The sequence below is a fragment of the Theobroma cacao genome, chromosome 8, assembly GCF_000208745.1.
Source record: "Theobroma cacao cultivar B97-61/B2 chromosome 8, Criollo_cocoa_genome_V2, whole genome shotgun sequence".
NCBI lineage: Eukaryota > Viridiplantae > Streptophyta > Magnoliopsida > Malvales > Malvaceae > Theobroma > Theobroma cacao.
The window spans coordinates 7,478,115-7,550,203 of record NC_030857.1 but is presented as its reverse complement, the minus strand read 5'-3'; the positions used below and the strand labels follow the sequence as shown (position 1 = coordinate 7,550,203).

General features: G+C 33.0%; 3 protein-coding genes, 1 long non-coding RNA gene and 2 pseudogenes across 4 annotated transcripts in view; 3 read left to right on the top strand and 3 right to left on the bottom strand.

The window, feature by feature from the left end:
* The window catches only part of LOC18592453 (probable methyltransferase PMT24), a 6,306-nt gene extending 5,131 nt beyond the window's left edge, over window positions 1-1,175 (top strand). The window contains exons 7-9 of the mRNA XM_018126206.1: window positions 1-35; window positions 443-637; window positions 727-1,175. The exon at window positions 1-35 is cut by the window's left edge and continues 232 nt beyond it. Of these exons, the coding sequence (XP_017981695.1) occupies window positions 1-35; window positions 443-637; window positions 727-955 (459 nt within the window). The 3' untranslated portion in view covers window positions 956-1,175. The remainder of the gene's footprint in view (window positions 36-442; window positions 638-726) is intronic.
* LOC18592452 (putative wall-associated receptor kinase-like 16) lies at window positions 4,845-10,129 on the bottom strand. The gene is made up of 3 exons (XM_018126410.1): window positions 9,174-10,129; window positions 8,732-8,911; window positions 4,845-6,239 (listed from the first exon to the last, which is right to left on the bottom strand). Exons 1-3 carry the CDS (start codon window positions 10,060-10,062, stop codon window positions 5,044-5,046), a joined length of 2,265 nt encoding a protein of 754 aa, XP_017981899.1. The 5' UTR covers window positions 10,063-10,129; the 3' UTR covers window positions 4,845-5,043.
* Window positions 36,643-38,985, top strand: LOC108663138. The gene is made up of 3 exons (XR_001929146.1): window positions 36,643-36,915; window positions 36,991-37,057; window positions 38,847-38,985. It is a non-coding gene; the product is annotated as an uncharacterized LOC108663138 (long non-coding RNA).
* On the bottom strand, window positions 41,719-44,836 carry LOC18592451 (annotated as a pseudogene).
* LOC18592450 lies at window positions 44,862-47,707 on the top strand (annotated as a pseudogene).
* Window positions 63,764-67,676, bottom strand: LOC18592448 (putative wall-associated receptor kinase-like 16). The gene is made up of 3 exons (XM_018126201.1): window positions 66,623-67,676; window positions 66,312-66,491; window positions 63,764-65,369 (listed from the first exon to the last, which is right to left on the bottom strand). The coding sequence occupies exons 1-3, from the start codon at window positions 67,470-67,472 to the stop codon at window positions 64,162-64,164; spliced, it is 2,238 nt and encodes a 745-aa protein (XP_017981690.1). The 5' UTR covers window positions 67,473-67,676; the 3' UTR covers window positions 63,764-64,161.

Sequence of the window (72,089 nt, the reverse complement as noted above, 5' to 3'; positions counted from 1 at the left end):
AGAAATGTCATGGATATGAAAGCTGTTTACGGAGGGTATTTCATTAACCTCTCTGTAGTTATGACAGAATTTATTAGGCTCTTTCTTTTTCCAAGACTAAAATTACCCAAAGTGAAATTAAAGGCTCAGTTGAATATTAGCTTACAATAATCTTATTTGCCAAGGAAGAAAATTTCTGCTCACATCCTTTTGGACCTTATAATTTGGTTTTGTAAGAAAGTATCAAATTTTAGAGGAAAAGTAATCCCCCTCTCTTCTCCCTATTCCTTCCCTTTTCACCAGTTTATCCTTTTTTTTTTCTACTTTCAAAAAAGTTATTTACAAGAATATTTTTGCCCGGTTGCTATTGTTAAAATATCTTCTCTTGAAATGCATCTCGATGTTTGTATAACCTTTTATCCTAGTTCTTACTCTTTTCATGCTTTTGTGCTTCGGTTTGTAGGTTTGCTGCAGCCCTGAAAGACTTGAAAGTGTGGGTTATGAATGTAGTTCCAATCGACTCTTCTGATACACTTCCAATCATCTATGAACGTGGCCTGTTTGGAATATATCATGATTGGTGTGAATCGTTTAATACATATCCCAGAACATATGATGTTCTTCATGCTGACCATCTCTTCTCTACTACCAAAAAGAGGTTTGTTATCTTCCGTGCTATATTTCTGGCAGTTGTCATTCTCAACCAAGATTACCTCCCTGATATGATGTTGATTTTCCTGGCCATAGGTGCAAGTTGGTTACAGTAATTGCAGAAGTTGATCGAATTCTGAGGCCAGAAGGAAAGCTGATTGTACGAGACAATGGTGAAACCATAAGTGAGGTGGAGAGCTTGGCTAAATCTCTACAATGGGAGATCCGGATGATTTATTCAAAAGACAACGAAGGATTGCTTTGTGTTCGCAAGACATTTTGGCGTCCCACTGAGGAAGAAACTATAAAGTCGTCCATCATTTGATTTGACGCACTTGGCGTGATACTACAAATTCTTTTTGCAAGGATGTTATAATATACCATAGGTCTAGTGATCCATTTGCAAATGTAAAATTATATAGTTGATTTATTTTAGACCTGCTTATATCAGTTACAATTTTTGTGTCCATTTTCCCTGGTTGAGTTAGAATGTGTAATTTCATTACTATGAATGTTAATGAAAATCAAATTCATTCTTGATGTTACTCCCTACTGTTAGTATATAAATTATGCATTTCTGGTTTATCATTTTTTGTGGCCAACAATAGGTCGTGCTAGAAGTTTCCCCCGCAGAGGGGGTTTACATGATCAACGAGTCAAAACTTCAGGTTGGTTAGTTGCATGTGTATAATCGTGTATCTTCAGCTATGTTTCATTTATAAATAGTAAATATTAAAAGTGTAGCTAGCCTTGCATGATTATGGACCATTGCTTAATTATTGGGGTTTGACAACTGAACTTTTGAGGAAGATATGGGCTATCTTCTATATTGGCAGGCGAGCAGCATTTCCACTGCTGACCCAACACTATAATTTGATACTGATCTCAAACACGATTTACCATCATGCCTGTCTTTCATATGTTAAAGATGCTAGGAATGATCTTACATTTTGATTATTAATACTATAATATCTTTATCTCTCATGGTCATAGGCATGACTCCAGGACAAATACAAATAGGAGCCCTCGCAAGCAAAATAACATGGAAAAACAAAATGACCGGCCTCTTCAACTCAAGCCATACATTGTTGGAGACGGAGTGCAAACACTTCTTCCAGTTGATGGGCCATAGAATTACACATTTTTCTCTAGAAAGCTTTTGATAGTTGATGAGAGGAAAAGGCAAAAAACATTCAGATTGTTGGTATTACATCATAGTAACATTATAATCAGAATTTCATTAACTTTTTTCCTTCCTGATCTGTCAATTTTAGTAGCACAACTTCGCGGCTGGTCTCCTAATAGTAAACCCAAGTTTCCTAACTAAAAACTTGTCAGAACCAAATTGGTCAACAAGACTTAGACCACAATGAGTGAGTGAAGGAATGGACCCACTCTGACACAGGCGCAGTGTCCACCTCCTTCCAACTCTTCCTGTTCCAAACACGCCTACACCAATTTGAAATATTTTTCTTCATCCGACATTCTTCTACCTTGTAAAATGATCTAGTTTCTAGCATCAAAAAGAGGTTCAATTTTTGATTCAGTGGACACCATCTCTCCTCTTTGTTAAGGACAGTGAATCGGCCAAGTTGCCCTTTTGACAAAACCAATGAAAGAGGAAAAACGTCAGTTGTTGGACCTTTGATTGCTGTTAAAGCACTATTTGGTATAATTTTCAAGACATTGAGTGCCTTAAAAACCACTGGCTTTGTAATAAAATATATCCCTATCTCACTGACGCTACAGATAACCTGTTTTAAACTGCTACAAATTTTATTGTAAAATTTTCTGAATGTTGGTAAAGTAGCATACAAAAGTGTCTAAGATGCTTCTTTTGGACTTCCTTTTCTAATGTTCTTAACCTTTTTCTAATGTTGTTATAAGCTTGTTTGCCTTCTTAGCTATCCAAAAAAAATAATGAAAAGGGCACCATCCTCATGTTTGCATGATCGAAATTAAAGAACAATAATGCTAGGGGTTAGGTGGGGTTATTCTCGAGCATATATAGGCTTGGGGGACTTTATTGGCAAATTCTTTTATCAATACCACATCCTTTTATGGGGTCTGATTTGTATACAGAGTATGCATCCGTGCATTCATATAATATGCTTCAGAAAATGCATTGTATGCTATCATTAAGGTTTGGCAAATCAAATCAAATTAATGTCATAACTAATACAAACCATTGATAGATATACATGCATTCCCTGGTTTACTATGGTGCTCCATAAGTTTTTATTCTCTTTTGTTGTGTACTTGAAAAAAATTTGAGGACAGAGCCAAAAGCTATCTTTTAATCCATCTCGTCAACCACCCCCCCTCCCCCAATGACAAGAATACACATTTCAAGCTAGTTATGGACAAGATGCAAAGCAAAAACCTATTATAGTGCTAGAAAATGTTCTCTGTTTAGTCTAATTAAGTTTTATGATAGTACTAAGAACCTATAGTGCATGCTTCATGCTACTGATCATGAGCAACATGAAGCATAATGGTCTAGCATGTGAATATTTTATGTATGTTATTAAATTAGCATACCTAGTTGGTTAATTGTTCTTACTTTGTTGTATTATATTGTCAAAGTGGCTTTACTGATTATAGCACTACAGCTGCTCTGACAACAAAGATTTGTTACCAGACCCGGAAGATCAAACATAAGTATATACACCCAGCCAATGTCTGGCCCCAAATAAATATTTATATCCCTCAAATTGCTCACTAGCATTCTCAGATTCTTCTTCTTATTAGACAAATGAGAGCAACAACATGAGCTGCTTAACAGTTTACTATTATCAAATTCCCCTTTGTCTGCCATTGACACATCTTTCCTCAAACAGACAAGTTGGCAGTCTCCATACATTACTCAATATGTCTGCTGCCACAAACCTTCTAAAGCTATCTTTGAAAGTTAAGGAGAGCTCCAGGCATCTTTTGATCATCAACAATCAAACATGTTAGGTTCCTGGAGGCACAAGTGCTTGCTCTTCACTCTTCTTGCTTTCATTGTTCTCTCAGAAGCATCAAGATTACCTAAGGAGTATTGGGAACAGATGCTGCCCAAGAAGCTTCCAGCTCCATCCTCATCTCCCTCTAAAGGTACCAACTCTGTAACAATATCAACGTCGAAAGCAGTTAAAACAGATAGAAGTCTCCCTTCATCAGATGGAAACGTCTAGTTGCCATTGAAGGGCTCTAGTTCTACTGCTGCTAACTGTAGTCTCTTTACCTTGAGACTGCACCAAACAGATTCAGGAGAGAGCACACAGAGTTTTGTAAACTAGTCAGCTGTAATTTAAATATATCAGTCTGTTGTGCTCATGGACAGGATCATATACTCATGTAGATTTGTTCAACTTGGTCTGCGGATACAGAGTTTACTGTGAAGAATATTGACTAGCTCTTCATCATTGATCAGATGAAATTGCAGTATGACAAATTGATCCACGGATACATTTAGATTTGATAACTGAGCCTTCTTATGATGCATAGCTCATGTTTGTGAGGATAAATAACCCGTTAAAGCTAATATTAAAAGTTTCCTTGTGTAGTATATTTCCACGAAATAATTTAGTCTAACTTACTGGAGATTAGGGATAATTTTCCCGGTAAAAGAATATGATGTATCGCATGTATTTTAATTTATTCACCTCTTATTACTTTGAAATTAATTCTATTTTTGAAAGGAATTCCACTTCTGTCTTTTAACATCTTTTTCCTTGAAAGAAAGCGTCTCCATCGCAATCTGATTAGTGTTGTATTGTGGGGGATAAAACAGACAGTGGTACCTAGTTTATTGATTAGAAGCTCCCAAAATGAATCAGATTTCGGATGAAGACTTCGAACTATACATGTCCATTGATGCCTGGCTCAATTCAGAGTTTGATTCCTGTCATTGTAGCTATATTTTTGAACAGATTTGTGATTTAGTATCCATTTACAGCTGTTGCCCATCGAAGGAAGTCTTCGCCAGGTCAGGATTACTACTGCAATCAATTCCAACTTGCTTCTCACATCACAATTGCTTTATCCCTAACTTAAACATGTCAGGAATCAATCCTGTATGATCCTAAGCTTCTCTATACGCTGGAGTAGGATGATTTTTACATTTAAGATGAATCTAGAAGGCATATCCCTATAGCAAAATGTTTAATGGAAGTGAGGGTTCAGAACTCAGAAGGCAAAGCAGTGGGATCACGGATATAGACCAGATCTCAAGACTTTGAAAATAGCAGTATAATTCTGGAAGTTGCTTGAATCATAGATAAGATGACAAGACTACGCATTGGCAGGAAATGAGAAATAAACAAAGAAATTACATGGGAAAAAACCAGAAACAAACTGCTGAAAATATTTGAAAGATCATAGGGAAGCGAAACAAGAAATCGTTCGAGCACATGACATTTTATGCTTTCAACGTGCACCTTCAAGTTCAAATGTGACTTGATTATTTATGCTGTCATACCCCACTGAGCTGCTAGATGCACCATTATCGCAACTGTTGCACAATTCACCAAGCAAGTATTCAGCTTCTTCTGCGTGTAAATTACTTTTACCCCAAGGGTGTTTCTCCATTGCTTGCAGTCCTGCTAGTTCATGGGCAACTTCCTTCATACTCGGCCTTTCCTCTCCCTTCATTCTCACACATTTCCAAGCTAAAGCTGCTACTTCTTTAAGATGCTCAAGGTTTCCATCATTCATCACCCTTGGATCGACAATTTCTAGCAAGCGGTCCTCTTTCATCAAAGAAACAAAGTACATAGCCAAAATTTTCTTGTCTTCTGATCTTGCAAAACAAACCGCTTTTTGTCCTGTTAGTAACTCTATAAGAACAACCCCAAAGCTATAGACATCACTCTTTTCAGTCAATTGACCTGTTTGCATGTATTCGGGATCCAAGTAACCAAAAGTTCCTTGAATAATTGTAGTCACCTGTGCCTGGTCGGACGGGATCAATCTCGAAGCTCCAAAATCAGAAACTTTTGCGGTGAAATGCTCATCTAAGAGTATGTTTGCCAACTTGATGTCTCGATGAATAATTGGAATAGAAGCAGCAGAGTGCAAATAAGAAAGGGCTTCCGCAGTTTCTGTGGCAATTCTCAAACGAGCTTCCCATGGAAGAAACGAGGCACCAGCAACATTATGCATATGGTCAAAAAGGGTTCCATTAGTCACGTATTCATAGACTAACAGTGGAACCGGTGTCTCCAAACAACATCCTAGGAGTTTGACAACATTCCTGTGGTTGATTTGGTAAAGCACAGATATTTCATTAATGAATGGTTCAACTTGGCTATGATCTCCTATTCTGGATTTTTTTATGGCAACCATTTGATTATCAGGTAAAATTCCTTTGAAAACTGTTCCCTGTCCTCCTTGTCCTAAGATTCTACTTTCATGATAATTATTTGTTGCCTTCTTGAGTTCTTCAGCTGCAAATACTTTAACCTTTTCACGGTGCCCTTCACGTTGGGAAAGTTTTTCTTGCAACAAAGTGCCACCGTTCTGCTGAAAGTATTTTTCTCTGAGTTTGGCAATCTGCCTTTGTTTGAGTATCAAATACAACAATGTTATGCCCAAGAGCAGGGCAAAGAAGCCAATGCCACTACCTGTAATCAGGAGCACTTAATTAGCATGTGCATTTAAATATGTTTACTAAGTAATATTTTTGGGTTTGGGAAGAAAGTAAAAATTCAATTGAAATAAATAAAATTCATTTGCCGAATGACTAAATAATCAATTAATATATGTGAAGATTGTACATAACTGAAGCAATATTCATTTACCAATTTACAATATAAACATATATTAATTGAAATAAAAACAATTTTGAAAATAAAAGTTTGGTGTGTACGTTAACTTATTGGTTATGTACTTTGATAATATATTATGAATAACTAGATTACCAATATACAAAGAAAAAAAATCCGAATACAACCAAGTTTATATAAAAATAATAATTCGAAAAAGAAATCGAATTGAAGGTGGACAAAAAATAAGAATGTCAAACGCAACTTTGATTGAATTACAAATCAACAAATTTGAATATGTTAATATTTTTTCGTGCAAGATGAAGCTCAAGTTGAGCATCTGAAGTAAAAACTTAAAAAATAAAGTCAAAAAAGCATAAAACATAGAATTTTTGTAAAAGGTTTTATAACAAATTCAATTTAAAAATATTTTGAAAATAGGTGGAGCGCTTTTTTCATGTTAGAAAATCCAAGATAATTTTTTTTTGTGAAATTTATTTTGATGATACTGATTGTGTTTGAAAATTTTATTTGAAACTGATGGAAAAAGTAAGAAAGAAGATTTCAATTTTATTTTATATAGTTAACACCTTTAAATCAAAGAGATATATATATATATATATATATATATATATATATATTGTATATGTGTGTTCATCAAATAAAGAAATCAATCTATTCTAATTAAAAGAGAGATTCAAATATTAAAAATACATTTCACTATCAATTTTGAAGTCTAACAAAAAATATTTTGTATGTATGTTTCGCCTGCACACAGAGGAGTTATTGATATAAATATTTTTTTTCATATTATATGCTCTCAAAAATATTGAAAGGTGATATTACTGTTTTTATTTAACGCACAATATGATTAATCTTATCTCCTATGATAATAATTTAAATTTATGTTAGGTCTCGTAAAATATAAAAATAATCAATAAATTTTAAATAGCTCAATAAATTGATTTAGATGTTCGTTCTCTAAAATAATTTAATAAAATATGCATAAATTTATATAATGAATGAGGAGTTATATAGAGAAGGGATCCATTTAAATCGGTATAAAATGAATTAAATTTTGCACCCTTTCATATATTTTTATTTGATTTATATTTTGTTAACAAAATTGCTGAGTTTGATATTCTATTCACATAGATTATGCATGTCAAATTTCGATTTAGTTGCAAATATCTAACTATTTATTTAATAATAATTAAATTTCAACAGCTAAATATATATTGAAGACAGTTTCTCAATTGATATAATATGAATATTGTATTAACTTAAAACTTTACATGCATAACAAATACAAGTAGGTTTTTAAATCCAACAATTGGTTCGTTAAAATATTAATTGTACGTGAAGTTATACAAAAGTGTAAAACTTAATTAATTTTAAATTGACGTAATTTATAATCCAATTTATTTTATATAATTGATAAAATATGTATATTATTAAATAATTAATAAAAAAGTAAAAACAAATTAAAAAATAATGAAATGATAGGCAATCAACATTTTAATAAACAAATCAATTATGATCTAATGATAAGCAACAACAAGTTTATTACATGTTGCAATAATTTTTACTAATTAATGAAAGTTAATTTTTGTGTACACTTTACGGAAGTAAGTTGTAGTTTATGAATATTAATAAAGTTTTTCCTAAAATTTATGATTTAGTCAGGCTTCAAACTTACAAAATTTAAATAATTAAATGATGGAGTGTCTTAATGAATTATTAAATTTTGACTTATATCATTTTCTAAATATGTAATGAAATGAGTAATTATTGGATGCTGAAAGGTATATGTCGAAGTTCATATGTTTTCTCCTTTCTACTTTTATTTAATGATCTCAAAATTATTTGTTAAATTTCAATTAGTTTTAATATATATCTTATTTCCTTTGAAGAAAATTTATTTAATTTTAGTGTTTTTCATGGAAAATACATTTTTCTACTTATATATATTATATTTTAAATGTTAATTGGAATTGACCCAATCATAATCTACAATTTTTTTATTATTTTCATTACTATAATTATGATATTTAACATATTAAATCATCTATGTATAATGTGTAGCAAAAACTAGTAAACGATAAATTGATGAGAAATTACTGAGTAAGTTTCAAATTTAAAATGATCAATAGAGATAACTTTCTTTCTTCTTGTTATTGAATTCTCGGTTACCATTTTGGAGTAAATGATCATTTGAAGCTCTTACTAACATGCATTTTTTTCCTATGTTGCCTTTTAACCTTTCATTATATATTTATTATCATGAAAAATAGATATATGTACCCAAAAAAAATAAAAAGGAAGAATATGTATTTATAGAACATACAAACCTAGAACAATATTTGTTAGAGATCTCTTCTTAATTGGGCTAATTGGGCGACTGCAGCCTGTTCCGTTATTCCAGCCGTCACCTTGGAATCCCTCAGGGCATGAACAATTATAACTCCCCGGGAAATTGTGACATGTCATATTGCAAGGCTTAGGCTCTAAAGTTTCGCACTCATCTATATCTGCAAACCACAAATATATAAATATATATATATATATATATTAATGGAAATGAAAATAGAATACACACTTTATTCACCACAAAAAGTTGAAGGTCCTATATATGCAACATCTACTATTGATTTAAGGTGATTTATGCGAAGTGAGAAAATTTTATTTCTTAATTTTTATTCACATAAACCAAAAATATGAGAAATTTAATTACAGCCATCTATTTTTAATAGATTATTGCCAATAACATCTAGGGGAACTTGTTGTGGTTACCTTGGCATCCATTGGAAAGGTAAGGATTCCCCTCGAAACCCTCAAAACACTTGCAGATATATGATCCTGAACTAATTTCTGAGTCAACACAGTTGCTATTCTCCGTGCACGCAAAATTATCAATGTCCTTCTTCGCTTCACTGCAACTTGTCTTATGCCCGATTGTCCAATCGAGAATAACTGGAAATTGCTTTTCTAGTAAATCGTAACCGCCAAGATCTGAATTAGAGAAGTTATGGGCGGTATCCTCTGCAACAAATGCATAGCTGCAGGGATTATCAGCCAGTACTTGGGTATGGTTGTCAGGGCTATAAAGATTGATGTTATAACCACTCACTCCTTTTGGGATAGCTGTCTGGCAGCAGCCAATGCCAGAGCAAGACCCATTTATCACATCGCCAACGTCATTACATAGTGATAGACAGCCGGTCGCATATTCACCACTGGGGAATTCAACAACAGCAAACGTGTCGCACCCAATTGCTGTGAACTTGTTTCTGGTATTATTTACGGGGAATTTGGAAAGTTGGAGCCAGTAATTGAAATAATAACTGCGTCCTGATGAATTATAACAGTCATAGCTTGCTAAACTAAGGACGCGCAGCTGACCGTCGAGCGATATGTTGACGACTTCGATATTACTGTCGGTTAAGAAAGCTTTGTTGGGTATAGAAGTGGTGTTACATGTGATGAAAAATTCTTCAGTGATGTTGCAATCGTTGCCTGTACCGAAGGGGTATGGGATGCTAATATCCCCGCATTGACTTAGGCATCCGGGTTTCGATTGAGCTGCTGCTATTCTTGCTGCGGCTTCCAACAGAGCTGTAAGCAAGATAAGCTTCACAAGAACCACCGCCAAACTAGTGCCCATTTTTCTTCGACTATACATTATAATGGACTTTATTTCTGCATTTTGCTAAAAATTTTATAGGCAAGCTTGCTTGACGCGGTTAGCCCAAAAAAGGGTCGAAATATTTGACCAGGCAGTAAGTACTGGTCCCAGGCTCCCAATTACGTATTTTTTCAGCAAATCCATAAATTTGCCGACGACTGACTATCCTCGAAATTCTCTGCGGAACAGCATGCCTCCTTCAGTTGATCTAGCATTACTGGGAACTTTCTCCGTAGCAGCCACCAATCATCTTCCTCATTGACCCATAAAAGGCCGTTGCAATAGAAACAGGGGCCGCGCGTAACGTTTGATCCATCACGCTGCTTAATGATAATAATTTCCGAATGTAGATGGGGACTTTCATCATAAACTTATTCAATTATTTTTAATATCGTACACTTAATTTATATAATAAAAAAATTTTAATTTATGGATTTGAATTTTCATTTTTTAATTTTTAACAAAAGACTTTCAAGGTTAACTTAAAATTTTTTGTTTAAGACTTCTCGCAATTCCTCTAAAAAAAAAAAAAAGTCCGCTCCTAATTCCAGCAGTGTTTGCTATTATTATCTGTCAATGTTTGCTGGCAGTTAACATCGTTAATTCATTATAAATCCATTCCCACATTTTGGCCATGGTATTAATATTATACATGACCTTTTATAATTTGGAGAAATTCCAAATATTTGCTAGTAATTTTATAGGCTCAAAGTTTGTTTGGCGACGAGGTAAAGAAAAGAAGGGCAGAACAATGAATCCATGTACAAGGTCAACGAGCATGGGCCGTCTACGTAGAATGCAAAATTGTCTGTTTAGAAATTGGAAATTGGCTCAACAATTATTGATAGTGTTTCTTACTTGAAACAAATTTTTCTACAATATTTGCTCGCAAATCAATCCCACGTTGGTATGTCACACCAATTGAATTAGAAAAAATTGTAAAAAATGACCTTCATAGAAAGGTAACTAAAAAAATGACCATCTCTATAATTTTAACTGTTTTTAGCTAGTTTTTAGTATAACTTGACAATAATACCCTTTAAACAATTTCAGACAAATTAAAAAAAATTGTGAGAAATTATAGAAAGGTGACTCAAAAAATAATCGTCTCTATAATTTTAACTGTTTTTAGTCAGTTTTTTGTATAACTTGACAATAATATCCTTTAAACAATTTCAAACAAATTAAAATGGTTTTAGTTTTCTCTCTCCCACCATCTAGATAAAAATTTCAAAATTAAATCTCGATTTCTCTCTCTACTCAAATATGTCTATTTCGTCATCCAATTCGCAGATATGACAAGCTCTTTCTTATTTTATTTTATTTTTTTGGATGGTGGATCTTGGGGTTCTTAAGGGCAATGAATAGCGATTTTACTTTTTGCAGGCAGCGATTTTGCTCAGGGAGAAAGAACAGCTAAAGCATGTTTTATGGGTTTTATGGTGGTTCACGGTTTTGTTGTGTTTGGGATTGAGATGATTGTTAAGCATGTTTGTTAGAGATTTTGATTTTTTTATGAGATTTTGAGTTGAAATTGTTCAAGGAATATTTTGTAAAGAAGGTTTATTTTGTTTTTGTATAAAAAGAGTGAGTAAGACCTCCCGATAGGGATATATTTTATCTTGCTTTGAAGGGTTATGGAGTTTTGTAACTTATCTTTTATTAAATGCACAATTTCATGGCTTAGCAAAAAAAAAATATGTGTTTTAGGTTCTTGAGTTTGTTGGTTTATTCATAGAACCTCAAAATTGAGTTTACGAGTTTTTAGGTATTGCGTGACTTAATCACCGTGTGACTAGTTTTTAGTCATTACGTGATTGGTTTTAGGCATTACGTGATTAGTTTTTATATATTGCGTGACTGATTTTTAAGCAATACCTAAATCACACAATGCCATACGACCTAGTCACACAATGTCTTCCTAACAAGTCACGTAATGCTTATCAACTAGTCATGCAATGTCTTGTTAAAAACTAGTCACACAATGCCTTATCAAAAATTAGTTACGCAATACTCAAAGTTAGTCACGCAATACTTTATTAGAAACTAGTCACGCAATACCTTATAAAAAACTAGTCACGTAATACCCAAAGTTAGTCACGCAATACCCAAAGTTAATCACTCAATGCCTATTAACTAGTCATGCAATACCTTATCAGAAACTAGTCACGTAATGCTTTATTAAAAATCAGTCACGTAATGCTCAAAGTTAGTCACGCAATGCTTAAAAACTAGTCACATTATTCTCAAAAATTACAAAAACTACTAAATTCCATTTAACAAGATCAACAACTTCAAACGATTCACCATATTCCATTTAACAACATAATTAACAAATATGAATGCTCAAAATGTTCAAAAGTTTTTCTTCATATATTAAAAATCACTCTAAAATGTTTAAAATGCTCAAAACGCTCACAGATTTTTTTCGTGTATCAAAAACTACTCCAAAATGCTCAAAATGCTTAAACGTTTTTCTTTCTGGTAATAAATACTCCAAAAATGAATAGTCTGGTGAGGAAAGCTAAAAAAAATGAGTTAGTTTGAGGCGCAAACTTAAACATACTTGACCTGTTAATAGGTTTCAGGTTGAGGCATGAAGCCTAGCGAATGGGTCGGTTTCATTAAAGACAATTTTGTTTAATTTTTTTTTCTCTTAGCTAAAAACAGATAAAATTATAGGGAGAACTATTCTTAAAAAAGCTTTATGGCTCAGGTCCATTTATGAAAAGCACTCATTGGATTATGACTTTGTTGTTCTTTTTTTTTTTTCCCAAAATTATGACTTTGTTTATGAGATAAAGTGATGGAAGTGGTTGTAGGAATATGAAGATATATAATAAAACTTTCTATATGAATTTAGTTTCCCTTTTATTTTTGTGAGCGTTTAGTTTTTTTCATTGTTAATCATACTACTCTCTCTCTAAAGCTAGCTATCTCATTATTTACATTTGAGACAAAAGTTTGGTGAACAAAAGTATTTTGCAATAACTATGATATTCAATGATGGCAGTGTTTTGTGTGCTTAATATTATGATTTTCAATGGTCAATTTTAATCACCATTAATCAATCCAACAATGTTTCTCACCTCATTCTGATTCTTCATTTCTACTTCTACCGACCCTATTTTCTATCTAAAAAAAAAAAATTCACATTTCTTGTTCCTCTGTACCAGCGCGGGCCCTTGGGTAAAGCTACCCAAGCAAGGGCTTTATGCCCCCAATTTAGAGAGACCTCAAATTTAAAAAAGTTTTATAATTTTATAATATAATTTAATTATATTAAAAATATATAAAAATTTAAAATTATATAAAAATAATTAATAATTAATAAAATTATCTATTTTTTCACTTTTTTAATTATGTACTTAATAAATTTTAATTTTTTATTATTTTTTAATTTCTAGAATGTTATAAATTCTCAATTATTTCTCTTATTTTCAATCAATTAATAGTTATATGTATTTAATCATCTCCAACAGTTTTTTTTTTTACTTATTTATCCTATTTTCAATTAACATATTTAATAAATTTCAACAATTATTTTTTTTCAATGTATAATATCTACTTTGAAATTCTTCTTTTCTCATTTACTCTTTTTTCCTTCTTCTTTTTAAATTCAATTTTTCTTCAAAGAATAAATAAGAAGTCTGTTATGTTATTATTTTTATAAAACCGTAAATCTTATTTGCAGTTTATAATAAGTATTCAACAATTAAGTATTATTATTTTAATATTTACAGATATTTTATTTTAATTTATAGTTTATATAATATATGTACAATTGCCATTAGGGAGCTGCTTCACATAGTTCGTTAGCAATTTTCTAGCCTAATCATTTACAATCGAAACAAAAGAAAATACTCTACCCTTCTCCTAAAAAATATGAACAAAACGAGAAAAACCTGAAACTTAAAAACATCAAGCACGGCACACTCATACCCAAATCCCCACATCAGAGTCACGATCCTACTACTGAAGAGTAACGACCTTAATTTCTAGCGTATGAGGAAGCAGTCAGAAGGAACCAAACGAATACCGAAAACATTACACATGACGGCTTGAAACGGAAGAACATAACACAAAATTATTTGATTATAGTTAAATTACTTTTACTTATATATAAAATCATGATATGAAAAAGAACTTTCCTTTCAATTCCGCCTACAATAGCTTTAATTGCAAGCCTTGTTTTACACGGCAAATTCCGACCAGCCCGTACTTGGAGATGAGCAATTAACGACTCCAAGACTTTGTCCTTTCATTTTTTAATTTATTTACAATTTTGAATTATTGATACAACTTCACATCATGAACCATGACAGGAACTACTCATGAGGCACGGTATGTATGCCTTGGTTTCATCAAGTCAAGATATTAAAATTCTCTAAAAATTTTAATTAAACTGCTATTAATGAAATTTCAGAATCTGAATATCATATTGGAAACAAAATTAAATTTATTCAAGGAACTAGTAATTGTGTTTTTTTTCCTTTTACCTAACAAAAGTCATGTTGAACTGCTACTATCACTCACATCTTGATGGGTCTTTCATTATCATTTTAATTTAATGTCAATATATCTTATATGATGAACTTAATGATTTCGCAACAACCTATGCTTTGCCTGGTAGTTTTTAAAACAAAGGTTAAGACTTGTTCCCTTTGTTTAGTAATTTCATCTTTGTTCTCAAACGAATTCCTCATGTATAAAATATATTGCTATCACTTTATATGTACCAATTGATTCTTTTACCTTCTCCATAATGACGGCAATCGATATTCATATTAAATTAAATAATATCCGAAGCCAGATGTATTTTCTTGCAGTCAAAAATGGTTGGCATCAATAGTTGCTTTCCTAACGTTCGCATTTTCTTCGTTGACAGCATCATCAATTGGTCTTTCCATCCATGTAATTATCGATTGACTTAGTTTTAGGTATTCACCAAAACCCACGGCTGAATATGGGATGGGGCCCATGGGGATCATTACTTATTGGCCAATGTTTTCCGAGATTCCACAACATTAATTAAGTTCATTATTAACTTTTCAGGAATTAACTTTCATAAATTATACTTCATATGAAAATAGATAGTAATAATTTCTCATTTTCAATGTTAAACTATCATTTTAGCATGCAATACACTTAAAATCATTATATATTTTAATTTTGAAAAACAAAGATCATTTTACATTTTATACTTTTTTACAAGAAAAATTAAAGAAATCAAGTAAAGTGAAAAATTATTATGTCTGTAAATATACAATTATTTTAAACAGTTATACTTTGATTGATTTTATGTATGAAGCTAAATTTTTGTGGATTGATATATTTGGTATCTATGGAATATATATATATTGTACACTTTCTTTTGCAAGTTTGTCAAAAACTTCATTAGCTAATTGTAAGACATGCTTAATTTGCCATACCTTGACCTTTTCCAGGATTTTGCAAGATTGGATAACCAGCTATCTTAGTCTCCAAGGGGTCTCATTGGGGTTTGTTATCCATTAAACAACATTGCTATTGTACGTTCCAAGGTAAAGGGGAACGTTTCATCCCTCCTAGAGGCAGCATAGATGAGCGCAACTTCTCTTACCATCATTAGCTCAGCTTTGTTGGAATCATAGACGCCGATGGCTTTAAAGAAGTAAACAAGAGCATATCCTACATTATTTCTTAGAATACCTCTTATACTTGATTCATCGGGGTATCCTCTAGATGATCCATCTGTATTGAACTTTAAAGTTCCATTTTATGGTCTATTCCAAGTCTTCACACTCTAGACCTTTTTATGTTCCTTAAGGATCAAACCCTCATTAAGGAATCTAGACATATCACCAATAGAGATATTAAGGTTGGGCCATTTGACGTTCATCCACCAAGCAACTCATACCTTAATAAGTTCAAAAATTTATTCATCATCGCATTCTTTACCCTTGCAGACCACCTCATTTTGAGTTGTCCAAATTGCCTTAATGATGGCAAACCATGCCATTTTCTAAATCAAGCTATCATGAGTGAAAACAACAAATTCAAACCAAGCAAGGAAACATATCACAAGGTCATGGTGCGTCACCCATTGCACATTCCATAGTGCTCCCCACTGCTGCTAGAGCATCCATGACTTTTCACAAGTGAAAAAAGATGATTTATAGTTTTAGGTTCTTGCCTACAAATGAGGCATGAGATAGTGTCAGCACTGAGGATATAACTCTTCGCCAAGACAACTTTTACCGCGACAAGCCTTCTCAGCAACTTCCAGTAGAAGATCTAGATTTTGAATGGAGCAAGTCCCACCCAAATTGACTTCTAGTGCCTCTCAATGTTGGTATTAGAGAGCATAGAATGTCATCAGAAAGATTGAGTGGAATAATTATCGCTAAAGCTTTCCTTCTAATTTAATTTATCATGAAAATCCCTATTGAGAGCTTGGGCTTCAATGAGATTTTTAAAGCTTTCCCATTGTTCACTTTCCCATCCGAAAACATTTCGTCTTAAATCTACACTCCAAACTCAATCATTGTTGATCCATTCCCTGAAGTCAGTAATTTTGCCCTCTTTTTCACTGCGAGAGTGAAAATTCCTCGGAAGGAATTCTTGAGGATGTAGCGATTTGCTCATACTTCATCCCAAAAACTGATTCTGCATCCATTTCTAAGAGACAGTCCTATGCCACTAACAACAAGGTTGCTGAAATCTCCAACTCCTAAGAGCGGTTTTGTAATGTTTTTCCATAGATTTGACGCTTTACAAGGATTACCGACGCTCGGAGTAATACTGCTATGCTTAAGATTGGATTTTTCTACAACTATACGTCTCTAGATGCTTTTCAGTTTGTTGCCGAAATGCCACAACCATTGCTTAAAAGTACCCTATTTTTGAGCCCTCAATCAACCAAGCCAAACCCTTTAGCATCTCGATAATTACAAACATTCCTCCAAGTAACATGGTGCAATTTTCAGACTAGGTTCAGGCCTCTTCACAAAAATTTATTTGAATATTTTCAATGGTGTTTCTTACTTGAACCGACATTTGAAATAAAGACATGTAAACTCAAGGCATGTTGCTAAAAACCAATTTTAAGTATAGCAACTTGTCCTCCCTTAGATAAAGTTTTTCTTTTCCATATAGACGATAGTTCTAGACTAGAGTGTGTCTCATGCAAAGATGCACTCAAAGCAACAATCACATTGTATAATTTTTTCTTACAATATGAGAACACTACACTAATGGATTTTAATGCACCAAAAAAAGTTAGAGATATGAGGTCCAAGAAGACATCAATTTCAAGAAGAAACAAGTAACATTGGAGTCATATTTTACAAAGGCCTTTTAATTGAGTCATGTATATATATAATTTTAATGTATAAGAAGATTATTTATTTATATATTAAGTGGAGCCTATATGTTTTTTTTAAAATGTATTATCTTATAAATTTACTTAATTATTAATTTACTATGTTAGTCTTAAGTTGGGATCGATCAAAAATATTTTTTAATTGAGGTTATTAATTTATCGAGTATTAATTTATAAAAATTTTACTGTAGTTGGTATGATGGTCTCTATGGTGTACATGACGACGGACAATCATATGCACATCATCAATTTCCATTATTTTACCAACTTGGAAAGCTAACTTTGTGAATATGATCAACAAACTAAATCAAAGGTGAAGATTATAGTCCTTTACATCTATTAAGCATCTCACCAATTTTTTTTTTCAACCTTACCACGTCATCGTTGCCATAATAACATGTCAATGTCAAGTCATTGTCATGTAAGCAAAGTTTGACATATCAAAGCTACGTTAGCAACATCAACAATAAATTTGGACTGCATTAAGAGGAAGGACTAGATTAAACAAAACCTCAACGTATAAAGACTTAATTAACCAATTTTGCAATAGAGGGGCTAAATTAACAAAAAAATCCAGAGTATAGGGACCTATGGGGTACTTTGAGCAAAAGTAATTGACAATAAGTTACATCTATTAAGTGTCCCACCAAAAACTAATTGGCAATAAGTGGTCTAGATATTGCATTTTGTCTAGCTGTAATTAGCATGACATCAATCCTAAAAGTTAAGCAATTGCATATCATAATAGCAATTTGCATAATGATATTTGCTAAGGAATGTTTACTATTATTATTATTATTATTTTTAAAGTTGTGAAACCTCTGTCGAGGAGTTTTTTTATTTTTTTTTAAAATTGTGAAGCCTTGGTGGAGGAGGTTTTTATTTCTTTTAACATTTTTGCCTTAAAAGTTGTAAAGCTTTCGTGGACAAGTTTTTATTTCCTTTTAAAGTTGTAAAGCCTCGATAGATAGACGAGTTTTTATTTCTTTTTAAAATTGTAGAGCCTAGGTGGAGGAAGCTTTTTTTATTCCTCTTAAATTGTGAAACCTCGATGAAGGAGTTTTTATTTTCTTTTAAAGTCATAGAACCTTGGTGGATGAGTTTTCTATTTTTTTTTTAAAGTTATGAAGCATAGGTAGAGTTTTTTTTATTCCTTTTAAACCTCATTTTGAAAGGACTTTTGTGAACAAAAATTATCTATGTCTTTATAAAATTCCTGATTCTTAAAGAGTGCATAAAGAGGGCAGTTGTGGACATCAAATTTGCTCGGACTTGGTCCCATTTTATTACAAATTTTTATTTTATTTTAATTTATTTTTATGTGTGTCTTTACTATCTTTAGGCCTTAAAGGCTAGTGGGCCTATGACCAGTGTACCAATTGGATCAAAAGCCCAAACCACAATAAATAGACTTGAGCTTTAGGCTAACAAGCCCACCAAGAATAGAAAAACAAAAACGCAATGCCAAAATGGATCATTTAAGACAAAAAACCAAAATTAAAAAAAAAAAAATAAAAAATAAAAAATCAATTAAAAAGGGAAATAGGTTTTTCCAAATTCATAAAATCCAAAAATATAAATATTTTATTTTACTTCCTAATTGTAGTCACCTTTTTCCCAAATATAAAAAAAATAATAAATAATAAATAAAATCAGTAAATCACTGTTAAAAAAACAAAAACAAAAAAAAATTGAAACTTGGCCTCCATAGTCAACTAATTCAAGAAAAATGGCTTGCACAGTGCAATTAATGCTCCTTGGACAGCCGGATTTGGGTCATGTTCATGGATTTTTTTTGACTTCGAGGCTCTCATATGTGAAATCATGCTTAGAAGAGTATAATTTCATCTTCTGATTGTCCAAAAACTAGGACAATCGGGTTCTTTAAGAACCCTCAAATTTTTGATTTCATAAGAGGCTAGAGTTGGGAGAGAAAACTGGATTGAAAAAATGCCAAGGGGGCTGAGATTTTCGAAAATCCCAGAGAGCGATTCAAACAAGAAAACGTAGTAGCCAAAAAGCCTTAGAAATCCCGATTAAAGATCCTAAAAATCTTTGTTAGGAAAAAACTTAAGAACAACAAAAAGAAAAGCCCTTAATTGCTGCCAACTGAAACTCCTGTGTACAATAAAAAACTAAACACAAAAAAGAAACCAAAAAAAACAAAAATAATATAAAAACAAAAAAATTAGTGGGATCAAGGGGTTTCTTTTTGCTCTTTCTTTTCTTTTGGGATTTCCATGGTTTTGGAGAGTTTAGGTTTCAGATTTGGTGGCTTTCGAACTAGATAGAAGGAGAGGAGAGATTTTCGAAAATAAAAAGGTTTTAGGGACTAGTTGCGATTAAAGGTTGAGAGGAAGAGGAAAAGCTGAAGTTTTAGAGAGAAGTCAGAGAGAGTAGCCGCTAGAGAGAGAAAGTAAGAAGGGAAAGTGAAGGGAAAGAAAGAAAAAAGGGGTTTATATACCTATGTATAAGTGGGCAAAACGGCATAGTTTTATTGATAGTGGTTTGGTGCTAAAGGGGGAGCTTGGAATTGTGCCGTCTGGGAGGATTATAATGCCCTATTGGTGCGTTTGGTTGGTGCACTGCGGGCTTCTTCTTGGCTTGTTTCCTTTTAGGCTACCTCAGACCCACACTAAGGTATAAACTTTCTCCTTTCTTTGGACCATCTTAGGCTTGGATAATTAATATTTTACTTCTTTTTAGTAGATAGGTAAATGTGGTTTAATAAATAAATGATGACACAAAATAAAATAAAATGAACTAAAAGATATTAGTAATAATAGTGATTGAGAATGTATATATATATATATATATAGATTAGGGTAGCAATATTAAGAAAAGACAAACTGAAACTATAGGTAGAAAAGTAATGAATAAATATTTAGTTATCAAAATAGATCTAGATAAAAAATGGGAAAATAAAATATTTAGTAAAAATATATGGATTCAGATAAGTAAAAAAATGTAAAAAAGGATGTAAATAAAATAAAAAATATATAAAAATAATAATAATAACGTAGAAATAATAGTGAGGAAAATGTGTCATTACTTGAATAGTACTAATGATGAAATTTTTATTTGGAGTGTGAGAAGTTGCAACCCCAGATGAATTTTTCTTAGTTAAAGATTTCGATTGAGATCCTACTAATACGATGGGAGGGTTTTAATTTCGAGTCTTGATACTTAAATTCTAAATAAATAAGAATATATTAACCTAATTACTAGTCAAACAAGATATAAAAACAAAAAAAAGTAATGAAACAATGAAAATAATAAATATAGCAATAATAATAATAAATACAAAAGGGGTAGATGAAATATATAGTTTTAAGAATATATAAGACTATGAAACATAATGATATTTATGATGACAAATAAAATAATAATAAAAATAAAATTTACAAAGATGATAGACTTATAGGAATAATGAATATAACTAAAATCAAAGAGGCAAATATTCAGGAAAAAATAGATTTATGAGAGAAGATAAAAAAATAGTTATTCAAAAAATATAGGTTAGGTAAAAAAGAACAGAAAATATATATTTGGTCAAAGAGTAGGTTTGGTGAATAAGTAAAAATAAAAATAGAAAATTTAGAAATACAAGAAATATTTATTCACAAAAAGGTAGATTAAGTAAAATATATAGATAAATAATAATGGCAATAGTAAAATAGAATATTTGGTTATAAAAAAATATAGGTTTAGGTAAAGAATAAACATTGATAGAAAAGTAGATAAATGCTTAAATTAAAAAAAAAGCTTAGGTAGAGAAAATAATAGTAACAATAATAAAATATTTGTTTAGGACATACACACATACATGAAAAAGAAATATAAAAAATAAAAGAAATTGCAAAGAAATAATAAAAAAGTTATATAAAAATTGAAAAAAATATATTGAAAATTGTAATTATATTAAACGCCATCACTGCATCATTTAAATGTCATGGCATGTAGACGTATTATGTGCACGAGTCAAAACCCCAATGATGGGACTTTTTGAGAGAGCTTGCGAAGGAGAGTTTCTTCGAAAAAATTTTTAGGTGAAAAGATACCTTCGAGTCCCACCAGTACAATAAGATTGCTCGGAGAACATCTTTAATAAAAAGCTTATGCTCGTAATAGGTTTGCATTCACGAAAAATATTTTTCAAATACGAATGATTATCCTGATGATGGGATTTATTCGTTAAACTTGCGAATGCAAGTTTCCCGGATAATTCCTTAGGTGAAAGAATATCATTGGATCCCAGATGGACAAATTTGAGAAATATTCTCAACAAAAGGTTTTCGTTTGGCATTGTTCGAATTTTTTGTCATGTATTTCATAATTGCATCGTACGCACATCATACTAGTGAAATTGAATAAAATGCTTTAATTTGCTAATAAAATAAAGAATAAAGTAAATAAACAATAATTAAGGAAACATAAGAATAAAATCAATGGTTTAGGATAACATATGATTAAGAGGTACTATTCGTGGAATGGGCACCATGAGGGTGTTAATCATTTCTCGTGTGTAATTGTACTCCCGAACCTAATTCTAAAATACGTAGACAGAGTCTTGTTCTTTAAGTGATCCTAAAATTAATTTAAGACTTCATCGAAAAGAATAAATTTAATAGGTGGCCAATTGCACCTAGATAAAAAAAAAAAAGTCTAATGGTCGGGTTCTCAAACTTGCATGTTACGACATTAATCAAAAAATATCTCATGAAATCAAATCAAATCAAGAAAAATGATAAAACTTCACATAAATCTCTTGTGCTATGACATTTTCTCACAAGTTCTTTTTTTCCAAATAAAATCTCGTGCTTTTACTACAACTATTTCTATACGGGTAACATTGTTAACATTTTCACCAATAAAAAAAATAAGACCCTTATAAGTTTCACTAAAAGGATAATAAAACCCTTATATTTAAAAGTCTTATTTCTTAGATTTGAAATCTAAATTGTCAATTTCTTCTCCAAAGAGAGAGAAAGAAGACTGAACCTATTAAAACTTTTAAAAGGAGAATCAATCCAAAACTAAAAAAAAAAAGAAAAATACAAAAGTGAAGTATGTTTATTTCAATATTCGTGTTTACATTAACGATGTAATTTGTGGAAAAAGTCTCCTTCTTGGCCTATCTTCTTCCCAAATTCATTTATGGAGTCTTTGCGATTCACATGTTATTTTTCCTAATAATTTTTTTTTTTTGCAGATTAGTGATAGCATTCAGGTCTCGACTCACAAAGGCATGATTCGTTCATCTTTCTTTAGTAAGTGTCTAGCAGCCACTTGATGCTTAAAGAATCGAGTCATGTTCCACTGACGAGTCAGTTATTATTTTATGTTTATGGATGTTGCACATGTTTATAGTGATGTTGCCAATGTTTAGCATTTTACTTTATAGATGCTATAGACATATGTACAAGGATGGCTTAAGAGCTTTTATGGACACCCGAAGGTGTGGAGGAATGATTATAGCATGATGTATGAGTTTTAACTTTAATTTTTGCTAATGAGTGAATATGCTTAAACAAGTTATATTAAGAAGTTCCATAATAGTGTATTGTTGCCATGAATGCATGCATGTGTTAATATTGTATGCTTTGATATATGATGGTCATGCTTGATGGACTAAGATATGAATGTATAACTGAAAGGAGGCTTATTTGGGCTTAACAAGTTATACCCGTCTGGGTCCATGCACCGGTCATGTTCCACCACAAAACAAGATGTGAAACTTTGGTTGTGGACTCTTGTAAGTGTTGTTGTGGTTTGTGGTTTTTTTTTCTTGGTTTTTATTCAAGTACATGAACTTAGGACAATGGGTTTAAAAGTCATGCTTGACGAGATCTAGAGTTTTAGTTATTTCTTTGTTACAGCTCTAGTTTTTAGGAAAAAGGTAAAGAGCTTTGTTTTATTTGGAAAGCTTAGTATAGGGATAGAAACTACAATAGAGATTTTGTGAAAGTCAATTTCCTTCTATAATTGTTCATATTCTCTATTTTGCACAAGTCAGTTATATTATGCTAGTAGAAGTTTTTAGCAAATGGCTTAAAGACTTTGATTGACATGGTGGCTTAGTGCTAATAGAATCACTTTTTTTTTTTAAAAAAAAAGTACAGTCAATACATGTTACAATTGACAAACATATGAAATTTATAATATTTTGAAATTTTGTAAATATCTATTATTTGAGAATCTTATTTTTGAGCAAATATGTTTATGAATACTAGACTACTCAATTTTGATTTTGAGTAATTATTTTTGATAATTTAGCTTAAATGTTTTCACAACATGATTAATTTAATTTAAAAGATGTTAGTTACTTACTAAGTCATTATACTCATTGTAGACACCAATTTTAATCAAAAATAATAAAAAATAAAAATAAACAAAACAAAAGCAAATAAAAAAAAGAATGAAGAAGAAAAAATGTAAAAAAGTGAAACACCTTTAACCTTATTGCCATGCTTGGCATGTCAGTCGAGACAACTGCCATGGCAACTAGCTTAGTTGGCTTCAATGACAGTCTTCCCTTTTCTCCAAAGAGAGTTTGCATATTTTCAAAAAAGGGTTTTTACCCTTACCTTTGTACCTTCCTTGATTTATAGGGAAAAAGAAATTTTTGAGAGAAACCAAACTTAGGCTCTGCCATTAGCAGTATCTAAGGCGCTACCCATGGTAGCAGGCATGGGAGAAAGGTTTTCAAAACCCTCCTCACTACCTATAAAAAATAAAAGAGAGCAATATAGAAGAAGGGAGAAAAAAAGGTCTTTTGGAAAAAAGAAAAGAAAACCCTAAGAAACTTTAGCATATACGAAAACCATAGAAAAAAGAAAAAAAACCTAGAACCAGACTTTCTAGTTCCTACCAATTGCATAAACCACATTCCAAAAAAAAAAAAACTAAAAGAAAAAAAAAGAGTCGCAAAAAAAGTATGGCTCAAGATAGGATTCTTTTTAAAAGTTTTCGTTGATTTAGGAGATTATGAGGGCTTTGGGTTGTGAGATTTAGGGAAGAGAGAAGAGATTGGCGATTGCACGGTGGTAGTGGTAGTTATGTAAATGGTGAAGAAATGAAAACTTCAGCTAGGGGAAAAGAAGAAGTGAAAGCTGCGGGTAAGGAGAAAAAGATAGAGCTATTCAATAGAAAGATAAATAGAGGAAAAAAGAATTTGAGGGCTGCGGCTAGGGTTAGGAATTAGAAAGAAAGAAACCTTGAATCAAGAAAAAAAAAAGTTAAGCTAAGGTTTAGGGAAAAAGAAACGGTACTGTTTTGTGACAACAAGAAAAGTAAGAAGAAGAGCACCAAATGGTGCTTTTTAGGCTAAAAAAAGGTTTTGATTGAAGCAAGCCCTTGTCCTTAGTTGGATTTGAAAAACATACCTTGAAGCAAGCCATTATCCGTGGCATCTTAAGCTTGGCTTGTGAGCTCGTTTTAGTCTTAGGAGAAAACTCATACAGATTTTGGACCAACTATAACCTAAGCTTGGTAACAAATCTTCTTGGGTCATTTTATTTTGTTCCTTGTTGGGTTTTATTGGTTGCTTTTATGTCATTTCAATTTATCTTACTAGTAATTTTTAGTTGGCATGGAATGTAGGAATAAATTTATTTAGATAAAGAACAATAATAATGGAAAATATATTAGTATATAATATATATATGTATGGGTATATAAGAAAATAATAATAAAATAAATAAACTTGTAGTTTTATCTCTACATAATATTTTAAATTAGTTAGCACTATAAAAAGGAAAATTTTGAAGAATAATGATGCTCGTGGAAAAGATGTAGAACATTTGGGCTTTTAAAGAAATATATATATATATATGTATAAAATAATTTGAGATTTTGAAATCAATTAATTTGATTGATTTCGGTTTTGAAATTTTTTTTACAATTAATCGAATTAACTAATTTATATATAAGCAATTTATATATTATAACATTATAAAAATATAAAATATTATATTATAAAATATATAATAATATAAACATATTGTAATTTGTTAGATGTCAGTTAAATCCTATTACGCAAGTATACGTATCAAATAGATAGTATAATAGCAAACAGAGTATCAATCTCATAGAGAATTGATCTAAAATTTTACTAAGTACTAAAATTATAACAATTTAATCTTATCAAACAATCAAATTCGAATAACTAAATTAATTAACTAAAACTAATTAACCAAAATTTATACTAAAAAGAAAAATCAAAGCAACAATATAATTGGGTAAAAATCAAATCAAACAAGTCTAGGATTACAATATCCCTCACACTTCATCTAAATCTTACCTCTCTTTCTTAATCTATTTCAATGGGGTGAATTGCTAACCTAAAGTCTTAAATTATTTATAAGGGTCTCCCGACTCATCTTATAAAAATATTTATTTTAACCAAAACACTATATCCCTATGTGAATTGAAATTAAAACAGACTCATTAAATGCAGGTTCTAATCTGGCTACATATGACCTATAGGTATATCCCTATCCTATACGCAAATCAATTAATATGATCATATACTATCCCAATTTTAGTCTACTCTAAACTCCCTTTCCCAAGTTTGTTTAGGTTTCTAGATCAATTTAATTAGTGGCCAAGCAATTAAAAGCATTAAGAACAAATTGGAATAAACAAATCAAATCTCATTAAAAATAAGTAAGAAAGAGATTAAAAACTTAGATTACATGTGAGTTCAATTGCAATCCTAGAAAAAGAAAATTAGCTACCCATAATTGCAAAATAAAATAACATTATAAGAAATTCAACCATTGAAAGTAACAAGGACAATAAAAGCCAAGGAAGAAAACAAAACAATATTTGTCGCCTTGATTCAGCCTCAACTTTTAGCTTCTTGAATCTCCCAAGGGTTGTGTCCAATGTTGTTAAACATATCCTATTTATACTAATAAACTAAACCTAAAGTTCCTTAAGTTGACCTAGGGTTTAATTGGGTTTAAAAGTGAAATAAAAGGCCCAAAAATCAATTATCAGTCTTTACAAATTTCTATTCTCGGCACAATACGTCCAGCCATTTTCTGACATGCTTTTCTCTATCTTCAAAGTAGAACTGGGAAAATTTATCTTCATGAAATTGTAGCTCTGTCTCTTAGCTTTCCAATGGTGTAAGAATCGCATCATTTGGAGTTCTGTAGCTTGAGATATGGCCAAAACACTAAAGCATATGCAAACAGACTTTCGGGTTCTTCAATATCTCACTTACCAAAATTAAGCCCAATCACTTTTAATCCTACAAAAAAATATAAAAACTAATAACTAAAAACCAAATTAAAAGGAATAACATAAAATTAAAATAAGTCACTAAAAATAAAACTAATTATAAAAACAACTAAAAATAATTAAATTATAATTAAAAATTGAGGATTTAGCTAATATTTAATAACAAAATTGGAATAAAATAATTCTATAAAATATAATTGTCATTAGATCATTTCAGTGCATTTCATATATGTTTGTTGAAACTTTTTAATGTTATTAATCTTGTGATTTGTTAAGATTACAGAATTGAACTATATTTATTATGCAATTTGCATGGAAAAAATAAAATTTAAAAAAGTGAGGTTTTACTGTACTAAGGCACATGACCCATTAATTCAATTGTTAACCGAATTAATGGATCTAATTCAGTTAATAGGTTAAAACTACATTTTTAAGGTTTTATTAGTTTTTACAACACATTGAATTAATTTGATTGAGAAATTTGGGTTGAGGAGTATGTTGAGTTACGGAGCTCGAAATCATTGGCTTCTCCATTTGTCTTGCTGATTCTTTTTGCTATGTCCTCCTGGGCAATGCAGTTTTGTGTTTTGTGTGCCTTCCTCGCTTACGTGGTGTACTACATGTCACGACCTGGTACTCCCCTCGAGCCCGTGACAATCGTCGCGACGTCTTAGTAGATATTCGTTACCCGGAGTGCCAACCGGAACCCCGCAAGGCTTTAGTACCATTTTTCTCATCTCCTCTGTGAGTAATCATCACCAAACCTCGTTTTTAAAGAATTTTAAGCTTTTTCCCTTTCAAAACCGTGAAAAAATAATTTTCGCCTTACAGGGGCGTTTTCGTCATTTTTCCTCGAATTTTTTTGAACCCGACTAAAAATGTAGTAGATGAGTGGAAAACACATATTTCATGATTTAAAATAAATTTGAGTGTCTAAAACATTTATTAAAAATGATATTGCAACTATTTGAATAAAATAAAAAATTCAATAAAATATTCTAATTTCTTGTAAAACAATATTTATAGAGTCATCGGTAATTAATTATTATTTTTAATATAAAAGCTAAATAAATTCATATATACTACAATGCAGATAACCAGGATATGAAATTTACTTTTCAGTGACTCGTGGGCCCACAAGGAACAAAAGTGCACAAAGGCAGTAAACCTACAATTTTTGGAATAGTAAAGCCGACTATAGCCTTCGACAATATCAGCTATCTACACACTATCCTGAGCCTGAAATGGGTGGAAGAATGGTGGTGAGATTATATAATCCCAGTGAGTAAACAAATACCATCTAAAATATCTAAAGTCGAGTAAATGGAGACAATTAAAATAAATCATCATACTGTAATTTCATTACCTTTCAACTTATTTCAACCAAATAAACAACTAGGCTTATGATTTCCTGAAAAGCTTGGCTCGTGCCAAAAATCATTCTCATACTCAGTTATCAAGGATGCCTTGATCGAGGGTTATCCCAACCGAATTCGCCAAGGCTGTTAAAAAGTCATTTACGTATAAATTATGTTTTCATTTTGAAATATAGCCGTTCCTTGGCGTTGGCTGAGTTCAACCTCACGTGGTGGTTTGGCATGAAGTGAACTCTAAAAGTGTTAGCCTCAGGAGTTATCTACCCGCGCCTCTCATACTGAGGTAAGATATAACGGGGTTTACCGTGCCTTTCTAATAGGCTGGTCCATGGAAACCCGCCCACTGCAGTAAGCTCATCATTATCCCACCAATCAATAAAATTCAATAACATGATATGACAATTATTGTAATTCATAGCCTTTCAAGGCTAAGTACACAGTTCAGCCATTCATGCAAATATTATCATAAGCCAGTCAATTCAAACCATGAATTTACAACACCTCAAGTGGTCTCCAGTTACTCTATTTTCCAAGTCATCATTCAATTTCAAGACAATTTATAAAATCATTTTATTTAAACACATTTTGTTTGTAAAATAAAAAGATTTACTATTTAAACTCATTTTCCATAAAATCCACAAAATCAAATAAAAACCACTCTAGAAAATTAAGACAATAGTAAGGTTACTCACTGTACTAGGAGTTCGATATACTCCTATTTCCAATCTTCGGACACAATCTCTTTACCCTTGTTAAAGGGCTCACCACCTATACATCATACGTGACACGAATTTCAATAAATTTGTCAATTTATCATAAACTATTTCAGGCTCTCTAAATCTAAATGAATGCATGCGATGGGATGCAAAATGTCTGATTAATCACTTAAATGTGATATTCGACCTAAGTCACACTATACTCGATCTAATCAGCTAAAATCTCCAATTTAACTCCAAATCAATTCTTCTCACTTTCTACACTCCAATTATACCTAAATTACCTCAGTGACTGTGAATGAGATTCAATTTATCAGTCCTAGGTCAATAATCACACATGTCTATACGTTAAGCAAAAATTCAGATTTTCACACTAAAATTTTCCATTTAATTTCTAGCCTCACCAAACATCAAATATCACCAAAATATCATGAAATATCATCAATTTCAGCCACAATATCCTCCCTAGAAAATTCAACCAATGATGGGTAATGGGAGAAAATGAATTTTTCTTGTTAGTTTGTTTCTAGACATGATAAACTAACTAAAAACACTAACGTAACTTAGAATCAAATCAATCCAACTTCATTCTCTCTCCATACCCATTCCAACCAGCCATGAATTCACCATGAAAACATGAAATCTAACCATTGAAAATGAAAAAGAAACCATGGGTAGTGTAAATCACGAGTCAAAATTAAGAAATTTTACCTTTATTAGCTTAATCCCTTGAAATCCCACACTTTTTCTTCAATTTTTCACCTAGAGTTCTTGTTTTTTTCCTTTCCTCCTTTGTTCTTCTTTGGCCAGCCATATCAATGAGAAATGGGCTGATTTTGTATTAATTTTAAAGCTAAATATTTAATGGTTATAAATATGTCATGTGTCACTATTTTATTGGTTCATTTTTATTTCATAACTATTAAGCTTTGTCTCTCTACCATATAAATTCCTTCAATTATCCATGATAAAATTGGATAAAATTCATATGCTGAACAAGTGTTCTGGTGGTAAAAAATTACTGTTTTGCCCTTAGAGTGGTAAAATTACTATTTTACCCCTATACTCCAAAAAATACCAAATTATAATTTTTCACTTCTCAACCTCAAATCACACTCCAAAAAGTCAAATATGATCAAACTCTTTGAAAAAAATTTCCCATTTTGTCCTCAAGTGGCAAAATTACCATTTTACCCCTAGATAGTGAAATTTACAGCTTGACTCCAAATTGATCCTCGAACTCCAAATCACCATATTAAACCATTCTGGGACTTCAAAATTCTTAACTTCCTCTTAAATTCTCTATTTGATCTAGTTCGAGGCTTAAATCAACTTTGTTGTACCTCTAGGTATAGTACCGACTTTTGTCGATTTTTCGGGGCTCTCCTAGTATGTAAACATTTAGTCAATCACATGCATGTCATGACAAGTATTTTACAGAGTCAGACTTGACATCTTCTTCCCCACTTGGATCAACCATATGATCCTTCTTCATGAATGATTTCGACATCCGGCTAAATATTAATATTTTAATATTATTTCATTAATAAAATATTATTTTATTCTAAAAATTTTATCTTGTCTCTTTGGTTCCCAAAGTTCCTTATTATACCTCAATTCGCATCCGGCCAACTTTATTTATCACCATATCAAAGTATGGGGCATTTCACTACAAGTCCTTTGGACGCTATTGTCAAAGGAAGTTTGTCTTGGGTCATAGATGTAAGTTGAATCCCTAGATCCATGTGTGAATATTAGAACACCAAATGCATCAACTATTTGTTGCATACTTGTTTGATTCATAGAGGTAGTCATTGTTTGCAACGAAAAAACAAAAAATTCCTGATAAATGTTAGATATTCCTCTTCGCACTTCTCTATTGTTTGTGGGGGCTCTCAATGGGTAGATACCATTAGATTTGAAAGGAAGAGGGGATTTAGCCATATATATATAATAAACAAAATCCTAATACAAGCCTACCCATTAAAGGTGTGCTTAGCCAAGGCCTACACAACTGCCAAACCACACTAACCCTATTAGACGTGTAAAGCCCATCATTAACTAATCGTTTTAATAGTAATTGGGCTATCATGCTTTGTTTCACAATAAAACTAAACTATCTATCCGTTTTATTAAACCAAAATTACCAATTAATAGAAGCCCACATAATAAATAATTCTAACATTCTCCTACTTGGGCAATATTAATTGGAGTTTATTTTGACTTTAAGAAAACACTTTAGAAAACAAGACTCCAGACTGATTGACTTAATTTTGATGTGGCCATAATTTAAAAATATTAAGCCCTATGAAACAACGTCTTAATGATCTTGTCTAATAAAAACATCTAATACTGAATTATGGCAGTCCTTATGCTACTTATTGACATAAGACCAATCTATAGTTACAAGTACTAGTGATCTTATTGATAGTGGATCTTAGTGTAGCTATGTAGCAAGAAAATAGCACCTAAATGTGATCCCAATGTGTTATTTTCACTATTAGTCCTCTTGTTGATTTCTCTAAACTTGGTGAGAAATCTATTTAGCGTTGACAACATGCCTGTATGTCTCCTACTTATCCTTGAGGTTCCTTATTGGTATCATTCATGAGACATACTAATAAAATCACTCTTAAGATAGGCACCAATTTCAAGATTTCATAAAGCATGATTGCAAAATAATAATTAGATGTACATGTACAAATAATACCAAATAATAGCATGGATTATCAATTAACAATGATCATCAACAAATATAAAATTAAACATCTCATGAATGTTTAAAACAAGTAGAAAATGTCTCATCACAACTAAATGTAAACCATGATGTGAGAGTTATATAAATAACATACTTCCATTAACCAAGTACATCAAAAGACCCCAAAATACCAATGCTTTCAACATGTCTTCTAAAAACTGTAGGTCTTAACCCTTTAGTCAAAGGATCAGCCAACAACAATGTCACCATTTTTAACAAAATCCCTAACCTTCAGATGTTTTATCTCTAAATGTTTAGACCCACTAGTGCTTTGTTGTTCTTTGTGAACAACACAGCAGACCTATTATCACAATAAATTTTAAGAGGTCTACAAATGGAATCAACAACACATAGCCCAGAAATAAGATTGTTAAGCCAAATAGCCTGCGTGGTAGCTCTATAGCAAGCAATAAACTCAGCTTGCATCGTAGAGGAAGCTAAGAGCATTAGCTTAACACTCTTCCAAGAAATAGCTCATCCAGTTAACATAAAATTATACCTTGAGGTGGGCTTCCTGTCATCTTGACAACCAGTGAAGTCAGAATCTCTATAACCAATAATCTCAAGGTTATCCTCATTTCTTTATACTATCATATAATCCTTAGTCTTTTGCAAGTATCTCATCACTTTTTGAATAGCAACCCAATGATCTAGACTAGGATTAGTAAGATATCTGCCAAAAATCCCCATTACAACAGTTATGTATTGTCTAGTGCAAACTTATGCATACATAGAGCTTCCAACTGCATTAAAATAAGGTATGCGTTTCATAGATTCTCTAAATCATTTTTCGAAAATTGACTAAGCTTATAGTTATCACCTTTCACAATAGGTGCATCCCCAGCTTTCTAATTCTGCATGTCGAATCTACTTAGCACACGATCAATGTATGCCTTTTGGGAAAGTCCAAATAAATTTAAAGACCTATCTCTGCATATCTCAATCCCAATTATAAATGAGGCATCAACAAGATCTTTCATGTCGAAAGTCTTGGACAATGATTACTTAGTTTCATGCACTAATCCAACATCATTACTGCCTAGCAAGATATCATCAACATACATCACAAGAAAAATGAACTTACTCCTACTGATTTTAAGGTATATGCACTGATCAATTTTATTTTCCTCAAAACCCATGGAAGTAACTGTCTCATCAAACTTTAAATACCATTGTCTAAAAGCTTGCTTCAGACCCTAAATGGACTTCTTAAGTTTACATACCAAATTTTCATTCCCTAATTCCTAAAATCCTTCAAGTTGAACCATATAAACCTACTCTTCAAGGTTACCATTCAAGAAGGTTGTCTTCACATCCATTTGATGAAGCTCTAAATCAAAATGTACTACTAAGGCCATGATGATTCTAAAAGAATCCTTGGAAGACACTAGCGAAAAAGTCTCATTATAATCTACTCCTTCTTCTTGAGTAAATCCCTTTGCCACCAACCTAGCCTTAAACCTCTCAAGTTTTCCCTTAAAATCTTTCTTGGTCTTATACACCCATTTGTAACCAATTGGCCTACATCCCTTTGGAAGTTCAACTAGCTCCCAAACCCTATTTTAAGCTCTTCTAATCTTTCATTGCATCCATCCATATTGCAAACTGAGGACTATTAATGGCATCACTAAAAGTCACAGGGTCCACCACATGACTAATATCATAATCACTCTTTCCAAGAAAAACCATGTAATCATTAGGAATAACAGACTTTCTTTGCCTAGAAGATCTTCTTAAAAACACCTCAACCTCATTTTCCTAAATAGAATGAACATCAATAGGAGTAAGAACAGGCTCTTGAGGAGGAAGATTTACATCATGTTGCCCAAGATCCTCTCTCTCAATAGTCACAAGTACTGTACTACCCTGTGAAGTTGGTAAAGGAATGGTTACATGTTTGATAGCCGATCTACCATCAACAACTTCAGTCATAGCTTTATCAACAACATCTAACTCCAAAAATTTTGCCACTTGTGATTCTACAACTTTAGCTCTATGTGCAGAAAAAAAGAACTTATATCTTTTAGAATGGTTTGGGTAACCTATGAAATAGCAACGAGTAGTTCTGGGTTCAGTCTTTCTTGCAAAAGGATTATAAATTCTAACTTTTATAGGACATCCCCAAACTAAAAAATGGTTCAAATTGGGTTTTCTATCGGTCCATAACTCAAAAGGTGTTGTACGAACAAACTTACTAGGCACTGTATTAAGAACGTACAAAGCAATTTTAATAGCTTCACCCCAAAGGGACTCGGGAAGGTTAGTCCTACTCATCATACTTTTCATCATTTCCTTAAGGGTGCGATTCCACGTTTCGGCCACACCATTCTGTTCAGGACTACTAGGCATGGTATATTGGGCAATAGTTCCACACTTTTGTAAGTATTTGGCAAATGGTCCCATGTGCTGTCCAATTGTACCATGTTTGCCATAATACTCAGCCTCTCGGTCAGACTTAACAATTTTGATAACTTTTCCTAATTGTTTCTTTACCTTAGTTTTGAAAATTTTGAATTTTCATAAGCATAAAAATTTTCATCTATTAAGTAAAGGTAACCATAATGAGAGAAATCATCAATAAAGGTAAGAAAATACTTGTTACCACACAAGGTAGGTGTAAGAGGTCCACTAAATATTAGTGTGCACAATTTCTAGAAGGTCCTTACTACAAGTTGCGGCATTTTTCTTAGTCTTAATCATTTTACCCATTATGCAATCCACACAAGTGTTTAACTTCTCAAAATCAAGATTAGGTAAAATGCCATCTTTTATCAATCTTTTAACTTTCTCATTAGAAATATGACCTAATCTTTTATGCCACAACAAGAACGAATTTTCTTTAATAAAAGATCTTTTAGACACAATGTTTTCAACATTCATGCAACTAAATTCATTATTAGGGACCAAGCATAATCTATATAAATTATCAACTAGCTTAAACTCGCCAATAACTTTAGAATTTAAAAGCAAGTCAACTTTTCCATCATCAATACCAAAATAAAAACCAAGTTTATCCATAACAGAAACTGAAATCATATTTTGCCTAAATGTCGGTACATGAAAAACATTTTTCAAAACAAGTTCAAAACCAGATTCTAAATTTAAACCTATGGTTTTTACATGACTGACATCTATTTCAGCATTGTTTCCAACTCTAAGCTTGGCTTCTCTTTCACTTGGCTTCCGTTTGCTTTTGAGCACCTATACTGTAACAGCAACATGAACAGTTGCACCACTATCAAGCCACCACGAATTTGTTGGTGCACTAATAATATAGGATTCAAAACAAACTAGAGCTAGTGGCTTACCTTCTTGTTTATTCTTTTTCCCTAACCGAGGCTTATAACTGGGGCACTAATGTTTCATGTGACCTTTTCAAGAAAAGCACCTAACCTCGTTCCTTATGACAATTTTAAGACCTCTTACCCCTTAGTCTGACCATTACAATGCCTTTTATTGTCTTGCTTAGAATCATTTCTAGGTTTTCTATAATTTTTCTAGTAATAAGGTTTGGAATTGGTGCTAAGCAAGGCATTCTTACTCTTTTCTTTCTTGAGTTTTTTTTTTTTTATCTTACTAGTGCTCCTATCAATATGGGTAGCAAGCTTATCAACATGCAAGGGTATGCCTATTTCACTCATAACCAAGGTAAAAGAAAAATCTTCATTCCATATCTTAAATTTAAATGTGTTAAGAGTCTCAATAATAGCTCGATTAATATTCACAGTAAATGTCATTGTTCAAGACAAGAAATACAATTATTAGTTAATTGGGCAATAACGGAATAATTAGCAATAGTCCGAAATGTACTAAAAGAAAAGAACTAAAAAGTCTAGGTGCATAATCAAAAACTCCCTTTTGGGTAGAGAATATGATATGCTAATAGGCACTCTCCACATAAAGCTAATACGAGAATATTCTAGTTTTCGAAAAGCTTATCCTTTTAGGCAAACAGACCTTCTAGACCTGTATACTCTCAACTATGATACTTTATGTCCCACTCTAAATTACCCTACACAATAACCCTTTTAGGTAGGTAATTGTATCAAGCAATTTAAAAAATCATTCTATAACCTTTTGCTTAAGAAAATAATCCATTAATTTCAGTAAACGAGCCACTTTGATAGCCAAACACTTACATCAATTAATAAAAAATTTCTTAAACCAGGAATTAATTATTTACCCAAATTTTTTAATTTGCATACTCAACCCAATGTATGTTATTGACCGTTCTTGCTGAGATACTAAGTCTAAGTGTATCTCATTTGATCCCAAATAGTATTCGTAGCATTAAAACTTAAGGTTTTAAACTTTAAAAATAAATACAATATATTCTCTAAATTATGTATACAATTTCAACCCCAAGAGTATACAAATTTAGAAACTAATCTAAGAAAAGTACATATAGCCATTCAACTCAAACATCTGCATTTTATTTTTTTATTACATTCTGTAATATCTCGTACTTCAATATGGTGACTAATAAAGATTATCGAATGCCAATTGAGGTTAAGTATAACGTTTAAAAGTAATGAAAAGTGAAAGGAATAGTTTGAGATAAAATATTTCGCACACAAAGAAATAATAATAAAATAATAATATTTTATTTGAGAAAGAATTTACGAGCTAAAAGGTGATTCGGAAGTGAATTAAGGTATAATAAGGTATTTTGGGTACCAAGGAGACAAGAGGAAATTTTTGAAATAAAATAATATTTTATTAATAAAATAATATTAAAATGTTAACATTTTATTCAGTGTCAAAATTTTCCATGAAGGAGGATTATTGGTCAATCTAAGTGGGGGAGAAGAAGAATGAGAAAAATTTCAGAGAAAAATGACGTTAATGGGGCCGCGTGTCTTTCTTAAGTAAAGATAGCGCGGGTAAATAAATATTTTAAATATTATGAGGACACCGCGTTGGAGTACAAACTTTATGCTTTTTTTGTACATGTGTAGAAGAAGATAATAGAAGGAAATTGGAGTTAAATGAGTGTTGGAAAGACTAAATTAAAGAGAGAAGAAACTTGGAGGGCAAAACGATAATTTTATACAATGTTTGGTCAAAGCTTCCAAAGGAAGCTTTGACTCTCATCTTTATCAGCCAAACCATCCTTATCCTCCCAACAAGGTATTTTCTCCTTCATTCTTGAAGCTTCCAGCGCCATCTTCTCATTCTCCCCCATGGAAAGTTAATTTTCTTCCATTTTCTTTCCTTGTTTCCTTTTCATTTCCTTTCTCTTCTTACTTATTCCTTCTCCCAACTCCTTGTGCACCAAAGTTATAACTTCTAACCCCAATTTTCAGCACATCTAAACCCTAGGAGAAGAAGAAGGAAAAAGAGAGAAAGGAAGAAAAAAGATTGGTTTTGTAATTCAAGCAAGTTAAGGTAAGGATTTTTGTGTTTTAAGTTCATGGTTGGTTAAATCCTTGGAAAAATAATAAGTGAATCATTTTGTGGCAGCTATGGTGGCCATGGGTGTAAGGGAATTATGAATTTTGTTGGGTGAAATCCAAGCTAAAACCAAGTGGTAAGCTTCATGCTATAATTTGAAGCCTATGATTGGTTTACTATGGTGAGAATGATTGTGTGCAATATGTAGTGTTATTGTGGTGTCATGGGTATGATTAGAAGGTAATTATATTAATTGGAAGTTTGGAAAAGAAATGAATTGTGTAAATATATGTGTTGTTAGGAAAAGCTTAAAAGGTTATGGATGTTGGTGCGTATGAATGGATATCGATGTTATGCTTGGTGGCAATATGTAAATGAGAATAGTGATCCATGTAAACTTAGAAAGTGTTTGATGGAAGTAAATTTGTAGTTGCTTCCATATGTTAGCTAATTGTTAGGGAAATGATAGTTAAACTTGATAAATATCCTTAGACAAGGTTAATATATGTGATAAAGTTATCAATAAGTTACCGGTATCTATAATCTAAAGAATTACGCAAGTAAAGGATAAAGGCAACTTTGGTAAAAATGTGTCAAGATATAAGTTAGTTGAATAAGGATTCATGATGGAAGGAAAAAGAGGAGTAAGAATGATGTACACTAAAGGTATTACATTTGTATGGTTGCTAGGAAGTGCAAAGGTAAAGTTAGAGTACTGTGGCATGTGTCGGGGGAAATAACGAGCGACCGGGGAGTAGGAATAGCTAGATACACCTCCGAACTAATAGCGATGTAATATCCCATTATCGTAAGGTGAGTGAACTTGCATTGAAAATATTTTGGGAAATCTATTGATATTTGGACAAAGCGTGTGAATGATTTTTATTTGATTTTTCCTTAAAGATTATGCATGGGAACAAGCCTTTATTAAAACGTTTTATGTTGTGAGTGTGCAATATGATGAATCCTTGTGCGTTATATGATGCTGATATAAATATATATATATATATGTTGCGTATTGATAATTAATATTTTGTAATAAATATAACTGTGCGTGTGCGCGATGTGGGGGATGCACATGCCGGTGATGACGAGGTGCGAAAATGTGAATGATGAGATTACCCATGTGCGCGATGTGAGGGGAGCACATGATGGCATTAGTTGTGTGCAATGTGGGGGTACATACGATGATGATGATATATGCCATGTGCGCAATGTGGGGGTGCATACGATGATGATGATATATACCATGCGCGCAATGTGGGGGGAGCACATGATGGCATTAGTTGTGCGTGATGTAGGGGTGCACACGATGATGATGATATATGCCATGTGCGCGATGTGGGGGGAAGCACATGATGGCATTAGTTGTGCGCGATGTGGGGGTGCACACAATGACTCTGGCTATGTGCGGTGTGGAGTGCACATGAGCTGGATGAGGTGGTGGTTGTATACATGCTTGTATATATATATATATATGCCATAGATATGTTTTTATATGCTATAGAAAAGGGTATGAAAATAATGTGTGATTGCATTGAATCTTGAGAAAACTTGATTATTGTTAATGTGTTCAATTTAATATACAATGTGGCATGAGTGGATCTTCCTTGTGGTAGTGAAAACCCCTTAGATTTTATTTGGCTAGAATTTCTCTCCAGCGAGAATCAATCTATTATACTTGACTTGCTTGAATTCTACTAAAGTTTTCACTCTTCAATTTTTTGTGGTTCATGGATCCTTCATCATCGAGTCATTAAACAACCAAGGGTTTGAATGAGGGGTTTTTAACAATAATTAAACTAAATTATATTGTTTTTGAACTTAAGTGCATCATGATTTCTAAACTTCCCTTATCGTTTCTTGTTCCCTTCCTATGTTCACTCACTGAGTTTGTACTCACGTTTTTAAACTTCATGTTTTAGGTTTCTTGAGTTAAAGGTGATTGGATCTCAGGATAAGGTGCTCCTCTCTATCCATTGCTCAATAGGTTTACCATGACATTAGATGTTAGCAATCGTACCCAGAGTCACTCCGCTGACAATTAAAGTCCAATTATGTGTATATGAATACTTGATGTGAAATGTTAAGATTCATTTGTTAATATATATATATATATATATATATATATATATATATATATATATATATATAATGGTTGATGATGCCATTATGAATGCTTGATTAGGTTTTGTGAGTTGTTCTTAAGGGAACTATATTCGAACACTACGAATTTTAGATTTTAAAGAAACATGGATTAATGTATAAGATTCTATAAATAGGCTTGCTTGAGCTTAGTAGGTTGAGCTCATTGAGCTTTTGCGCCGGTCATAGCCCAAAAATTGGGTTGTGACACATTTATTCTAAAAATATCTCATTAGAAATATTCAAAATAATTAATTAAATGTACATAAAAATAAATAAATATTAAACATGCATTAAAAATTCAAAAAAATAGTACAATATGTAACGTTGGGCAAGTAGAGATGAACTACCCACAAATATTTCAAAAATTATGGGCCTAATGGGCCCCACACGCCTCACACTTCATGCTTGAAAGTGGGCTTTGTTGCCCAATAGATTTTTTTTATTTCCTCAACTTTTAATTGGATCAAATTTGACCCAATTGGGTCAAATTCGACCCATTTGTGTCTTTATCCTTATTTTTATCTAATTCTTAGCTTTTGAAGTATTTTGATGAAATTGACCCTTCTAAATCTTAATTAAGACTTTGTTCTATAATGCCCATGTATTAAAACTCATCAAATTACTACAAAACCAAGATCAATTAATTAAGAAAATTAATTTAGAAAACCCATTCTTAGCCCGTTTTAAGTTTTTGTCAAAATTGATCACAATACGCTTATATTTTATGTAATTAAACTTAGATATCAACTTTATAACATATGTAAGTTGATTTTAAGAGTCCAATTTAAATTAAAACATATAGAATAGAAGTGATTAAGCAAGGATTAGATTTTAGGTTTTATGTTTAAACCTAAAACTTATTATCTAATTCCCATCTCTACGGTACGAGTTAAGAGAAGAGTTTTATACAAAATTAATTCATGTATTGTGAGGAATAAAAGCCTTAACCTTATGATTAGGAACAATAACTGGAAAATAAATTTCCAACAGTCAAAAATAAGTATACACCAACATACAATTTTACAAAATAAATTCATTAAATTCTTAAATTTTGTTGGATTCTAATTTCACACAAGTTGCTTTGATACCACATGTAAGTTGAATCCCTAGATCCATGTGTGAATATTAGAAGAACAAATGCATCAACTATTTATTGCGTATCTGTTTGACTAATAGAGGCAGTCATTGTTCATAGTGAAAAAACAGAGAATCCTAATTAAGGCTAGATCTTCCTCTTCGCACTTCTCTATTATTTGTGACGACTCTCAATGGGTAGATATTGTTAGATTAGAAGGGAAGAGGGGACTTAGCCATATATATATAATAAACAAAACCCTAATACAAGCTTCCCCATTAAAGGTGTACTAGGCCAAGGCGTACACAACTGCCAAACAATAGTAACCCAATTAGACGTGCAAAGCCCATCATTAACCAATCACTTTAATATTAATTGGACTCTCATGTTTCATCTTACAATGGGACTAAACTAACAGTTTGTTTTATTAAATCAAAATTACCAATTAATAGTAGCTCACATAATAGAAAATTCTAACAATGGATACCATCGTGATTTGCTGAGCTGTTGTAGTTTCTTGGTTTTCTTTTTGGGTGGCCTTTTCCTATGAGGCTTTTCTGTTTTGCGCATTTGCTGGATGGGAGGTAGGGAGTTTTCTGGTTGCTAAGTGAATTTTTTTCCTTGATGTCTCTTTTGTAAAGCTGCAAAGTTTTAAGAGTAGCATACATGCCTAAAATTCTTTTATTAATTTCTAGTTTTTGGATTTTAGTCGATGATTAAAGTAGCATGAACCAATTCCATCAATTAAAATGGATGGTTGTATGCAAGGGTGGAAGTTAGTTAATTTTTGTTGGGGGGATACAGACGAAGAGGAATAAAGGTTAAAAATTTTTAAAATTAATACATTGCATTTAAATAACAATCAAGAGATTTATAATAAAAAATAAGTTTATATAATATATAAATAAAAAAGAATAAGAAAGAAAAACATAAAAAAATTTATCTTCGATAATATTTTTTAGATTCATAAAATATAAATAGTTAAATACCATATATTGAATTTCACATAATAGTTAAATAATATAAATAGAAAGAAGAAGATGAAAGAAATTTTATCTTATCCAAGTTCACAACATCATAAATCTCTTTTTTAAAGAAAAAAATGTGTTTCATTAGTTAATTACAAAAATGAGAGAAAAGTAAAATAAAAAACCAAAAAGAGACGAGAAAGAGAAAAAGAGAGGGAGAAAGAGGTGTGAATAAACTTAAATTAGGGTAACACTGATTAGAGTTTGTAGGATTATTTTATTATTTAATATGTATATTACTTATTAAATAAAACAATTATTTTAAAGAGCATTAAAAACATATAATAAATAAAATATTTCAAAATTTTTGGGGGCACCACAGTGCCACCCTCCGCCCCTGGTTGTATGAATAAATGTGGTCATGTTAGCAACTTTTTTCAAATAATTTATGAACTTTTTGTTTTTGTAAACAATTAAAAAAGAAATGAAAACAATCTTTTATCAAATGACTTTATGAGCAATTAATACTGTAGATAGAAACGAATATCTGAACAGTAATTTAAAACAAAAATTTGGTGCACATAAATCTTCCTGGAGGAGTTATAATCAGCGGCCACCATGAAATGGTGGTGAGATTATTATTTGCCCAGCAGTTGTGGAGCCTCTACCAGTTACGTTGCCACTGCCAAATGCATTTGAATGTACAGCTATCAAGTTCTCTCAGTTTCTTCAGAACCCAAATCAACTTTAACCCAAGGATGCTTTTCCACGACTCTCAACCCTTCTAATTCCGTTGCTACTTCCTTCATGGTAGGCCTTTCCTCACCTCTAACACTTAAGCACCTTTTTGCTAGCTCAGCAACTTGCTGAATCTGTTGAATGTTCCCCTCATTCGCGATGCGACCATCAAGAATTTCAAGCAACTGGTCTTCTTTCATTGAAGAAACAAAGACCATAGCAAGATTTCTTTCCTTTTCAGGCCGATCAAAAGCAAGAGCTTGCTTACCTGTAAGTAGCTCAACAAGAACAACCCCAAAGCTGTAAACATCACCTTTCTCTGTTAGTTGACTACTGTGGAAGTATTCTGGGTCCAAATATCCTAACGTCCCTTGCACCAAAGTGGTTAACTGCGTTTGATCCAATGGGACGAGCCTTGAAGCTCCAAAATCTGAAACTTTTGCTGTGTAACTGTTGTCTAACAATATGTTTGTAGTCTTCACATCCCTGTGAATTATAGGCATAGACGTCGCAGAGTGCGAGTATACAAGTGCTCCTGCAGTTTCTGCAGCTACTTTCAACCTCAATTCCCATACAAAGTGAGGATGCTGGGAGTTCATCGTGAAGATGGTCTGAAAGAGTCCCATTGGTAATGAATTCATAAACTAGTAGAGGCACCTCAGTCTCTAAACAACAGCCTAATAGCTTAACCACATTCCTGTGGTTGATTTGTGTCAGCACAAGCACCTCATTGATAAATTGTTCTATTTGGCTCTGGTCACAAATTTTAGATTTCTTAATGGCTACTACTTTGTTGCCTGGAAATAGTCCTTTGTAGACTGTTCCGTAACCACCTTGGCCGAGGACTCTGCTTTCATGGTAATTCTTGGTGGCTTTCTTTAGCTCTTCTGCAGTATAGATTCTGGCAGTTTCAATTGATCCTTTATGTTTACACAGTTGTTGCTGTAACATAACGCCGCCATTTTGCTCAAAGAACTTCTCTTTCAATTTGATAAGCTTTCTTTTCTGCACTCCCCAATATATCCAACACCCTCCCACAATTAGCACCAAGAGGCTTATAGTGACACCTGCACAGAAAATTATCACATTTAGAAACAGTCCAAAACGTTCTTAAGGATTCTGACCTAATAATGAATTCTTAAAGATTCCAGGATAATAATATACTAACTAATACTAATTATATGATACAGAATAAAGAATATAAAGTTTCTAAAACCAAAATTAATGAATATTCGTTGTACTGCATAAATACGACTAAGACAGCCGGGGCTTCTGAGCCAATTTTCAATTTGCTCAATGCAGGAATTATGAATTTAGTTAAGCCTGTGGATTGAGGAGGCGACCAAGCTGCAGTGGACCAAAAAACGTTTTCTACTCATTGAAATTTTTTTTTTTAAATCTCGTCCAGATAAATATCTCTAAAGTTTAGGTGCATGCCTCAACAGATTAAAATGTTAAGAGGTAGGCATCGTTGACAACCTTGACTTCTAGGACCTGTCGTAATCAAAATAATTAATTGAATCTCTACTCTACCGAACCATCACACATATTCAAATTAAATAAAAGGTGTAGGAATAAGTAAAAAAAAAGTAGTATGATATTCCGACTCTTCTTAAACCTCCACAGCGGTGACAATCATGTTAATCATTCTTCTACTCCAAGCCAACAAGCTATAACATAATTTCAATGCTAAAGTGATGCAAAATTGCTATCATAATTTCAATACTAATGTGATTCTTACCATTGGTGTCAGTTTCAAGAAATTAGAATTATGTTGAACTGGTTAACAATAAAAATTCTAAAACAGAATACTCAATCAATGGAGTAATCGATCTCTTTTCATCGCCTGTATTGGCTTTACGATGGCAACCTGTCCCGTTTCTCATTCCATCCCCTTCGAACCCTTCTGGACAAGAGCAAAAAACACTTCCAGGCGAGTTGTGGCATGCCTCGCTGCAGGGATTTGAAGTTCTGCATTCATCAATATCTGCGAAAAAATGGAGCCTCCCGTCACAATGAATACCAACTTCCAATCGATATCATATAAAAAGAACAAGGTTTTCTTTTCTTTTTTCATTTTAAGTAATGCATAAACGTTTGAAGAAACAGCATACTACAATATATTGGTACCTTGACAGCCATCAAAAAGGTAAGCGTTTCCTTGAAAACCTGTCTTGCATCTGCAGCGGTACCCAGGTCCATTGCATTCGCTATCTGCTGCCTGGCATGCATATGTAGTCAGATTATTTTGAGCTTCTTGGCATGTTACATTTCCTACTGCCCAGTCAAGCACGACAGGCATATCGTCTTTGTTTCGCAAATCAATAAGATCTGCAGTGGAGAAGTTATAAAACCCCTCTTCAACCAAAAAGGCAAAACTGCACGGGTTGAAGCTGCTAACTGTGGTGTGATTCTCCAAGCTGCCAACGGCAGCACCAAAATTCCTCATTCCTTTTGGGATCATAGTTTGGCAACAGCCTATGCCTGCACAAGACCCGTTTGCTACATTGTCAATCTGGTCACAAAGAGACAGGCATCCAGTTGTAAAGTTTTGTCCTCGTGTTCCAGCAATGGCTGCAAAAGTATCACAACCAACAACAGTGAACCTGTTACGGGTATTTGAAATGGGGAATTTTGTCAAAACGAGCCGAGAAGATCTGTCCTCAACTATGAGGCCTGACGCATTATAACATTGGCGGGCTATAGAGGAAGAGACTCGCAATTCGCCATCTAGAGAAATGTTCAGGACTGGGGCAGATGCATTGCCTTGTCCTAAAAATGGTTTTGGAGGGCTGAAAGTGGTGTTACAGGTGATCAGAAATGATTCATCGAGGAAACATCCATCGCTTATTCCGAAAGGGTAAGGAATCTCAAGGGAACCGCAACGATCTGTGCACCCTGGGTTGGTTTGTGAGGCCACTTCTGCTGCAAAAACTACCAATCCAAACAATATGACATTCTGCAAAACTAATCGATGCAAAGCCATTGTTTTCATTCTATAGTTATCAATCATGGGAAAGAAAGCCATTTTGTGATTTCGAAACCTTTCACCGGGCTCCTTTTATAAATCCAATACACGTTAAGTCTTTTAGTTTTTTCTTATGAAGCCGTATTTTTTATTTTCCACTTTTGTTTAATTCTTTTAGATTCCTTTTAGTTCATTCCCTTGACCAGGCCGCCAGGGTGAATAAGTAAATAAAGTAAAAGCCACATCAAAAAATAATAATAATAAGATTGATGAGGGTTGAAGCTAAAATTATTCCTTACTAGCCCACCACAGTCACCTGTTTTGGCTCCAATTAATGGAAAGTTCAAGCAAGATTCAGGTCATGAAACTTCATCCCCAAAAGATAGAGCATCAAGTGGAGTTGAAAACATACCTCCACTCAGAGGGTAGTTGAGGATGTGGTGGGGTTTGAGACTTCTAAGGATGCAGTTGAGTTAATAACAACTAAGGATGTTTTAAGGTTTGATACTTCCAAGGACGACACAGCTGAGCTAAGAGCAGTTGATGGTGTGCAATCAAGTCCTGCAAAGGATGTGGAGGAACTGAAACCTGCAAAAGGCATGGTGGAATTAAAGTCGGGTGATGATTTTGAGGAGTTATAGTCAAAGCTAAGTTTTATGGATTCAAAGCTTAAAGAGGCTGAGCGTAGCATCATGAAGCTGACAGAAGAGAGAAGCATAGCTACGCGAGAGAAGGACAAGCTTAAGGTGTTGGGATAAGCCTTGCAGCTAATTAAGATTGGTTAAGGCTTTATTTCAATCATGCAACAGTATCATTCATGTTGAATGATTAGAGGTTTTCCTTCATCAATAAGACATCAATTATAATGAGTTATAAGTCTAATTGGATGAAGTCCATGAGATTAATATGCCTTGCAAGGAAACTGTAATGGGTTGCAGTTATGAGATTCCTATGCATTAAAGCATAATCTCAAAATGTTCTTGGTCAATGTATCATTGAGACTGGACATCAATGATGTTTAGAGACTGGTATATTCTATGTTCCTTACTTTGGAAGTAAGCAATCGATCTCATAGATTGAAGTATAGAGATACTTGGAGTTAGAATATAGGTGCTTGCCTGGGAGAGCAAGTTCACTGAACATGACCCGCCATGAGAAGTGCATTTGGTAATACACTCTAGTGTCTATGCAAAAACTTCTCATGTGTTAGTCGTGTAAATACTCCCTAGACTTGAGACACCAGGTTATCTTATATGTGGAGTGCTATACTTTGATTTCATCCTTACGGGTGCCTAACCAAGGATGCTAAAGCAGGATGCTTTTGGGTATAGTATGAAGCATGTGAAGGCAAATGAGTGGTCAAGATAGGAATCATCACCTCAAGTGTTTTAGAGGACATATCGTATCAGTTCTTGGTTAACATTAGCTTATTGAAGTCCTTGGCCAAGGCGACATGGAGATTATGAAAAAGGTTTCATAACTCTCTATAAAGCTAATACTATAATTGCAGGAACAAATATGAAGATAAAAAAGAGTAGACATTGTACCAAACTCTTATCATCTCCGGGATATATGATGAGGGAATGAATTATACTGATAGACTATACATTGAAAGGTTGTCAAAGAACCCTTTGACTATCCAAACAATTGGGTGGCCATGATGCACTGCTAGATGCCAATCTTGGTCTATGGAATTGATTATAGATTAATTGATTGAAATTTATATTAATCAATTAAGTCATTAATCAATTCCATTGTCAACATGTTGGGAACCTAATGGGTCACACACAATGATTGCATTTGAATTAAATTGGGAGAGTGATGATTTAGGTTAGACTTAAATCACATGCTAGGTAATTAACTTCTACAAACTTAATTAAAAGAGTTTAATTAAGTTTTAGGCATAATTATAGATAGTTATAATTATAAGGCCTTGATTGCAAAATATAAAAGAAATTAGTTTTGATTTTAATTTCAATGACTTAATTAAAAGAGTTTAATTAAGTAATGGGCCCAATATTATAATGTGTTATAATATTGAAGGCTTAATTGCAAAATTGAAGTTATTTAACCTAATTATATAAGTCACCTTTTAACTATTTTTCATATGAAAGTTTTTCACAATTGAAGAAAACGTAGTTTTTGTCAGAAAAAGAGAAACGTTTTCTTTCTTTGCCACCACTCCCTTTGTGTGAAAGAGAAAATTGCTTATGAAGTAATTTTCGAGAAAGGTTTAGCTAAGATTGGGAAAAAGAAGAAAAGGACAATTGTTGTCCTCNTCGAGAAAGATTCAGCTAAGATTGTGAAAAGGAAGAAAAGGATAATTGTTGTCCTATTTGCTAGCACAAAGTGTAGTTAAAAACTCCTTCCTTTGTTGAAGGTTCAAGTACAATCGTGTGTACTATCATTGGAGGCCAAACACTTGATTGGCTAGGATTTTTGCTCCTTGTGGTGTTCACGGGATTGCTTCGGAAAGTGCCATCATGATTATGAAATTACATGGCAAGGTAACTTTCTAAATAATAATTTATTTTGTGCTCTTATGTGTTAAATACCACCAAGGTGATCAATGGGTGGAGGCATGTTTTGTTGTTTAATTATAAAGGTTTTAATTTTCTTTTCGCTGCATATTTTGAGCATGCCATCCATAGCCAAACCCATCATAAGGGTGAACTAGAATTGTTGAAAAGGAAGTCTGATGTCAGAACAATTCAGGTGGGATTTCCCTTCCTCTATTGTTGTATGGTGGCTCTCATCAGCCTGACCGTTGGATACTTTAGCCATCTCTATGAGGGAATTTCTTCACATGAAACTGGATTTCTCAGGGAGAGAGAACAAATGAGTTATATTGTGATTATTGTTTATGGAGGATCCTATTATCTTGTTTAATATGAAGTTTTAATGCCAAAAGTATAGCCATTTTGTATGTTGTATGCAAGTAGCAGCCTTTCCTTGTTTTGTAAGTAAATTGAACAAATCTTATGTACGAGAATAAAGTTAGCAATTGGGAGTTGATTGTATAGGAGTCTATGTCTTGCATAGAACAACTAAATTTAATGAGAAATAATAATAATAATAATAAGATGACTTGAACCTTGATGAATTTGACTTTTCAAACATCTCTGTTTTGGTTCTGTTCCTTTCTCCCTTGTTTGTTATGGAACAAATGGCTTCAAGGTAGAAGGACCAACAACCACTAGTGGCTCAAGTGAAACATCTTGATAGGTTTGCTTTGCCTTTTATATACTCATTAAGACGCTAGAACTAAGTCCCATTACCACTCTTTTTAATTAAGTGAAACATCTTTTGCCATGTTGTTATCTAAGGACTAATTGTTTGTGTCAATTCCATTGTCTTGATCAAAAATTAAATTGTACTGTTGGTTTTAGAACCAGGCTTTTTTTTTTTTGGAGGTGGTTAAGTTAAGCAAAAAAAATTAAAGATACTTGCTAGGCAGACGACTGGCCTTGTTGCCATCCTCATCATGGAAAATTTTGAGTGAAAATAGTGAAGAACTTAGGTTGCTGAAGTCTGAAAAGGCTGGCTTCAATATAATATGCATATATAGTACTTGCATTTACCTCGTGTCATTTCATATGTAGCACATTCCTGACAATTATTAGATTATAAAATTTAAGAGGCGCGTTATCTCTATGTCCATTTCAAGTAAGCAAGTCTTATCAGCTGCATTATGAGAATCCTTATGGCACAAGTTTTTCAACTGATGATGAAGAGTAACTAGAAGTAGCAGCCAGTAACTAAGATTGCCAACACAGGCAATGCAATGTTATATAACTGAGACCAACATCTAGGTTCGTCTAGCATGTAGATTCTTGCCAAATATAAAGTCAAATTTTAGTTACAAGTTAAAATATTTGAACTTTCTAGTTTCTTTATCTCACCTTTCCCAAGGCAGGTGTATTTCTTCTGTTTTCTGTTTTCAAACCTTCATGGTCTGAAAGAAATGGACTGACATCTTCCAAACCAATGAAAGGAAACAAGCTTGCCAACATTTCTAACAAGAATGCTTTTACATCTTCCAATTCAGAAATCAAACCTTGAGAATCAAATTTTACTAGCTCATTTTGATGAATGTTGTCTTTCTTACTGGTTGAAGATTGTTTTCTATCTAAAGCTTCATTGTTGGGCTTTAGTCCTTGAGTCTTTGGGAATACAGCATCAGTTAACCATTCTATATAGTTCTCAACAGAATGGTAAGGCTGAGAGAATGAATAGGACTTTAGCTGAGATAGAAAGATGCTTGTTGTATCAAATGAATATGCCAAGGGCATTTTAGGTAAAAGTTGTAAACACGGCTAACTATCTGCTAAATAGAGCTTATACTAGGGTCTTGGATAGTAAAACACCTTTATGAAATGTGGTTTAATCATAAACCAAAAGTGTTTCATTTTAGAACCTTTGGAAGCATCTGCTATGCTATGGTTTCAGATGCTAGGAGGTATAAATTTGATCCAAAGTCTGTTTCAGTAGTATTGGTTGGCTATAGTGAAGTTTCAAAAGGCTACAGGTTATATGATCCTAAATTGAAGAAGATTTTTGTAAGTAGGGATGTGGTATTTGGTAAGAGGCAAAGTTGGAATTAGTTTAATAAGGGTGTCGGACAACTTGATTTCACTAATATAGCTGATGTAGAGGCACAACATATTGCAGCTAATGATGTTTTTGACCTTGAGAATGAGTGTTAAGCTGTTAGAGGTACAAAGAGCTTAATAGATATTTACAGCAAATGCAATGTAGCATTAGTTAAAGTAGCAACCTTCAATCAAGCTCAGCTAGAAGATCACTGGAAATCAGCAATGGATGATGAAATGGAGATGATATCTAAGAATGGGACTTGAATTCTTGTTGACAGACCAGCTGACAAAACCATCATAAGAGTCAAGTGGGTTTATAGAACCAAACTTAATCATGATGGTTCTATAAACAAGTATAAGGCTCATTTAGTGGTTAAAAAGTGTGCTCAAGTTTATGGGGTTGACTACATGGAAACATTTTCTCTAGTAGCCAGACATGACACAATTAGGATGCTTGCTGCTTTGTCATCTAGGGAGGGATGGAAAATTTATCATTTGGATGTCAAATCCCCTTTCCTTAATGGCATTCTTACTGAAGACATCTATACTGAGCAGCTTGAGGGCTATGTGAAGCAAGGGTTAGAAAATAAAGTTTGTAAGCTTATTTAGGCTTTATATGGCTTGACGCAGGCTCCAAGAGCCTAATATACTCGAATTGATAATCATTTTAGAGATCAAGGGTTTCAGAGGAGCAAAAATGAGTCAACAATGTATGTGAAGAGTGGAAATGGCACTGAGCTACTAATTGTGGCACTGTATGTTGATGATCTTCTGATTACTGGTCCTGAATAAAAGTATTCAACTGAGTTTAAAACTCAGATGAAGAAGGTGTTTGAAATGAAAAACTTAGGAGAAATGACTTACTTTCTTGGAATGGAGATCATACAATCAATTGATAAGATTGAGCTATATCAAAGGAAATATGCTAAAGAGTTGCTGAATAAGTTTAATATGAGTGAATGTAAAGTTGTAAGCACTTCATTAAGCATTAGTGAAAAGTTTTGCAAAATTGATGGTTCTGCTAAAGCAAATGGGCAGTTGTATAGAAGCATTATTGGTTCTTTGTTATATTTAGCAGCCACTAGACCTGATATCATGTTTGCTACAAATTTGCTATCAAGATTCATGCAAGATCCTACTGAAACTCATTTTATAGCTACAAAGAGGATCTTGAGGTATGTGAGAAGAACTGTGGATTTTGGACTAATGTATTTGAAGCAGGAAAGTAATCAGCTGTTGGGATTTTCAAATAGTGATTGGGCAAGGTCTGTAGATGATTTTAAAAGCACATGAGGTTTTTGTTTTTCTTTTAGAAATGCTGTGTTTGCCTAGAGCTCCAAGAAGCAGCAAGTTGTAGCTCTGTCAACAATTGAGGTAGAATATATTGCTTGTGCAGCTGCTACTAATCATGCTTTATGGTTGAGGAAACTTCTAGATAAGTTGGGATTCAAGCAAGAAATAGGTACTTTGATTAATGTTGATAATTTATTAGCAATAGCAATAGCTAAAAACCCTGTTCCACATGGTAGAACTAAGCATATCAGAGTTAAGTACCATGCTTTGAGAGAGATTGTAAAGAAGGGTGAAATAGAGTTAGCTCATTGTTTAACTAATGATCAATTTGCTGACATTTTCACAAAGGGCTTGGGAAAAGAGAGATTTGAGTATTTGAGTTCCTGTATTGAAGTTCAACAAATTAAGAATTAAGGGGTTGTGTTGAAGATTGATACTTAATTTGTGAAGCAAACTTATTGGAGTCATTGGAGGGAAGTAACAGTTTTGGAGGCTGAAGAAGTTTTTTCAAGGAAAAAAATGTTGTTGTTAGGAACTTAATAAGTTGAGAGTAATACGATGGTTACTTGTGTCGTTTAGCTTGTTTTTAATTTTCAGTTGTTATATGCAATGTTATGTTGTTGTTTTGTTTAAATTGAGTCCCATACACATCTTTTGATGTCATTGTAGTTCGGTAATCATTTTTTGTTTTCAATGCCCAACCGTCATGGATTCTTCTTCTTGTTTTTCTGTTGAAATTGTGCTTTGATTGTAGTGAAGAGTATTTTCTTGATCCAATTTATGAGGAGAGTCTGTAATAGCTGAGTATAAATAAAATTTTTATAAATGGGATCCATGCTTTTTGGATCTAAAATCATGAGCTCAATTTCTTCTCTATTTTCTGCTCAAGCTCTCTAAGCTTCTTCAAGTAACTTCTCAGAAGAAAAATAAATGTTTAGTTGTTATTTTCTTCAAACTGCATTTTGTGAGTCACTTTCAATTATGAGATTATGTGTTTAGCACCATTTAGAGGCTGCAAAAGCAATGAAAGCCTCTCTTATTGCTCTAATTTCAACCACACTAGAATGTCTTCCACCCTTATGGATTTGGAGAAAACCATTTTTATGCATCCATCTTCATTCCTCATAACTAACCCCCCCCCCCCCCCCCGATCCTTGCTTCATCGGTAGCCTTGGGTTGCCTCATCCACATTGAACATCATAACACCACACTGTGGAGTACACCATTCCTTAACTTTTTTGCTTGTCTTGTTTTCCTTCAAACTAACACCCATGGCTTAAAACCTATATGTGTCAAAAATTGAGCCATACTCTTGGGGCCATTTAGCCTTTGCAACTCTTAATTTAACTAGCTCAAAAACTTGATCAGTTTTCCATTCCATAGCTCTAAACACTTTATCATTTCATTAAGCCATATTGACCATATTATAGCATAGAAACCCATTTTCTACATAGATTTGTTTCCCTTTCTAATTTCCATTCCATTCCATGAGTGAAATGCACTAATCCAATCAGCAGGGACAACCCATTCAACCCCCTATTCCTTCCCTCACCACTGCCACACTCTCCATACTTCTTGATAATGAATGAAAAGATGTCGCACAGTCTCTTGATCCACGTTACACAAAACACATGTCGTAGCCTCCCAATTTATCAAGTTTCTTCTAGGAAGCTCATACTTGATAGCCACCTTCTCGTGGAGAACTTGCCAACAAAACACTTCAATCCAATGTGGCACAAGATTGGTCCATATGTTTCTCCAAACATTTCCCTTAAAAGATTCTCTTTTAAGCACCTGTTTACAAAAGGATTTAATCATGTAAAGACCCAAAGCAAACCCTTTCCATGCTACCAAATCTGGCCGCTCCTTGTACAAGTGAAATTCACCAATCATGTGATTAAGTTGCTCCCACTAGTCTTACATCTATCCAATCAATTGTCTTTTCAACTTAACATTCCATGTCCATACATTTCCACTCCATATTCCTTGTTCATTAATGAACCCCTTCTTGTTCTGCGCAAGGGCAAACATACTTAGGAAGAGTTCGTGCAACATAACTTCCCCAACCCATGGGTCAGACCAAAACTTTATCTTACTCCTATCACCCACTATCATTTGAATGTTGGATTGTAACTACTTAAAAAATTCGTTAGTGGGGACAAGGGGTTTGATAATATTATTCCACACATTGAAAGCCTTTCTATCAATGTTTATCTTAGGTAGAAGGTTAGTAGGATTTCCCTTTAGCTTTCCAACTATCATTTTTCTCCACAAACTATTTTATTCACTCCTATACCTCCAAATCCACTTACTAAGTAATGCTTGATTTTTTTGCTCAAGCTTGATAATCCAAAACCCTCAATTTTCCTTGTAATCACTCACTTTGTCCCATCCAATATAGTGCATTTTCTTTTTTTCATTTGTCCCCTCCCCCAAGAACCTCCTCTTAATTTTTTCAAGTTCCTTAACAACTTTTTTGGGATTTGGAAAAATGACATGTAAAAATATGGAGGCTAGTCAAAACTGATCTCAACAACGTCACCCTCCCTTTTATAGAAAAAAACTTTGATTTCCACCCGAACAATCTATTTTTGAACTTTTCTATAATCAGTTTCCAAATGCTCAAGGAGTTATGATTAGCTTTTATGGGTAGGCCAAGATACGTAATTGGTAGCTCTCCCACCCTACATCCAATGCTCTCTACCCCTCTCCTTATCAAGTGATCTGCCACCCTATGCCTATCAGACTACTTTTATGAAAGTTCATTTTTAGTCCGAAAATCACTTTAAATCTCCTCAAAACTCTTTTCACATTTCGAAGGTTCTCAACCATAGGTCTACAAAACACCATAGTGTCGTTAGTACACTATAAATGTGAGATACCTAATCCTTTTCTCCCAATGGGAAACCCTTGACACAACTCCACTTCTTCTGCCTTCAACATCATCTGACTAAAGGCTTTTACTACAATGTTGAATAGAAAAGGTGAACGAGGGCAACCTTGCCTAAGTCTTCGGTTCATCTTAAAAGGTTCGGTTGGCACTCCATTTACAAGGATTGAGGCTTTTGCATTAAAAGCACATCCCATCATCAACTTCATCCATTTCTTCCCAAATCCTATTTTTCCCATAATAAACTCCAAGAAGTTCCAGTTAACACTATCATACGCTTTTTCAAAATCCACTTTAAGTAGGAAACTACCCTCATCCTCTTTTTTCAGCAAGTTTACGATTTCATTTGCTTTGAGAACACTATCCATCAATTGTCTTCCTTTAATAAAAGCAAATTACTACATTTCTATAACTTCTCCAATTTTCAACCTTAACTTGTTAGCTAGGACTTTTGCCACAATCTTATGAATGCTCCCAATGAGGTTAATCAGTCTAAATTCTATTATCACACTTGGATTGGCTACCTTGGGAATAAGTATTATAGAAGAATTGTTTGTCCCTTCCTCTAGTGTACCTATCTCAAAAAAATTCCACATGCAAGCCATCACCTCCTCTTTAATGGTCTTTCATTGACTTTTAAAAAAACGACTCTTTAGTTTTCCAAGTCTAGCGGTTGGGTTCTCGGACCTGCAAGTTATGATAGAAAGATCAAGAAATTTTGATTATTCTTGGGAGACTATTTTTACATATTACTAGAGCTCTCATTGATGTTGAAAAAGAATAACTTACTTTAATCAAGACCAAGAGGTTACTTTTAATATTTTCAAAGGTTTAAAATTTCTTAAAGAATCTAATGAGTGTTTTGCAATGAATGTGATAAATAGTGTCACCAATGAGGTATTTATTAAGAACAATCCCAATGATCCACTTTAGGCTTTTTTGGTTTTTTCTTCTAAAAAGAATAATGATGAATTTATTGAATGCTTGAATTTATTGGATTCTCCATCACGTGTCATGAGATTTAATCCCCAGTTTGAGTCCTTGGACCTTCCAATTGCTTCATCTTCACCACCCAAGCCTTTTATTGACGAACCTTTTATCTTGGAACTCAAGCCATTACCAATGCATTTGAGGTATGTCTTTCTTGGTGACTCATCTATTCTTCTTGTTACTATTTTTTCTTCTTTTACTAATGTGTTGGAAGAAAAGCTCTTACGAATGCTAAAGGAAGTATAAGAAAGAACTAGGATGGACCATTGTAAAGATCGAAGGAATTAGTCTATCTTTATGCATGCACAAAATCATTCTTGAGGACAACCACAAAGCCACCATTAAGTATCAACGTAGACTTAATCTTATTATGAAGGAAGTGGTCAAGAAAGAGATCATTAAGTGGTTGGATGCAGGCATAATGTACCTTGTTTTAGACAGTTTATGGGTGAGTCTAGTTCAATGTGTGTTAAAAAAAGAAAGGATGATTGCAGTTGCTAATGCCAACAATGAGCTTATTCTTACTAGAATAGTGACTGGATGGATGGTGTGCATGGATTATCGAAAGCTCAACAAGGCCACTAGAAAATATCACCTTCTTTTACCATTCATTGATTAGATGCTTGATAGATTCACTAGTAAGAAATTTCATTACTTCTTGGATGGATATTCTGGATATAATCAAATTGCCATACTCTTGAAAATCAAGAGAAAACCATTTTCACATACCCATATGAAATTTTGCTTTTCGAAAGATGCCATTCGATAATTATAATTCCTTTGGTACTTTTCAAAGATGCATGATGGTCATTTTTCTAACATGGTGGAACAATGTTTTAAGGTATTTATGGATGATTTTTCAGTTTTTTGCGATTCTTTTGACAATTGTCCTTTTAATCTTGCTAGAATCTTTAAAAGATGTGAAGAAACAAACTTAGTATTGAATTGGGAAAAATGCCACTTAATGGTGCAAGAAAGTATTGTTCTTGGACATAGAGTTTCTAATAGAGGCATAGAAGTTGACAAAGCTAAGATTATGACAATTGAGAAGCTTCCACCTCCAATATCTGTGAAAGGCATTCGGAGTTTTCTTGGACATGCTGAGTTTTATAGGCTCTTTGTTAAAGGCTTTTCTAAGATCCCCAAGCCAATCTGCAATCTCTTGAAAAAGATGTTACTTTCAAATTTGATGATGCATGCCTTGCTGCATTTTCAGAATTGAAGAAAAGGTTGGCTTCTGCACCTATCATCATAGCCCCAGATTGAAATCTTCCATTTAAACTCAAGTGCAATTAAAATGACTTTGTGGTCGGTGCGGTCTTAGGCCAAAGAAAAAGGAAAATTTTTCATTCAATTGACTATACTAGTAAGACCTTGATAGAGATCCAGATGAACTACACTACCACTAAGAAGAAGGTTTTTGCAATTGTGTTTGCATTTGATAAATTTCAATCCTATCTGATTAGCACTAAGGTGATTGTTTACATTAATTTTTCAGTAATCAAATATTTGATTGACAATAAAGATGCCAAACCATGTTTGATAAGATGGATCTTTCTGCTACAAGAATTTGTTTTAGAGATTAGAAATAAAAAAGGTACAAAAAATCAAGTAGTACACCATTTATCAAGATTGGAGAATGGAACACAAGTTGGTGATTCAACTTTGATCAATGAGACTTTTCATGATGAACAACTGCTACATGTTGTTTAGAAGAAACTACCATGGTATGCTAATTATGTGAACTATATTATAAATAGTGTTTTTCCTTCAGACTTGAATTCTCACCAAAGAAAGAAGTTTCTACATGATGTCAAATATTATCTGTGGGATGAACCCTTCTTGTTTAAGCAATGTACGGATCAAGTTCTTAAAAAGTGCATTCCAAAGGAAGAAGTTGATGTCATACTTCGGCATTACCATTATTCAAACTATGGAGGACACTTTGGAAGAGACAGAATTGCGATAAAAGTGCTACAATCAAATTTTATTGGCTAAAGATGCTCATTATTTTGTTTTAAAATGTGACAAGTGTCAACGAGTGGGCAACATATCAAAGAGACATGAAATTCCTCTCAACAACATCCTTAAACTAAATATCTTTGATGTATGAGGTATTGACTTTATGAGTCTATTTTTACCTTTATACAATAATCAGTATATCTTGGTTGCTATTGATTATGTATCCAAATGGGTTAAAGTTGCAACATTGCCAACAAATGACTCTAATGTGGTCTTAAAATTCTTGAAAAAGAACATCTTCACTCGATTCGACACACCAAGAACAATTGTGAGTGATGAAAGTAGCCATTTTTCCAATAAGTATTTTTGAAACACTACTTGCTAAATATGGAGTCAAACACAAGATTGCAATTGCTTATCATCCACAGACAAGTGGTCAAGCTGAAGTATCCTCAACAAAGAAATCAAAAGAATTTTGGAGAAGATTGTGAAGCCATCCAGAAAAAATTGGTCCAAGAGATTGGATGATGCATTATTGGCTTATAGAACTACTTAAAAAACTTCAATTAAGATGTCTCCTTACAGATTGGTGTTTGGGAAAGCATGCCACATTTTAGTTAAGTTAAAGCATAGTGTATACTAGGCCATCAAGAAACTAAACTTTGATCTCCAAGTGGCTGGTGAGAAATGTCTCTTGCAACTTAATGAGATGGGTGAGTTTTGACTTTAAGCTTATGAAAATGTCAATATTTACAAAGAAAAGACCAAACGATGGCATGACAAGAGGATCATTGAACGCCAAACTAGGCTAGCATGATCTGTTTTATAACTCTCAGTTGAAATTATTTCCAGGTTAGCTTAAGTTTAAGTGGTTGGGACCTTTTGTCATCATAAAAGTATTTTCTCATGGAGTAATGGAAGTAGTTAAAGAGAGTTCGAACAAGAAATTCCAAGTGAATGGACAGCATCTTAAGCACTAATGGGAAGGCGAAATTGATCGTCAAAAATCCTCAATAACTCTTCTCACAGCCAAATGAGCTTAAAAAAGTCAAGTCGATGACTCTAAATCAAGCACTTCACGGGAGGCAACCTAAGCTCTCTAAACCTAATTTTCTTACTTCAAGTTATTTTTCGTTATTAGTTATTTTTATTTTCTAAATTAATGTTTTATTTTATAGGTATTATTTAAGAAATTTCTTCTAAAAAAAAGTGGGCATCAAAACCCCTTCCCAAACAAAAAAGTGGGCACTGCGATGCTTAAGAAGCAGCACTATGGTGCCATTTTGCCCACGCTCCCACTATAAAAGACCTCTTTTAATTTTTGCAACCTTTAACCCCAAAATTTCTTAGGATTTTTCTCTTACTCTTCCACAAACTCTCTTCTTTTCATAAACTTTCACTTGCCCACTCCAAATTTCTTCAACTTCCTGCATCCAAGCTCATCAAAAAATATTCATTCAATCTCCACCAAACCTTCAACAAACACGTTGTCGAAAAATTTCAAGTAAGGTATTTCTGTCTTGTAAAATTTTAAGCAATTTTGAAGAAGTTGGGTTTATTCATGATTGTATTGGTTAGTTGTTAGTTTTGATGAAGTTTTTTCATATTGAGATAATTGTGCTTTAGTTAATCTTGGGTTTGTTGCAATTGTTAAGAATTGTGATTTGGGTGACTTAGGTTAAATTGTGGCTTGATTAATAGGTTAATAAGTTGAGTTATTGATTAAATAGTATTAGTGCTGCAATTTTATTGATAAATTTGAGAGTTTGAGAACAATATAATTGTCATATTCTAGTTGAGTAATTTTAGAGGTTAGGTAGTTGCTACAAAATTTTGCTTTGTTTTGCTTTGCTGTGGTTGTTGTTGAGTAAGGGGTAGCTCGAGTGGTTCATTCGATAGAACCAAGTTTGTGTTTGTGAATGATGTCATTAAACACAATGATTCCTTCATCAACAAAGTTTCAATTTAAGAAAGGGGTTTTGATGTTGCTCTAATATGTCACATAGGGATACAAGACAGGATTAAAGAAGGACAATGGCAGATATTCTGTGTCTAACCATAAGCAACAATCATCCCTGTGGTAAAAGAGTCATACGCCAATGCTTTCGAACATATTAATGGTACAGCTTTTGTGTGAGGTAGACAGGTACCCTTTGATAGCCACGCCATCAATGATTTCTACGAGACTCTTGACATCGAAGATGTGGGTTATAGGCAATATGTGAAAGAGCATCAAGATTGGAATGAGATAATCTCAGTACTTTGTGAAGAGGATGCACAGTGGAAGATGTCGAAGGATGAATCGGTATCTTTCAAAGCTAGTACTATGAAAAGGGATATAAAAGTGTGTTTGTACTTTGTAGCGTCAAAGATGTTTCCTTCCACACACGTCAATGATGTTAAAAGGGAAAAAACAGTACTGATCTATGCCATTGTCACCGATAGATCCATAACCATTGGCCACCTCATATTCAATGCCATATTGCACACGACTCGTACCAATTGAGAAGGTTTATGGTTCCTATCTTGGATAATTGCTTTTTGTGGGAAAGTTAGTGTCCATTGGGACAAGAGTGAAGAATTGCTACATCCAAAAACTCGTATTGATGTAGGCATTATTCATAGATTTTATGACCCCTCTACTGGTGGTCAAAGTTCTTCCTCTGCACCACACCCTCGAGCTATTTGGCCTCAATCTCAAAATCTAACATTGATATGGAGAATGGAACATTTAGAGCTCTAAAATAAGCAACGAATGTCATATCAAGTGGAGTGTCATCAAGCAATTGAGCAGATGTTCTACACTTGTGCCAACTACATAGGGATGGACATGGACAATTTTCCTACCTTACTAGATCCTCTCACAAGCATAGGTGGCAATAAGGAAGATGAAGAAAAGGAGTGGAGTCTTTCTGCATTCTTACAAATCCTAGGGGAGTATTCTTTTATTTTTTTATATTTCACATGGAGGACAATGTTGATGTTAAGTTTAAGGGATATTTTATCTTTTTAAAGATATGGGTTTTATTTGAGCTATGTTTTTATATATTTACATTTATGTTTTAGGTATTAAGCTCATTTAGTTTGTTTAGTATTCAATTTTTCTTAAGTGTTTTGGTTTTTAGAGTTACAGCTAGAGTTTGTTGTGCCAATTTTTTGATGATTTTCATATCCAATGATGAGAACTTAGTATCTTGTTGTCTTTGGCTTTTGGTAAATATGGACATTATTTGAGTTTGTATGAAATTCTTGTGTTTAGTATCATTGTTAGAATGAGAATTCCATATATTGAGCACTTTATCTTTTTCTTAGAATTGTTGTGCATATCTAGAGAAGGTTTATGTTGATGTAAATTTTAATTATGTCGAGAATTCTAGAATTTGTTTGATTCTCTATCGAGGTGAAATTTTAGGCAATACTTAATTAAGAAAATGACTCAAGCCATCTTTGGATAGTTTGAGCCATTCAAACCTACCTTTATATATTTTTATCCCTAGTATACCTCGTTGAGCCTAATTTTACCTTTTCTTTGTCAAACACATATTTAGCTTAACTTATAAATAAATTTTCAATTTTGCACCCATCACTCCTAAGTATGTTAATCATTTTAGGAAGTGTATTGCGCTAAATAAAGAAAAAGATAGAAAGGATGGAGTTGTTGAAGTATTTAATTGTGCTTAGTGTTCACCGCACTATCTAGATTAAAAATAAATAAGTTTGAGGGTGTAGAATTGTGATGAAGAAAAGAAGAAGAAGAAGAAGAAGAAGAAGAAAAGAAACGAAGAAAAAGAATAAAGTGTTTGATAAAAGAAAAAAAATTTTGAAGTTGAAGAAAATAGTGCTACTTGGAGTATGATTAAAGCTTTATATATATAGGTCCTAGAATGATTACGTGCTTAAGGTGATTTGAGTAATATTAATATTCCTTATCCTACCTTGACCCTAGCCATTCATTATAAGCTTAATAAAGTCCTAATGATCTTTGACTTAGTATTAGTTTACATTAGCGAAGAGAGAGATGAAAAACAAACCTATAGGATTCTAATGCTAATTCGAATTTTGCATAAGCATAAACTTATCTGGATTGCATGATATTCTTTGTAAAAAGATTACACACACATACGGAAGTTCATTTGAGAATGAGCTTGCATTTGAATTGAAGCATGGACTTGAATGATATTTATGTTTACCTTGAGTTGAGATTTTGAGATAACTTTTGAGGAAATTATGAGAAATCATTGGCTTGTTGTGACTCATCATTAGTGAGTTGTCATCTTTATTTATTTTGTTTCCATTATTTAAGTATTTTCGTCATTTACTTTGTTTTTGTTGTTGTTTAAGTTTTCTTCTATGTTTTTGCTCAAGGACTAGCAAAATCTTAAGTTTAGAAATGTGATAACTATATGATATAGAGTTATCTTGTCACTTTTTGAGCATTAAAATCAACTAAGTCTTTGAGTTTTGATATGAATTAGTCTCATTTTAGGAGTTTATTTTAAGTTTCATTTTAATTACTTAGAAAATTTATTTTTAGCCAATTTTAGGTTGATTAAGTCTCTTTTATTAGGAATAGTAATGTCCTTTTATTGCTTTTGAAGATGCTTGTTTGAAAGAGTTCAAATAGGAGAAGGAAAGCAACCATTGGAATCAAGACAAACAAGTGGGCACCGTGGCCTTGGATGATTGGGCTCTACAACGCTATGAAGAAGAGAAGTGCAAAGCCAAGACAGAACATTGGGCGTTGTAGTGCCAGAAGAAGTGGCGCTGCGACGTTGGAGGAAGAACACTGAAAAAAAGTTTTAGAGGCTTAGGTGCTGCGACGTTGACACAACAAGGCCTCCAGGCATAAATTCCAAGATTTGATTTCGTCTAGGATTCTGGAGCTTATTTAAAAGCCCTTTCACAGCAATTTAAGGAGACAATTAAGCAAGGGTTTTCTGAAGAAAAAGTAAACGTCAAGCAAGCAAGAAAGTGAGAAAAAACACAAAGATTGAAGATCGAAGACTTGACAAACCTTAGTTATCTTTCTTCTTTTATTATTCTTGTACTTTCTTTGTTTTGTGTTGATGGTTAAATATTTTTTGGATGATGTTTTTTGTATTATTTATGAACTAAATTTTTTATCTAGAATTGCAATTGAACTCAACATGTAATTTGAATTTTTATTTTCTCTCTTGCTTATAATCAATGGAATATGAGTTGTTTATTCCAATATTGTGTTTAATATTTTTGATTGCTTGAACACCAATTAAATTGATCTGGATAATTAAATGCAACTTGACAAAGAGAGTTTAGTGTAAGCCTTGGATGGAATAGCATATGTTCAAATTTATTTAGGCTAACTACTACCAATTGATTTCATTTGCATATAGGATAAACATATGCTTATATGTCATATGTAGTGAAGATTAGAGCATAAGTTTAATGAGTATTTCTTTAATTGACTTTACATAGACATTTAGTGAATTAGTTGGGAGAGATATTTTATAAGAACCTTGACAAAGACTTATAAACAATTTGGGAACTCTAAGTTAGTAACTCAATTCATTTAAGTAACTTGAGAGAAAGAAACAAAATTCGGATGAAGTGTTGAGGGATTATGATCCTAGGCTTGTTTATTAATTGATTTTTTTAGTTAAGATTTGCCATTTAATTTTTAAATTTAGTTTAGTTATTATTTAGTCTTAGTTTTTCTTTTAATTAATATCTTTAATTCGATCGTTTGAATAAGATTAAGTTGTGTTAATTTTAATATTTAGCAAAAGTTGGTACAATTCTCTGTAAAATTGATACTCTACTTTTCATTGTATTACTTGTTAACAAGACATGCACTTGCATAGTAAATCTAACAATAATAACCATAATACCTCTTCTTGAAAAAAAAATTTAACTTCAAAGATCTCCCGTAATATTGAATTATCATACCTACATTTTTTTTTTTGAAAAGAGACCTACATTTATTGGCAGGCTTTGATCATTGATTAATAAAAAATTATGCCTCATTCAGAAAATTAAATATAAATAAAGGATAAGAACAATTTGTTTGATCACGAAATAATGAATTATCTTATCTGCCTCCAGACTGCAATAGGGCGTTTGTTGAACTTTTGCTTTCAAGTGAAGAAGAGACGGTTGGTCGAGGGAGGAAAGAGGTTGGTCGGCCACTTCAAAGTCATTTTAAACCCAAACGAGACGATTTAAACACTTTATGCTAATCACTTAAACTAGAATGAGTCTTTTGTCAAAAAGAAAAACTGAAACATCAAACATCAAATTGGTGTTTGAACTTTGTAGCATGTTCCAGGCCTGCTGGTTCATAAATTACACTATTATTACTCACAGTTTTCAACAATCATGCTCATTCCTTTTCAATTCTTTTCATTCTTGTTTAGTCACGTTCATAAATTGATTAATTATAGTTCGTTGTGCATGTTTAATTATTCATTAACTGTAATGGTAAGGGACTACCTATTAGAATAATAGTAACGTTTCATAGATCAATTGAAAGTTCTTAAATTTTGTGAATTAGATGACATTACATCAGACATAGAAGACAAATGGCTTCAATTTTTTCAAATTTACTTTTCAAACCAAAAGGAATAAAAATCTGAAAAAGAATGATTAGGAGCAAAGCTTTACAAGTAATGATGATTTCAAAACTAGAAGCAGAGAAGCAGTGAACGGCTATTTCTAGCTTGCAACTTCACCTTTTACAGCAATAGGTTTTTCCTAATTAGGAAGTCAATGACGATTGTATTGAAGCAACTAGACCACAGCCACAACAAAGTACCAGTAGCCATACCCAACCACAGCAACAGCACTACAGCAGCACTATTAGCAGTACCACGCAGTAGCAGTAACAGTATTGGTAGCAGCACCATTAACAGCCAAGAAGTTACTTCCTTAGCATAAATCTAGTAGGAAGATTTGAGACAAACAAATCACAGAAAATTCACACATGTACTAAAGTTTAGCAACTAACTTAGGATCATTAAGCTAGGGACTGTCATAAATTATAGTCAAGGGAAGCTGTTAGATAATTAAGGGATTGGCATAAAATATAGGGATTCACTTAGATTTTATACCGTCGCTTGTACTAGGGAATATTACCATTAGGAAATTTCCTTATTTGAAGCTTCCAAACAACCATGTAACCGCTATATATGTTAATGTAACAAAGCAGAGGATATGAAAAAGAAGAAAATAGAGTAGAGATTGAACAAAGAGTCATATTCTTCATTAAGACAACAGAGAGGTTATAGACTCTGTTGTACATGATGAACACTTGTAACCAAGCTTAACAAGTGTAAAACAAGTGTACATGCAAACTTACACGTAATGGGACAGCACTAAGGTGGTATTATCTCTAAAGAACTGTACAACGAAGCAAACTGACAAAAGCAAACAAACTAAGATGATTAGAAAACATTCAGATGCTGCAGCAGCCATGCAAGTATTACAACTTAACAATATAAATGGAAATAAAGATAATCATCTTCACTAAGCAGAAATAGAACAATAGACAAGTTCATTACGCTTTCTTCTGCCTTATTTCTTTCTCTACTCTTCTGTTCTGTTTCAATATTTCTTCAGATTGTCTAGTATAGAAACCATCATCTTCCATTATCTAAAGGCAAGATTACCACATGGCTTTGTATGCTGTCATACCCACTTGAAGTATTGCTTCTACTGCCACCATAGCTATATCTATCGGATGGTTTTCCATCCAGTAAATACTCAGTCTCCTCGGAATTCGATTCAAGATTAACCCATGGATGCTTCTCTGTCAACCTTAGTCCTTCTAATTCCATTGCTACTTCTTTCATTGAGGGTCTCTCCTCTCCTTTAATTTCTAAGCACCTCATTGCTAGCTTAGCCACTTCCATGATTTGATTTCTATTTTCTTCATCCACTAAATGACTCTCCAGAATATCAAACAAGCGATCCTTTCTCAACGAAGAAAGGAAATACTTAGCTAGACTCCTCTCCTCCTCAGGCCTGTCAAAAGCAATTGCCTTCCTTCCAGTGAGAAGTTCAAGAAGAACAACTCCAAAGCTATAGACATCACTCTTCTCAGTCAGCTGGTTTGTATGCAAGTATTCAGGGTCTAAGTAGCCAAGAGTTCCTTGGACCATTGTCGATAACTGAGTTTGATCTACAGGAACCAATCTTGAAGCTCCAAAATCAGACACTTTCGCGGTGTAGTTATCATCCAAGAGTATGTTTGTAGTTTTGACATCTCTGTGGATAATTGGTATAGATGCAGCCGAATGCAAATATGACAGCACTCCAGCAGTTTCTGCTGCAATTCTTAATCGTGTCCCCCAAGGCATGGTGGCTGCCCTGCCTTTGTCATGAATGTGGTCGAAAAGGGTTCCATTAGCAACAAATTCATAAACTAGTAACGGAACTTCTTCCTCTAAACAACAACCCAAAAGCTTGACTACATTCCTATGGTTGATTTGTGAGAGCACAACAACCTCATTTATAAATTGCTCAATTTGGCTCTGATCCACTATTTTCGACTTCTTTATAGCAACCATATTGTTACTTTCCAAGATACCCTTGTACACTGTGCCATAGCCTCCGCGACCAACAATCATGGACTCATCATAGTTGCTCGTAGCTCTTTTAAGTTCCTCTGCAGTAAAGATTTTAGCAGTTTCAGATGATGCGTCTCTGCCAGTGAGTTGTTGTTGAAGCATCAAACCACCATTTTGCTTAAAAAACTTTTCTTTGAGCTTGATGAGCTTTCTTTTCTTGTGTAGCATGTACAGCCAAGCACTCCCAGCAACTACAGCTACAGAGCATATACTAACACCTACATTTGAAATAAGTAGGATTATTCTCCACGCATCAAAATCTTTATATTGTATTATGATTCCCTTTATATTGTTCATGCTAGAATCAAGGTGAAAATTTGTAACCTTTTCCAACTTATTGTTGACATCGCCATTTTCAGCAAGGAGTCGTTTGTTAGCAGGTTACCTTTTCCAACTTATTGTTGATATCGCCATTTTCAGCAAGGAGTCATTTGTTAGCAGGTTTACAAGCAGAGTTAGACGCCTCCAGGTTGCATTTAGTCTGACTATGTAGTTCTTTCTTACAAAACAGCTGAAATTTAGGGCCCATGGTTTTAATTAAATCAAAACTTCGCTTTCTAAAAACTTGTCAAGTCAAGACTATTGCAACTCTTGGAAGCATCCGAGAAACCGCAAACCTGTAAAAGTTTCAGCTACATAGATAACCTAAGATTTTCAGGAATTTTTTAAATAAAAATCTTTTTTAACTAACATGTCCAAACAAAAGCAAGAGATTGTCCTTTTCTTTTTTTTTTGGTTTAGCAAATAAAAAAAGTCTGTTAAGAGTGTTTTTCTTTCTTCTTTTTTCGGTCTGAACGTTCAAAGAACATAACATGTTCTAATTTCTATGATGCCCACACCGTGCTTTCAACTAGAAATTTCTTGGTAGATTATGATCTTGAAGGAATGAATGTCTATGCAACAATTTGTTTTCAAGGAATCATCTTTTGGTCAAAACAATTAAATTCATAGGCAAAGTTTATCCTGCTAATCTATTCATCCTCTGCAACAGGTTAATCAAAAACCAATAGTAAATCCATCTACTCCGAACTGAGTGAAATTCTTTTGGCCAATTTAATTGGTATGCAAACCATTCATAATATTTTTTTAGTAAGGCAACTTTAAAAAATTAGATGATGTTTTAATTATTTGTATATTAATAATGCAATCAATGTACTTACCAAGAGCAATTTGAACAAGTTGTATTTGATTGGGAATGCAGCCTTTTCCACCCTTTCTACCATCGCCATGATAACCCTTTGGACACTTGCAAGTATAATTTCCCAACTCATTGACGCAATACCCTGGTTTTTCGCATTTATGCAGGTCCGGATTGGTGGTAGTGTTACACTCATCAATATCTGAGAGATGATAACAAATATAATTAGGAGTCTAGGTAATATTTAAACGATTGAAACGAACAGTGAACGCAAAATAAGCACGGCAAGTACCTCTCATTAGAGGAAAAAAGAATAAAAAAATTGTTACCTACCGTAACAACCATCGAGGTATGGATTCCCTTGATAACCATCTACGCATTTGCAACGATAACCACGCCCGTTATAGGATCCATCACATGTGCTATTTCCCTTGCATAGAAAAGTAGACTTGTTTTGTGCAGCTAATTCACAACTTTCATCCCCAACTGCCCAATCAACCACCATTGGGAGCCTTGTTTCACCTTCAAAACCTTGAAGATATTTGGGGGAGAAAGTGAACTCCTTTTCAACAACAAAGGCGTAGCTGCAGCTGTTGAACTCCGTTACATTTTTATGTTGAAAATAACTACTCGCTGTGAGTGTACTGTTTTCCAGACCTTTGGGAATGGGAATTTCGCAACACCCCACACCAGAGCAAGAATCGTCAACAACTTTCTGGCTATCACATATGGACATGCATCCGGTTGTATACCTATCATTACCTTGGTAACCCTGAATGGTAGCATAGGTATCACAACCAATAGCCACAAAGTTGTTCTGGGCGTCAGAAATGGTGAATTGGCCTAATGTCAAACTGGGCCTGTTTCTTCGCACTGAATCACCACTTTTGTTGTAACAATCGTATGCTATTAAACATAACAAACGAATCTCACCATTAAGTGAAATGTTTCTAACAGGAATATTACCATAAAACGGTTGTGCATGGACACCAGATTGATTACAGGAGATACTAAAACTTGCATCGAAGTAGCAACCTTTCCCTATGCCAAAGGGAAAAGGGATGCTTACGTTCCCACACTGATCTGGACAGTCCGGCCCGGGTTGAACTCTTAACGGTGCTGCAATGGATGCCAACAGCACCCCTGCAAGCATGAACTGCAACAGCATAGCATATGAGCCCATATTAACTCCTTCAATCAATACAGGATGGTTTTAAGAAGAAAAGCCTTGCTTGGTGGCCCTTATATTAGTTAAAACTCCGATGGAAGACCAAGTCAAGAGTGCAGCTAGAAAAGAAATTTAGGCAGAAAGTTCCATTATGTTGACTTGCCTTATAGTTTGGGCTTGTCCCAAAAGTCTCCGTAGAGTATTACCATCACCGAGACAAGTTTCTGGTTTATCTATTCAAATAGCACCGAGTATATAATTCAGGACTTGAATAATTAATTAGTAATTAATTAAATTGCTCGGTCGTTGAAGAAGACCGGGTATGCGTCATGTACCAGCTAATTGTCAGGGAAAAGTCTTTCAGGAATAAATTAATGTAAATTGGTCCTAATTTAGAAATGATCAAATTATACTTTTAATCCCTTTACTCTAAAATAATGAATGTGTTGCATTTAAATGTTATGTATCCACATAGCATCTAATTTTATTTATCATCTGTAGATAATTAATTGATATTTAATTAATTAATATTAGATATTATTTTGATATTTTTTAATTAAATAATTATAAAAATTATTTGAGACTTGATATAAATTTAAGTTTAATTTGTTTAAATTTAAATATAATATCCTATCTCTATATCCATAATACGTCTATAAATAGTAAACAGATGTATTAGTTTCAACACACAAACTGATATTCAATTAATTAATATTAGATATTATTATGATATTTTTTAATTCAATAATTAAAAAAAAATTTGAGACAGGATATNAAATAGTAAACAGATGTATTAGTTTCAACACACAAACTGATATTCAATTAATTAATATTAGATATTATTATGATATTTTTTAATTCAATAATTAAAAAAAATTTGAGACAGGATATAAATTTAAATTTAATTTGTTTAAATTTAAATTATCTATTCATTATATTTAAATTTAATTTATTTAAATTTAAATAAAAATTAATTATATTTAAATTTAATTTATTTAAACTTAAATATAATATCCTATATATATATCCCTAATACATGAACAAACGTACTAGTTTCAACACATAGCCAAAGAGTGAATATGAGTTCTTTTGTAAGTCAAAAAAATTAAAAACTTTTTTCTTCTTTTTTTTCTTTCATCTTTATTCTTGAAGCTCCATCAAAGGCCGGAGGGTTTTAGAATGTGTAATTCCTTGTGAAGGACTCTAGTAGTCATTTCATCACAACGAAAGTGAAGAAATTATTGTGTGCAAGAAGGAAGATTTGTAAGGTAAGCTTTTTCGATCAGAAAAAGAGTGAAATATTTATCTAAAAAGGTAAGCCCACTTCCTAACAATGGTATCAGAGCAAGTTTTGGCTTGTTTTCATCCTTTTAATTTGTGTATATTTGAAAACGTATTTTTGATTATGATTTTATTTAATTTAAATTATCGGTACTGATTTATTATGTATAAATCGATAATAGTTGTTGAAACTGATATAGGGAAAGAGTAGGCTTTAATCATGTGCAAACAATTGCATTAGTCTAAGGTCACGTGGTGTCTTATAGATGACAGCAAAAACAAAAAAAAAGAGAAAGAAAATACAATTAGCAGGATTCGAACCTACACTAAGAAAGTCATTGAGACTTTAAAAAGTATACTTCAACCACTACATCAAGAAAGCATCTTTCAAATAAAATATTGGCAATTAATAAAGACCAAAAATGTCTGGATGTCACCATAAAGGGCTTGATGTGATAGTCGCATGGTGCTAAAGGATATATTTTTCTTAATTGTATTTTTTGCCCTACAAGTTTCTGCTTTTACAGAATGACCTCAAAATATTTTTTGGAAATTAAAATTTCACAAAAAAATTAAAATATTATATTATGCTTTTGGCATGATATTATTTTATTAAATTCACATGCATTATAAATATAGTTAATTAATATGTTAATTAACCACATTTTTTCTTCTTATATGTTGTATATTAGAAATTATTTTTCTTCTAAAACATATATATGAATTTAACAAATGTCTATTAATTCAATTATTTTGCATACCATATAAGTATATTTTATAATTATTTTTCTTATTTGTTTGGTAAAATTTATAACAATGCATGATGTAATTATTTTACTTATTTGTTAGGTAAAATTTATAAAAATACATGATATAATTATTTTTCTTATTTGTTAGGTAAAATTTATAAAATGCATGATGTACTTATTTTATTTATTTGTTAGGTAAAATTTATAAAATGCATGATGTAATTATTTAACTTATTTGTTAAGTAAAATTATATCCAAACTGACAGTACGATGATTATATGTCTCAGTAGTTTTGTCAAATGAGACTAGGTTTTAAGAGAAACTGTTTGTTAATCCTCCAACCTTTCTTAGAAATTACTATAGAAGTAGGGTGCTTTGTCGAGGAGACTACTATAGTCTTTTTTGGAAGCATATGAAAATATGATCTACTTATTACTATTTTTGTGTGCATAATATTTATATGAAAGTTTTTGATCATTCAAAATAATAAATATGCATAAGCAAGCACAACATCCTTATTTTTGTATAGATTGATGCAGTAGGTTCCTTATGATGTAATTTATTTTAGGTTTGTATTAATTATTGAGGTCATGTAAAGGGATGTAATTTTGCGCTTACTTTACGCATAATATTATTTTAGATATGGGTAGCTATAAATATCAGTAGGGTTCTTTAGTAGAACTCATTATATTATTTGGTAAGTGGGAGTTGTTTCCATGCTTAAAGATAGTGGGAGTTGTTTCCATAATCCAAAGTTAAATTAAATTAGACATTTTAATTGATGCTTATATTATTAGTGATGATTACTAGCATGCATGCGAAATTTTTGAACTAGTAATATAGGTAAAAATTAAATATGTCTAATATTAATTTATTAGAAAATTAGATATGTGCCTAATTAAATCTCGTGCGATGATGTAGTGATTTGACTTCAAAACAAATTATTGCTGGTTTGACCAAAAGTGCCAAACTTGATGGCCAAAACTATGATATTTGGTATAAGAAGGTTCAATATCTTCTCGATGAGGAAGAGTTGCTTGATCATCTCACTAAAGAAATGATCCCACTTGAAGCTGGAAACATAGCCCAGCATTGTCGTGACCAAGAGGCCTATGACAATTGGTATAAGAGAAACCATAGTATGCACTTTACCATGTTAAGCTGCATGCAAGATGATCGCATTGGGGAGTTTGAGAACTACCCAACTGCCAAATAGTTGTGGGAACAACTAAAATTCAAGTATGGTGGAACCACAGTTACGAGGCTTCATGCCTTGACACTTAGGTTCAATCAATATGTGATGGACTCTAAGCACATTATGGCTAAACACTTAAGGGCTATGTAAGCCATGATAAGAGAGATGAAAGCAACTGCTTATGATCTCACAGATGAGCAGCAGATCTTAGCTGTCATCAAGTCACTATCTGAGTCTTTATAGGGACATGTTAAACTTGTACTAACACATAATGAAAGGATAAAGACTTTTGATGATATATCCTGCCATTTAAAGCTTGACGCAGATCGTAGAGAAGCTATTCACAGCACTGCCCTGATAGCTCAAGCTAGAAATCGAAAAAGGTATGTTCCTTAGCAAAATATTAACAAAAGAAAGGAGTAACCGAAAATCTAAGGCCCAAAAGTGATGGAGTCACCAAGCGCTAAAGAGGCAAGCGTGGCAAAAAGAAGGATAAGTTCAAGTTCAAATGCTTTAACTATGGTAAGAAGGGACATTTTGCTCATGAATGCATTGAGCCTAAGAAGGTTCGTCCTCTAAACCGCTTTAGAACTTATGTATGTTCTCATGTGTTTATAGCTCATTCTCTCCTTGGTTGGATTATAGATACAAGAGCAACAAAGCACATAACCTGCAATCGTGTAGGATATGTAGATTACCATCGTTTACCAATAGGTAGACACATTGTCATAATGAGGAATAGAGAACAAGAAGAGGTCTTAGGAGTAAGAACTTACCAACTCACTATGCACAATAGGTGAAAATGGCTCTTGCATGATGTGCTTCATACTCCGTCTATACAATGTAATCTACTTTCAGTTTTAGCATTGATGGGTTTAAGATTTAATTTTACCTTTAAGAATTATTGTATGTCTATTTTCTTGAAAACACATTTTTTTATCATGGTTATTTTAAAGACGATTTGATTATGTTCGATTTGGATTCTAATAATGATGTTGCTTTTATTTCAAATTCTTCTTCTGATATTATAAATGATTTTGTGAAATGACATGCTAGATTAGGACATATTGGGCAAAATAGAATGTCCAGATTGGCTAGAGAAAGGCTATTAGGCTTAATCACCAAAGTTAAACTTCCTACATGTGAGCCATGTCTTGCTAGTAAGTCTAGCAGAAAGCCTTTTAGGAAGGCTAAAAGGGCCACTCATCTTCTAGAACTTGTCCATTCGGACATTTATGGGCCTATGAATGTAAAAACATGTAATGGCACATCTTATTTCATTACATTCGTAGATGATTACTCACAATATGGATCCATATTTCTGTTGTCTCATCGTTCTGAAGCTTTGAATTGTTTCAAATGCTTTATGGCAAAGGTTAAGAATTAAGAAGAAAAGAAACTTAAAGT

Bases quoted from the DNA above. Each gene is read 5' to 3' on its own strand.
- LOC18592448 (XM_018126201.1), bottom strand. From the start codon at position 67,472: ATGGGCTCATATGCTATGCTGTTGCAGTTCATGCTTGCAGGGGTGCTG. The intron at 66,492-66,622 runs GTAGGTAACAAT...ATCATCTCTCAG, and splicing joins ATACCTCGATGGTTGTTACG to ATATTGATGAGTGTAACACT. The intron at 65,370-66,311 runs GTAAGTACATTG...TTTCAAATGTAG, and splicing joins ACTTGTTCAAATTGCTCTTG to GTGTTAGTATATGCTCTGTA.
- LOC18592452 (XM_018126410.1), bottom strand. From the start codon at position 10,062: ATGTATAGTCGAAGAAAAATGGGCACTAGTTTGGCGGTGGTTCTTGTG. The intron at 8,912-9,173 runs GTAACCACAACA...TGTGGTTTGCAG, and splicing joins CCTTTCCAATGGATGCCAAG to ATATAGATGAGTGCGAAACT. The intron at 6,240-8,731 runs GTTTGTATGTTC...TCCTGATTACAG, and splicing joins TCTAACAAATATTGTTCTAG to GTAGTGGCATTGGCTTCTTT.